Source organism: Mobula hypostoma, chromosome 2 (assembly GCF_963921235.1).
Source record: "Mobula hypostoma chromosome 2, sMobHyp1.1, whole genome shotgun sequence".
Classification (NCBI taxonomy): Eukaryota; Metazoa; Chordata; class Chondrichthyes; order Myliobatiformes; family Myliobatidae; genus Mobula; species Mobula hypostoma.
Genome location: NC_086098.1, coordinates 52885245 through 52957333, shown reverse-complemented (window position 1 = coordinate 52957333; position 72089 = coordinate 52885245). Strand labels below are relative to the sequence as shown.

Sequence of the window (72089 nt, the reverse complement as noted above, 5' to 3'; positions counted from 1 at the left end):
AAAAGAATCCAATTTCAGTGGTTTGTGTTACCTCTCAGGAGATCAAGGAAGGACGTGGTAATGTGACAGAAGTGCTGACAGGATTAATGAATAATTTAAACGGAAATCTGACAAACAGGGAGATTTCTAATCCAGACTCTCGAGTTTTTGTTGACATTCTAGATACACTTTCCAAAACCTTAAAGAAAGAAGACGAAGACATTTCTAGCCAAAATCTTAAAGTAAGTAATTTACTTTCATTTTCAAGAATAAAAATTCTAATAAAAATCAAAATTTCAAATAAAAATCCAAATGAAACGTTCTGCTGAGTTCATTATTTGAATGCCCGCCTGTGTCCCAGTATAAAGAGAGTAGTTCAATATCTCTTTAGAAAATGCAAAGAAATTACTGGCAAATACATTATTTGATTGATATTAATAATTTTGATTGAAAAGGATTGGTTACTTTTTGAATTGTTGCAGTCATCCCAGTGAGGATCCCGATTTTAGATGAAAGCTTGGTGAATTAATTCAAAGTCAGGATGGTGACAAGGAGGGGCACCGTAAGGCAGTGCTCCCATGTACGTAACACCCTTGCCTTTCTTTGTGGTAGAGATTTAAGGTATGACAGCTGCTATCAGACTAAATTGAAAAGTAACTGCAGAAGATTTATAGAGGGTATACACTGTGGTCACAGTAGTTGAGATGGGAATGAATGTTTAGAGTGTGAATGGTGTGGGAACCAAATACTCTGCTTTGTTCTGATTCTGTTTCCCAGTAGTAGGATTTGCAGTGGAATTGGTATAAAAATCCAAGCAATGTGATTTCCACACATTGCAGTCTGTCTGTAAACCAAACCAAATTCTTGGCTTACTTTTTTTAAAATCATGCTTGCTTGGAATCAGGGCATTAAACCATAAGATCATAAGACATAGGAGCAGAATTAGGCCAACCAGCCCATTTTTGTCTGCTCCACCATTCCATCATGGAGGTTCCACAGATTCACTTGATCTCCATTGCAGTCTATGGCAGAGCATTCCACAGATTCACTACTTTCTAGCTAAAAAAATACCTCTTTACCTCTGTTCTAAAGGGTCACCCCTCAACTTTGAGGCTGTGACCTCTAGTTCAGCCAAGTTTTTGCTCATTCTTCCAATTTGACTAAGTCCTGCTGCAATCTCCAGCTACACCTGCACCTACACCTCCGGCTATCTTCATACCATCTGCAAATTTTGCCACAAAGCTATCAATCCCATTATCTAAATCAGTGACAAAGTGAAAAGCAGTGGTCCCAATACTGACCCCTGATGAACTCCACTGGTCACTGGCAGCTAAGCAGAAAAGGCCCCTTTTATTTCCACTCACTGTCTCCTGCCATCAGTCATTACACTAACCATGCCAGTATCTTTGCCGTAACGCCATTGCATTTTATCTTAAGCAGCCTCGTATGTGTCAACTTATCAGAAACCTTTTGAAAATCCAAGTAAATGACATCCACCGCCTCTCCTTTGTCCACCCTGCTTGTTACATCCTTGAAGAGCTCTAACAAATTTGTCAGGCAAGAATTTCCTTTACAGAAACTATGCTGACTTTGACTTATTTTAGCATTAGTCTCCAACTAGCCCAAAACCTTAATAATAGACTCCAACCTTAATAATAGGCTCCAACACTTTCCCAGCCACTGCGGTTAGGCTAACTGGCCTATAATTTCCCTTCTTTTGCCTTCTTCCCTTCTTAAAGGGAGTGACATTTGCAATTTTCCAGTCCTATGGAAAAATGACAGACTCAAGTGATTCTTGAAAGATCATGACCAATGCATCTGTTGTCTCTTCAGCCACCTCCCTCAGGACTCTAGGATGTAGTCCATCTGGCCCAGGTGACTTATCCACCTTAAGACCTTTGAGTTTGCCTAGCACTTTTTCCTTTGTAATAGCAATGGCATTTGCTTCTACTCCCTGACACTCACGGATGTCCGGCCAGTGTCTTCCATGATAAAGACTGATGAAAAGTACTCATTAAGTTCACCTGCATGTCTTTTTCCCCCATTATATCTCACCAGCATCATCTTCCAGTGGTCCAATACCAACTCCCACCTCTTTATATATCTGAAAAAACTTTTGGTATCCTACTTTACATTATTGGCTAGTCTGCCCTCATATTTCATCTTTTCCCTTCTTATAGCTTTTTTAGTTGCCTTTCGTTAGATTTTAAAAGCTTCCCAATCATCCAGCTTCCCACTCATTTTTGCTACCTTATATGCCCTTCCCTTGGTTTTTATGCAGTCCTTTATCAGCCACAGTTGCCTCCCCCTGCCATTTGAGGACTTCTTCCTCTGTGGACATATCTATCCTGTGCTCGTGAACTGTTCCCAGAAACTTCCGTGATCTCCGCTCTGCCTTTATCCCAGCCAATATCCTCCTCCAATCCAATCGGGTAAGCTCCTCTCTCATGCCTCTGTAATTCCCTTTATACCATTGCGATACTGATAGACGTGACTTATGCTCCTCCCTCTCAAATTGCAGTATGAATTCAATCATATTATGATCATTGCCTCCTCAGGGTTTCTTCATGTTAAGCTCCTTAATAAGTTCTGTGTTATGACACAAAACCCAGTCTAAGATGGCTTTTCCCCGATTAGGCTCAAACACAAGCTGCTCTAAAAAGCCATCTCGTAGGCATTCAACAAACTCCCTCTCTTGCAATCTGACACCAGCATTTTTTTCCCAATCCCCTTGCATATTGAATTCCCTCATTACAATTGTGTCTTTACCCTTATTACATGCCCTTTCCAGCTACCTTCGCAATCTCAAGCCCACATGCTGGTTACTATTTGGAAGCCTATATATGATTCCCATAATGTTTTTTTCACACTTGCAGTTTCTTAAATCCACCCACAAAGGTTCAACATTCTCTGACCCTATGTCACTTCTTTCTAAGGATGTAATTCCATCTCTTACCAACAAAGCCACACCGCCATCTATGCATTCTTGCCTTTCCTTTTGATACAAAGTATATTCTTTCATGTTAAGCTCCCAATTATGGTCGTCTTTCAGCCACAATCAGTGATGCCCACAACATCAAATCAGCCATTGATTGAGTTTATCCATGCGTTTATCCAGCTTATTCTGAATGCTACACACATTTAAATACAGCACCTTCAGTCCTGCATTCTCCCTTTTGAATTTTAACTCTTTGCTCTGTCTGCATTTGATTGGCTTGTCCTTCCTTACATTCATGTTACACCCAGCATCTACTTGTAAACCTGTTGGCTCATCCTCAGCTCTATCACGCTATTTCCCATCCTCCTGCCATATTAGTTTCAACTACTCCCAACAGCTCTGGTAAATCTGCCCACAAGAATATTGGTCCCCTCGGATTGAAGTGCAAGAGATCACACCTGCCCCAGAATAGGTCACAATTATCCAGAATTCTGAATCCCTGCCCTCTGCTCCAATTTTTCAGCACACATTTTTCTGCCACCTTGTTCTATTCCTATCCTCAGTGTTGTGTGGCACTGGCAGCAATCCCGAGATTACTACCTTTGAGGTCCTGCTCCTCAGCTTCCTTCCCAACTCCCTGTATTCTTTCTTAGGACCTCTTCAGTCCTTTTGGAGAACTTAGTAAGTCCATTTCAGGAAGGGACAGGAGGGCGTCTGAAACTTGACAAATGCATCCTAATGCATTGTATTCATTTCTCTTCAACGGCTTCTTTAAGATAGTAACTGCTGGACTCACAGAGGCAAAGGTGAAACCTTTGGAAAAACGTTTCAAAAATTTAAGCATTTGTTGCTGCTTTTGTACCCAACTGTTTTTATAACTTACTTATTTCATCATATTTAGATGCGGGAAGCATTCTTTAAACATTTCAGGTCAATGGTGAGTATGTTTCTAAATATAAAGTTACATTGCGGACAATAAGATTTACTTGCAATATTATTGGAGAAAAATATCCATTGAGGCCCCATAAGATCTATCAATAAATAAGCCTGTTATCAGTGTCATGTGTGAGAGAGACAACGAGAGACAATAGAGAACCATTCAAAATGCTAATAAGAGAGAAGAGAGAGATTAACGAGAAAGAGACACATAATTCAGATTTTGGCGTCTGCCACAGACAGTTGGTTTTGAACCTGAACTGTTTGAAGTTTGATGGACAGGTGATACCTCATCAGGGTGATAAAAATAGCGGGTTTGCTAAGGCACAATACACATGCCACAAGACCCCGGAAAGAGCACTGTACCCCACAAGCTGGTGGGAGTTTGGAGGACCGATTCGCGGGAATCGGTCAGAGGCTCACAGAGTGCAGAAGTACAATCAGTGGGAACCTGGTCTGTGTCCGCCCTTGCCTGGGTGCCGGGTTCACCACGGAAGAACCATCGCATCCGGAACGGAGGGGTCACAGTCGGTGACCACAGCTGGATCAGCAGGCATCGAAAGGTTTGCCTGAAACCAACTGCATCTCTCTCTCTCTCTCTCTCTCTCTCTCTCTCTCTCTCTCTCTCTCTCCCTCTCCCTCTCTCCCTCTCTCCCTCTCTCAAGAAAATCATAAACGATACCCGAATTTTACAAGAATGATGCAATTGGAACTCAGCAAGACAAAACAACCTTCTGGAGATTTCACAGCTCTCAGGCAGGGAAATTTGTCTGCTGGACCTGTAACAGATTAACATACCTGAAGAAGAACATCTCCATTCAATGAACGGAGAGGACGAGAATCAGGTTTATTATCCCTGGCATGCATGACATGTTGTATGTATAGTGCAAAGCATAAAATTACAGTTAGAAAAGCAAATGTAAATAATACAAAGAAATCAATAACAAGGTCATGTTCAGAAACCTAATGGCAGAGGGGATTCTGAATTGTTGAGTGTAGTTCTTTCAGCTCCTTTACCTCCCCTCTGATGGTAGCGATGAGAAGAGGGCACATCTGGAATGGTGGGTGGGGGGGGGGTGTCATTAGTGATAGATGCCACATTCTTGAGGCACCATCTCTTAAGGATGTCCTTGATGGTGCCCACAATGGAGCTGGCATCGTTTATAACCCTCTGCACCCTCTTGCAGTCTGTGCACCAGAACCTCCGTACTCGGCTGTGATGCAGCTGTTGTATTGCTCTCCACTGCACGTTTATAGAAAGTTGTAAGTCTTTAATTACATACTGATTCTCCTCCATCTCCCAAAATAATAACAAGATGAACTGCTGGGAGATAATTATGTAAAAATTCCCATTGGATTTAATTAAAATAGTTTAAATGTTAACATTTTAAGTCTATTTGTAATTTTAGACTTAAGGTTTTTTTTTCTTTTTATTTAACATATTTGTAAACAAGGTCCCAATAATTTTAAATGTGTATGAAATTCAAAGTCTTCCACAAATATATTTTATCTACTGAGCCTCACGCCAGTGTCTCATAGGCTGTCATAATTTGTTGATGGAACCAGCCACTTATGCTGGGAGATTATTTGGCTACAGAGGTAATTTTCTCCAGCCAGTCATGCTACCAGCAAGCCATTAGGATGTGGGAGACACCTGGAGCAGCCACAAGAAACCTGTGCAGTCACAGGGAGAATGGGCAGACTGCCTACAGACACACCCAAGGTCAGAAAAATATCTAGGTTCAGCAGAAGCATTAAATGCCACACAACCTTCTCCAATGAGAGGTTTCAAAGAAAATGACACTCTTGTACAACTCATAGAATTCTTGAAACGCTGCTACTTAGCCCATTGAGTCCATGCCAGATCCTTGCAGTACGATTAATTCTATTTTCCCCAATGACTTGGATAGGTTGGGTGAGTGGGCAAATTCATGGCAGATACAATTTAATGTGGATAAATGTGAAGTTATCCACTTTGGTGGCAAAAATAAGAAAACAGATTATTATCTGAATGGTGGCCGATTAGGAAAAGGGGAGGTGCAACGAGACCTGGGTGTCATTATACACCAGTCATTGAAAGTGGGCATGCAGGTACAGCAGGCGGTGAAAAAGGCGAATGGTATGCTGGCATTTATAGCGAGAGGATTCGAGTACAGGAGCAGGGAGGTACTACTGCAGTTGTACAAGGCCTTGGTGAGACCACACCTGGAGTATTGTGTGCAGTCTTGATCTCCTAATCTGAGGAAAGACATCCTTGCCATAGAGGGAGTACAAAGAAGGTTCACCAGATTGATTCCTGGGATGGCAGGACTTTCATATGAAGAAAGACTGGATGAACTGGGCTTGTGCTCGTTGGAATTTAGAAGATTGAGGGGGAATCTGATTGAAACGTATAAAATCCTAAAGGGATTGGACAGGCTAGATGCAGGAAGATTGTTCCCGATGTTGGGGAAGTCCAGAACAAGGGGTCACAGTTTGAGGATAAAGGGGAAGCCTTTTAGGACTGAGATTAGGAAAAACTTCTTCACACAGAGAGTGGTGAATCTGCGGAATTCTCTGCCACAGGAAACAGTTGAGGCCAGTTCATTGGCTATATTTAAGAGGGAGTTAGATATGGCCCTTGTGGCTATGGGGATCAGGGGGTATGGAGGGAAGGCTGGGGCGGGGTTCTGAGTTGGATGATCAGCCATGATCATAATAAATGGCGGTGCAGGCTCGAAGGGCCGAATGGCCTACTCCTGCACCTATTTTCTATGTTTCTATGTTTCTTATAGTATGAGTTTCAGGTCATAACTACATCGCACAAAAAGGTTTTTCCTTACATTCCCCCTCATTCTAGCTTATCAATTTTAATTGGTGTTCCCTGCTCCTCAAACAAACCACCTATAGCTTAGCATTTCTTAATTTGTCAAACATAATCAAATACACCTCCATCGTATCTCCTCGCAATATTCTTTGCTTGAAAAAGAACAGCCCCAGCTTCCCCAGTCCAGCCACAGATGGAAGGCGTCATCCTTAGAATCGTTCCATCCAATGTCCTGAACATTGCCCAGCATCTCCACAACTTTCATTAAAAGCAATCGCTCGATTTACAAGTTCACATTTTTAGCCTATACCACTGTTTTGTAAAGTTGCAATATAACTCCCATGCATTTATATTCAATGATTATTTATAGAGTCTATGAACATATTTATTTACAAGTTTTTCCTTCAACATTCCCTGCAACATATAATGATTTGTAAACATTGATCGAGGGCCTTCAGTTCCTTTAGAGCTGCTCCCATTTAGTTTATACTGTTCTTGTACTATCATCTCTTCATTCCTTTTGCCAGAATGCATCTCTTCACATTTCTCTGTAGTAAATTACACTTGTTACTCAACTGTATATTTTTCTCGGCAGAGTATGTTCTCCTCAATGACCAGTTTCAGTATCTGCATACATTGAAACACCTAACGCATAAGTTTTATCCCATATGCTCTTATCAAAGTCACTAAAACAATTGCCTGCTGCTGAACATAATGTGGTCTGGGTTTTCTGGGATAAAATGTTGGTATAGGAGGTAGGACAGAATCTAACAATACCAGCTGTTGAACACACCAGTGGAAAAGTAATTAAAATTTGTTTTGCTGGCAGAGCAATCTTTTTTTTCTGTTGGTGAGATTTATGCTGTTCATTCTCCTATATTAAGTTTGAAAGCAAATATTCAGTACCCTCCTGAAGCAGGACCCAAGGAAAGGCTTCAAAATGTCTGCTGCCCGGGCTGGAACATGAAAAAAACACCTTAGAAAATGAGTAGACAAGGCTGCAGTCATTAACAGTCTCAAAAGCTTACTACAGTTACCTCCCTTTGCCACCTTTTGCTAGTCTTTTTTAAAGTGATTATTCAGCAGAGTTCAAAGCAGAGTTTGACAAATGTTTGATCTATAAGGTGGTCAAGGGACAAAGAGAGAACACAGTAATCTCATGCTGAAACCGAGTTACATAAGAACATAAGATCATAAAAAATAGGAGCAAGATTTGGCCATCTAGATCATTAAGCCTGCTCCACCATTCAATAAGATCATGTCTGATCTGGCCATGGACTCATCTCCACCTATCTGCCTTTTGCCCATAACCCTTAATTCCCCTGCTATGCAAAAATCTATCCAACTTTGTCTTAAATATATTTACTGAGGTAGCCTCCACTGCTTCATTGGACAGAGAATTCCATGGATTCACCGCTCTGGGAGGAGCAGTTCTTCCTCATCTCCTTCCCAGATCTACTCCCCGAATCTTGAGGCTATGTCCCCTAATTCTAGTCTCACGGACCAGTGAAAACAACTTTCCTGTCTCTCTCTTATTTGAAATAGGACAAGGAATTCCAGGCCCTTTCATACTTTTTATTGTTTCTATAAGATCTCCTTTCATTCTCCTGAATTGCACCGAGTACAGTTCCAGGTGACTGAATCACAAAGTGAGTTCTTAATAATATACAGGGTCTGGATAATCAAAGCTACAGAAAGGACCTGATAATCTGCTTTCTAAAAATGACTTTATGGAACAAATAACAAGATCCCTTTTTTCTTTCAGGTCTCCCGAAGTACATCCGAGAATGTCCCAACAAAGCAATCCTTTCAATCAACCATAAAGTATAAGTGAAATTGGTGAGGAAAGGTGCATTGATTAAGAGACGGCCATTTGCTCTGTCAGATTTGTTTCTCAGTTTGTCAAACCACCATACCTACAGCAGCAAACCCATTTGGGGTGAATTCTGCTTTTAATGAAAAATGTAGGTTTGAGGACATTGAGTGAAAATGATGGCCAAATTAGCTGGATCAGAAGGAAACAGGTTCACTGAACTGAATGGAGAAAACATGGAAAGAAAGGACATGATATAATATAAGCTAAAACGGTTACAGAACAGAAAGGCAATATCACAAGAAAACCTTAAATAAAGGATCAAGAGTCAATATTGCAAGATAATGGGAGTCATGAAAACAGAAATTAGATTTGTCCTGACGAAGGGTCTCAGCCTGAAACATCAGCTGTTCACTCTTTTCCATAGATGCTGCCTGTCCTGCTAAGTTCCTCCAGCATTTTGAGTGTGTTAGTTGAATAGGTCAGTCAAATGGATGTATAAAGTTATACACTTTGAAACAATAATAGTTACGAAGGAGTAAAGATAAGATAACTGTCATGGAAGTGAGAAAAAATAGGATGAAGGGCTGAGGCAGGAAGAAAGAGTCAGGGCCGGTGAGATTAAGAAGGGTTGTGGAATAAAAGAGAGCTGGGGTGGGGAGATGAAGGGATAGAAAGCAGGGGGTGGGTGAAATTTGGTGGGGACAGAGGGAGTCATGATTAGATGTTCAATACCTTATGAAAGTAGGCCAAATAGGAGAAAGTATCACAATTCAGTCAGGGGTAGTGTCTGCCCCTCCTGGCATAGGCAGCTGACATTTTTAATGCAATGAAGATCACGAGCAAAAAGTGTATGCCTTATAATTATTTAATCAATATCCTAATGATCTTTGGATATCACTAACAGTATATAGTTAATGTCACTCACTACTAATGTCTCTCTAAATCATGTTTGATTCAAGACTTTTGGCATGAAATGTCCCTTGTTGAACAGAATGTTAATAATGCAGGCAATTGAGTTCAGCTTTCATCAAAGTTGCTGCTGGACGCAGCAGACCAGGCAGCATCTCTAGGAAGAGGTACAGTCGACGTTTCAGGCCGAAACCCTTCGTCCTGGCAAATGGTCTCAGCCTGAAACGTCGACTGTACCTCTTCCTAGAGATGCTGCCTGGCCTGCTGCGTTCACCAGCAACTTTGATGTGTGTTGCTTGAATTTCCAGCATCTGCAGAATTCCTGTTGTTTGAGTTCAGCTTTTCCTACTCATCTGCCATTCAGCCAAGAAAATATACTTCACAACATTCCCAGAATCATGGTCATGCAAAATTTATCAATAAATATGGAAGAAAGTAAGTTTTCACTAATCCAATTTCTAAGATTACCTCTTGCAAGTTACAATTTTCTCTAAGACTTATGAATTCAAAGTTCAAAGTAAATTTATTATCAAAGTGCACGTGTGTCACCATATACCACTCTGAAATTGATTTTCTTGCAGGCATTCACAGTAGAACTAAGAAATACAATAGAATCAATGAAAAACTACACACAAACAAAAACTGACAGCCACTGTGTGAAAGAAGACAAACAGTGCAAATATTAAAAATAAATAAATAAATAAATAAATATATACATACATATGTACATACGTACATACTACTGAGACCATGAATTGTAGAGTCTTTGAAAGTACCTCTATAGGTTGTGGAATCAGTTCAGTGTTGAGGCGAGGGAAATTATCTACACTAGTTCAAGCGCTTGATAGTTGCAGGGTAATAACTGTTGATGATTCTGATAATGTGGGATCTAAGGCTTCTGTACCTCCATCCCAATACTAGCAGTGAGAAGAGAGCATGGCCTGCGTGCTGCTTACTTGTGGCAGTGCTCCTCGCAGATGTGCTAAGTGGTGTATTAATATATTACTTTATATCTTAAAGTGCATTACTATTATTAATTTAAATGAATTACATCCCCAACAGATAATGAAGAATGGAAAACAAGAAATTCTATAGCAAATCATTTACTCATGTCTTTGATGATTATCTTAGTACAGTTCTTAATAAAATTTTTAGCTTCTCTATGTACCAACCTTCTAATATGGTTTTTGTTAACTATATAGTATTTCAAAACTAGGAATGAAACAAAATGTCAAGCGTTAGTTAACTTTGGTTTATTTAAGCATTGTTCCCAAAATGAGTTTGAAATTGTTGTTTGGTTTATCTTTCATCATATTGTATATTTAACTGTTATAACTCATTGAGAATAGAAGCATAAAATGACTTCAGTTACATTACTGGTGTCTGTGGATACATTTATTCCCCACACTAAAATGCACCTGAGAATTTGGTGATGACTCCTTAATCATGCAGATTGAAACAAAACTCTTTACACTAGTTTTGACTAGTTAAAGCTGTATTAATCTTTAAACATTTTCTAGAGTTAGGAATTATCTTTTGATTATTTACTTTATATTTATTTGTCTGATAATAGGATTAGATATTTGGCTGGAGAACAAGGTTGTGGTGAAAAGTAATGATCATTGAAATGTGCAATGTTGTACCAGCATCTAATTCAAAATTACCACAAAAAATTACCAATAGCTTTCTTCCAATACACAACTTGGTAGCTTTCCCCATTAGGCTTTAAATGGAGATATGGATTTTAAATCAACAATACACGAGTGATGAAAAACTAATTTAAAAAAATAGAAATCCATTCAAATTGCAATTCATCCTCAAATTCAGCCAAACTTCAATAAGGACTTCCATTTCTGATCTCAAAGGAGCATTTGAAGTCTACAAAAAATTCAATCACTTGTGAGCCTACACTGAGTTTTGCTGCGAATGGAAACTGGCTACATGAACATTTTCTATTTTAGATAAGTAAAGACATATAACGCTTTTGTGTACTTTTAGATTGAATAGGAATAGGATTACTTGTAACTGATATAAATGCCATATGTAATAGTCTGGAGTTGTTTTGGTTGTTATTAATATTCAAAGAAAATATCTCTCATTCAAAATGTAATGCTTCATTCTGGACATAGATGATAAAAATAAAGAAATAACTGTGAGATAATAAACTTACTATTTTACTAGTATTATGCATTGAGCAGAAAGTTCCATTTAAATGCAATATATCAATTTTAAGAAACAGTTGCAAAGAGAACTATGTCAGTAATTTCTTCCAAAAGCTGTCATCTTTTTCTACCCTACCTTACTATAGCTGAAGGAATATTTTCAGTCATATAATAGTTATACCTTTACAGAAATCAGCCTATTATCTAACATCTTAAGCAAATAAAATAACAAAAGAATATACTCTGGGAAGAAATTTGTCTTTTCCTGATCGTACTGCAGAATTCGGGAACTGTCCCAGTAGTTCTAATCACCTCCGCATACATGCCATGAAAATTCTTTTCATATAGTCAAATATACTTGCCACAGCTTTGACTATCTTATCAAACAACTATTTTATCTGTAATTAAATGCTCCCCTCACGCCATTCACAATGGCACCTCTAAACATGACATTGTATCAAATATTGGGAGTCATTCCTTGTTGCATTCTAGCAGAATTGTTCCAATCTTTCCACATGACATAATCTTCCTCTTGCAAATTAACATAGTACTTTGACAATGTCGAAAGTCAGGAAGAATTGTGGCAGGGGACAATATTAACTTGAAATCAAGGTCAGGATCTGAGTCTTGGTCTGAAGTTTCATCTCTCATTCATCCAACTTGTTATTGCCATGTTATGCATTCTGGCCTCTACCTGTAAAGGTGACCATTATTTGGCAAATGATGAACACAAGAGGTTCTATAGACGCAGGAAGTCATGAGAAATACTTACAAAATGCTGGAGGAATTCCAGCATTTTACAAAGTAGAAGTAACAATTACAGTGCAATTTACCTACTGCTGTAACCATGGGGATATAGCACAAAACTCTTTACCAAAACATTTCAGCCCTTTGGTGGCAACAAAGGAATGGGGAACCAGGATGAGGTGCATTTTTTAAACAGCCTTGGAAATGAAGAAGATGGCATCACTGCACTTTGAGATGGCTGTTCCCGTATCATCAGACTCTCTTCTGACTGCCAACGCAATTGACGCAGTGACATTATTTCCAAATCTTATTGTCCCATGTCACGAGTGACTAAAAATTAAAAATTGACAAAATATCTTGTTCATATCGTACAAGCCTTTTCCATTCCCCTAGTCTAATGTTGGTCTCAGTTGTCAAGTATCAGCAGTGGGTCACTTTGTCATCACTGAAATAAAAGTTTAATATGAAACAAAATTTTCCATAAGAATGCATCTTCACTTATAGCATGGGGTTTAACGGGTAAAAGGAACTTGTGTGGCAGAAAATCATGATACGCGTAATATCATTACAGATTTAACCCTGTCGTGTGCCTTTCCAATCTCTTCCATGTCTGCTGTGGTGATGGTATATGTTCATTTACTGTATATATCCACTTTCACAGGGATTTCTTTTGGGTGCCCTGTATCATTTCTATTTGTAGATTCTTCATGTCCTGTTGACTCCTTCATCATAAGCAGCCCCTCAGGAATAAAGATTACTATTGAAGCTGATGTAGATGCACAGGCTATGCTACAGGTACAAGAGACATCTGGCAAATGAGTAATTGGGACAGTGGTATGTTTCATTTGTAGTTTAAACTGGACATTGCTGTGCTCTCGATACATGCATCAGTGGATTTCAGTGCAGTCCTGAATACTCCTAAATTTTGAGTTGTCATGGGCTAGGGATTTTGACAAGTTGTTGAGGATGTTCCACATTTTTCAAACAGGCTTTAAGAATATCTAAGTATTCCTTCCCATGAAAGTGCTTGGATGGTAATGACACGTGGTCTCCATCAAGCTCGCGGCTCAGATTTCATTCTTTATTTCAGATGTTTTTTGGGGACAGAGAGGAGTGCGGTCAGGTTAGGGTTTACTGACAAGGATGTGGGGGAAGTTGGCTGTAAGGCCAAAGTCTAATCCCCCGCTCCACATTTGAAGGCCAATGACATGGACTTGGGGCATTTATGGTCAGATGTTGGGAGATTCCACCCCACCCCCCCAGGGTCAATGAATTGTCAGTGGGTTCCAGAGCTGGAGTTCCATGTGGGCAGGATGAATGAGGTCCGATGACACACAGGGCTCGCGGATCAGCAAGACTCAATTTGGAGGTCTAGTATTCAGTAATCGGCAGGTCCTGGGGTCAATGCTGAAGCTCAAGACCTGACAGTCAAATCGCAAGTCTGTAAGTTGAGGAACATTGGCCAGTACCCAAGTCTATGAATCTCTGTGAGCCAGTGAGGAAGTTGAAGTTGAAGTTCAAATCTTTCAACCATACATGAATACAGCCAAACAAAACAGAAGTTCCAATGACTGCAAGATCACGTCTGCTGGAGGCTGAAGACAGCCTGTCCTGGAGTAGGACAACTGTGTATGTGTGTGGGTGGGAGGGAGGGAGGAATGGGGCCTGGTTTGCTCTTGTTCATTTGTTGATTGTTATGTTCTGTTCTGTTGTGTTCCGTGTTGTCCGGCTGAGCGTTGTGGGGATGCTACGTTGGTGCCAGAATGTATGGTGACACTTGACACCGTATGGTGTGCTCCCTGCATACTCTTGGGTATTGTTGGTTGTTAACACAAATTATGCATTTCACTGTGTGTTTCTACGTACACGTGATAAATATGAGACACCCCATTCAAGATTCAAAATTCCAGATTTAAAGTTCGAAGTTCAAGGTAAATTTGTTATCCTAGTATGTATATAGAAACATGGAAACATAGAAAATAGGTGCAGGAGTAGGCCATTCGGCCCTTCGAGCCTGCACCGCCATTTATTATGATCATGGCTGATCATCCAACTCAGAACCCAGCCTTCCCTCCATACCCCCTGACCCCTGTAGCCACAAGGGCCATATCTAACTCCCTCTTAAACATAGCCAATGAACTGGCCTCAACAGTTTGCTGTGGCAGAGAATTCCACAGATTCACCACTCTCTGTGTGAAGAAGTTTTTCCTAATCTCGGTCCTAAAAGGCTTCCCCTCTATCCTCAAACTGTGACCCCTCGTTCTGGACCTCCCCAACATCGGGAACAATCTTCCCGCATCTAGCCTGTCCAATCCCTTTAGGATCTTATACGTTTCAATCAGATCCCCCCTCAATCTTCTAAATTCCAACGAGTACAAGCCCAGTTCATCCAGTCTTTCTTCATATGAAAGACCTGCCATCCCAGGAATCAATCTGGTGAACCTTCTTTGTACTCCCTCTATGGCAAAGATGTCTTTCCTCAGATTAGGGGACCAAAACTGCACACAATACTCCAGGTGTGGTCTCACCAAGGCCTTGTACAACTGCAGTAGTACCTCCCTGCTCCTGTACTCGAATCCCCTCGCTATAAATGCCAGCATACCGTTCGCCTTTTTCACCGCCTGCTGTACCTGCATGCCCACTTTCAATGACTGGTGTATAATGACACCCAGGTCTCGTTGCACCTCCCCTTTTCCTAATCGGCCACCATTCAGATAATAATCTGTTTTCCTATTTTTGCCACCAAAGTGGATAACTTCACATTTATCCACATTAAATTGCATCTGCCATGAGTTTGCCCACTCACCCAACCTATCCAAGTCACCCTGCATCCTCTTAGCATCCTCCTCACTGCTAACACTGCCACCCAGCTTCGTGTCATCCGCAAACTTGGAGATGCTGCATTTAATTCCCTCATCCAAGTCATTAATATATATTGTAAACAACTGGGGTCCCAGCACTGAGCCTTGCGGTACCCCACTAGTCACTGCCTGCCATTCTGAAAAGGTCCCGTTTATTCCCACTCTTTGCTTCCTGTCTGCTAACCAATTCTCCACCCACACCAATACCTTACCCCCAATACCATGTGCTTTAAGTTTGCATACTAATCTCCTGTGTGGGACCTTGTCAAAAGCCTTTTGAAAATCCAAATATACCACATCCACTGGTTCTCCCCTATCCACTCTACTAGTTACATCCTCAAAAAATTCTATGAGATTAGTCAGACATGATTTTCCTTTCACAAATCCATGCTGACTTTGTCCGATCATTTCACCGCTTTCCAAATGTGCTGTTATCACATCCTTGATAACTGACTCCAGCAGTTTCCCCAACACCAACGTTAGGCTAACCGGCCTATAATTCCCCGGTTTCTCTCTCCCTCCTTTTTTAAAAAGTGGGGTTACATTAGCCACCCTCCAATCCTCAGGAACTAGTCCAGAATCTAACGAGTTTTGAAAAATTATCACTAATGCATCCACTATTTCTTGGGCTACTTCCTTAAGCACTCTGGGATGCAGACCATCTGGCCCTGGGGATTTATCTGCCTTCAATCCCTTCAATTTACCTAACACCACTTCCCTACTAACATGTATTTCACTCAGTTCCTCCATCTCACTGGACCCTCTGTCCCTTACTATTTCTGGAAGATTATTTATGTCCTCCTTAGTGAAGACAGAACCAAAGTAATTATTCACCATACACAATCTTGAGATTATTTTTAATGGATTTATTGAGTATAACTACCTACTCAATAAAAGCATTTTAAAAAGAATCTCAGGTTTGTATATGGTGTGGTGACATATATGTACATTGTTAATAAATTTGCTTAGAACTTTGAATTTCAAATCTCTAACCTTGAGTGGGGTGTCTGATTCAGCTATATAACATTATTCATGCAAATAAAGTGGCCTAACTGTTGGATCTAAATTGGGCCTCTAGGTTGGGGCTGTTAACTTGGAAAATGATGCTGCCATTCGTGTGCTTATACTGATAACTAATTTGGAGGATTTGTAGAAAGGCTGTTAGTGGTAACTTTCCATTGCTTTGAGGTACCTCCTGTAATTTAACCATGTGCACAGAAGCACAAGTATCCCTGTTCTCTCATAGATCATAAGCTTTTTTCCACCCTTAATATATTGATCTTTCCTTTGGACCTCCAAACGCTGTGCTAATCAATTGAAGAAATGGTGTGCTCATCAGCACTGTGTACCCATTGTTTAAAAGTGGCTCCCATGGAATGGGAAGTTGTCCATGTTTCCCAGAATCTCACAAGAACCATTTTTGTCAGGATGTTGTGTTGTACAACTTGACGTAAAGAACTTCTGTTTAACAATTTGTTAAAGTGCTATAAACTTTTGATTGGTAGCTTTTAAGTGCAAGGCTTGTCCTCTGGTATGCTTTAAAAATTGCTTCACTGATAATTTGGAGCTGCAAATGTGTGAACATGCAAGATTGCCTGTGTACTGCAACTCGATGACTAAAGTCGGCATAAACTTGCTTCTGAAGTGAAGGTGATATAGATTAAACACTTTTCCCTTTGTCCTGCAGAATAGATCCACTTCAGGGGAAATCTTACTGGATAAAGCAGTGAAAAAGACTGAGAAATGTGCTGGGGGATTGACAGAGTTTTGCTTGATACCTGTCTGTAATAAAATAAGATCTTCTCTGGTCCAGCAGGGGAGATTTGATCGAGGTCTACAAAATTATGAGGGGTATGGATAGGGTAAATACAAGCAGGCTTATTCCCCTGAGGTTGGGTGGGACAACAACTAGAGGTCCAGGGTTAAAATTAAAAGGTGAAAAGTTTAAGGGGAACATGAGAGGAAACTTGTTCACTGAGAGGATCATGAGATTGTGGAACGAGTTGCCGATACAAGTACATACGAGCTCAATTTCAACCTTTAAGAGAAATTTGGATAGGTACATGGTTTCTATAAAGGAAAACCTTACCTGACAAATCTGTTATAGTTCTTCAAGGAAGTAATGGGCGGGGTGGTCAAAGGAGAGGCAGCGGATGTTATTTACTTGGATTTTCAGAAGGCATTTGATAAGGTACCTCACAGGAGGCTGTTTAACAAGATAAAATCCTACAGTGTTACAAGAAAGATACTGACATGGATAGAATAATGGCTGCCAGGCAGTACGCAGTGAGTGGGAATAAAGGGGGCCTTTTCTGTTTGGCTACCAGTGACATATGAATACTTTACATTGTGGTCAAAATGCAGCATAAATAATGTTCAATGTGGTTCCTGATGGGCAGGTTCCTGATTGCTTCCTGAACTTGTCCCCTAGTGAGAAGTTTGTACTTGCTGCTGTTGTGACTTGCAGGCAAACTCTTATTGCATATTGTTTTTAAGTTAGAAAAGCCATTTGTTCTAAATGAGCTAGATTGGGTGACATAGCAACCTTACAATGTGATCAAATTTTCTCACCCATCCCCATCCCTGGCTCCCAAGAATTTTCAGCCAATGTACTTTTTGCACTGATTGGCCTAAAACAAATCATTCTTCCCTGAATCCCCACACCCCAAATTTCTATTGCATTCCTTGAGGCATCTCCAGTTGTGTATATACCTTCAAAGTCATATTATGGTGTATTAAGAAACTTTGCTTAAATACATTATCAACGAACACATGCAACTTGCAAAGACTACAGAAAGTTTACTGGTACAGTGCATGCTTTAATTTACTAATGTGATCACTGATCTTCGGTGGCAGAGTAGAGATACGTCTCTATCAAGGAAGGTGTAAGATGCTGCTTCCCTGCAGGTCACCCTTGGGCAAGGTGTAGCACCTGCTTACCCACCCCCTCCCCCGCCGATCAGGGTCACATGGGAGCAGGTGGTGCATCACTGTATGAGTAGCTGGTATATAAGAACATAAGAAATCCTGGTTATGCAACCACTGACGCCAGGCGGACAATCTCTTAAGAGTACTGATAATGGCTGCGGTCACCCGTGTTGTAAAGACACTGGCCAGAAGAAAGCAGTGACAAACCACTTCTGGAGAATTTTCCAAGAAAAATCATGGTCATAGACCACGATCGTGCACATCATATGACACGGCGCCAGATGCTGATGATGACGATGGTGATCTGCCTCTTTCACACGTGGCAAATTTATAACTTCCAGAAATCGCTGGAGATGTTCGATTAAAGTTACTGCGTAAATTCTTAACACCTCTCTTCAAATAGAACACTAACTCTCCTACTTGGTGGCATTAAATTAACTAAAGATGTATAAGACTTCAAACACATTTATCTTTTCTGCACCTTATATGTTTGATTATCGTTTCGTTCTCTAAGATATCCCTGGCACAAAAGAACACGTCCACAGTGCTCTAAGTCAGTGCTGAATACTTCCTGGATCTTCCTTTACTCATTGATCTTTACAATGTATCTAGTATGTTGATGATCAACCATTTTACACAAGTTCTTTTTGCATCCACTCCCCTTTAAATCAGATTCCCTGTAAGGTGGCTACTAGATTGCTTTCTTACACAGCTCCTCATCTCATCTGAACTCACTTTCTATAGACCAGGACTCCCTTGCTCAACCAGCCTTGTTGTCTGCTTTAACTCTGAGTTATGTTAAAGAATAAATTCACACACAAGCTTCAAGAAATGCGAACAGGCATAATGATTTATTGTAAAAGCTCTACAAAGCAAAGCAGTGCTTAACAGATTGACTCAATTACTTATTACATGCTTTATTACGGCTTTCTGAGAGGCAGGACTGCGCAGGCGTGTGACGTCGGGCAGTGCAGCGCGGCAGATTTAAAAGGGCAGACATCCTGCTTCGGATTTGATTCGAAGAAGGAGTCTGAGAGTCTGAGTGGGAGTGCCGAAAAAGAGATTTTTGAAATTTTCGTTATTTTTTTTCTCCAACGGCTTTCTGAGAGGCGGGACTGCGCAGGCGTGTGACGTCGGGCAGTGCAGCGCAGCAGATTTAAAAGGAACAGAGCCTCAGAGAGCGGGCAGCGTAGTTTGCGGGCTGCGGAGTGAGCCGGGAGCAGAGTGAAGACTTAAGGGCTTCGGCTCACCGGGCTTGGGCGAGGCGAGGAAGGTTTGACATTCATTTTCTGTTGCTATTTGAGGAGAGGGGCATTATGACTGTGAGGGCAGTTTGCTGTTCTCGGTGTCGGATGTGGGAGGCCCTGGAGTCTCCAAGCCTCCCGGACGTCTACATCTGCGCCAAGTGCATCGAGATGCAGCTCCTAAGGGACCGCGTTACGGAACTGGAGCTGCAGCTCGATGACCTTCGTCTGGTCAGGGAGAGCGAGGAGGTGATAGAGAGGAGTGGAAGGCAGGTGGTCACGCCGGGGCCACGGGAGGCAGACAAGTGGGTCACGGTTAGGAGGGGGAAGGGGAAAAGGAAGGTGATGGGGAGTACCCCGGCGGCTGTGCCCCTTAACAACAGGTACTCCTGTTTGAGTACTGTTGGGGGGGACAGCTTACCCGGGGGAAGCGACAGTGGCCCTGCCTCCGGCACAGAGTCTGGCCCTGTAGCTCAGAAGGGTAGGGCAAGGAAGAGGAGGGCAGTTGTGATAGGGGACTCGATAGTAAGGGGGTCAGATAGGCGATTCTGTGGACGCAGTCCAGAGACTCGGATGGTAGTTTGCCTCCCTGGTGCCAGGGTCCGGGATATTTCTGATCGTGTCCAAGATATCCTGAAGTGGGAGGGTGAAGAGCCAGAGGTCCTGGTACATATAGGTACCAATGACATAGGTAGGAAAAGGGATGAGGTCCTGAAAGAAGAATATAGGGAGCTAGGAAGGGAGTTGAGAAAAAGGACCGCAAAGGTAGTAATCTCGGGATTACTGCCTGTGCCACGCGACAGTGAGAGTAGGAATGCGATGAGGTGGAGGATAAATGCGTGGCTGAGGGATTGGAGCAGGGGGCAGGGATTCAAGTTTTTGGATCATTGGGACCTCTTTTGGCGCAGGTGTGACCTGTACAAAAAGGACGGGTTACACTTAAATCCTAGGGGGACCAATATCCTGGCAGGGAGATTAGCGGGGGCTACTGAGGTGACTTTAAACTAGAATGGTTGGGGGGTGGGAATCAAATTAAAGCGGCTAGGTGTGAGGAGGTTAGTTCACAACAGAGGGATGGGAACCAGTGCAGAGAGACAGAGGGGTGTAAAGTGAGCGTAGAAGCAAAAAGTACAAAGGGGAAAAGTAAAAGTGGCAGGCCGACAAATCCAGGGCAAGCATTAAAAAGGGCTAAGAGAGTTGTAAAAGAGCGCCTGAAGGCTTTATGTGTCAATGCAAGGAGCATTCGTAATAAGGTGGATGAATTGAAAGTGCAGATTGTTATTAATGATTATGATATAGTTGGGATCACAGAGACATGGCTCCAGGGTGACCAGGGATGGGAGCTCAACGTTCAGGGATATTCAATATTCAGGAGGGATAGACACGAAGGAAGGGGAGGTGGGGTGGCGTTGCTGGTTAAAAAAGAGATTAACGCAATAGAAAGGAAGGACATAAGCCGGGAAGATGTGGAATCGATATGGGTAGAGCTGCGTAACACTAAGGGGCAGAAGACGCTGGTGGGAGTTGTGTACAGGCCACCTAACAGTAGTAGTGAGGTCGGAGATGGTATTAAACAGGAAATTAGAAATGTGTGCAATAAAGGAACAGCAGTTATAATGGGTGACTTCAATCTACATGTAGACTGGGTGAACCAAATTGGTAAAGGTGCTGAGGAAGAGGATTTCTTGGAATGTATGCGGGATGGTTTTTTGAACCAACATGTCGAGGAACCGACGAGAGAGCAGGTTATTCTGGACTGGGTTTTGAGCAATGAGGAAGGGTTAATTAGCGATCTTGTCGTGAGAGGCCCCTTGGGTAAGAGTGACCATAATATGGTGGAATTCTTCATTAACATGGAGAGTGACGTAGTTAATTCAGAAACAAAGGTTCTGAACTTAAAGAGGGGTAACTTTGAAGGTATGAGACATGAATTAGCTAAGATAGACTGGCAAATGACACTTCAAGGATTGACGGTGGATATCCAATGGCAGGCATTTAAAGGTTGCATGGATGAACTACAACAATTGTTCATCCCAGTTTGGCAAAAGAATAAATCAAGGAAGGTAGTGCACCCGTGGCTGACAAGAGAAATTAGGGATAGTATCAATTCCAAAGAAGTAGCATACAAATTAGCCAGAGAAAGTGGCTCACCTGAGGACTGGGAGAAATTCAGAGTTCAGCAGAGGAGGACAAAGGGCTTAATTAGGAAGGGGAAAAAAGATTATGAGAGAAAACTGGCAGAGAACATAAAAACGGACTGTAAAAGCTTTTATAGATATGTAAAAAGGAAAAGACTGATAAAGACAAATGTAGGTCCCCTGCAAACAGAAACAGGTGAATTGATTATGGGGAGCAAGGACATGGCAGATCAATTGAATAATTACTTTGGTTCTGTCTTCACTAAGGAGGACATAAATAATCTTCCAGAAATAGTAAGGGACAGAGGGTCCAGTGAGATGGAGGAACTGAGCGAAATACATGTTAGTAGGGAAGTGGTGTTAGGTAAATTGAAGGGATTGAAGGCAGATAAATCCCCAGGGCCAGATGGTCTGCATCCCAGAGTGCTTAAGGAAGTGGCCCAAGAAATAGTGGATGCATTAGTGATAATTTTTCAAAACTCGTTAGATTCTGGACTAGTTCCTGAGGATTGGAGGGTGGCTAATGTAACCCCACTTTTTAAAAAAGGAGGGAGAGAGAAACCGGGGAATTATAGACCGGTTAGCCTAACGTCGGTGGTGGGGAAACTGCTGGAGTCAGTTATCAAGGATGTGATAACAGCACATTTGGAAAGCAGTGAAATCATCGGACAAAGTCAGCATGGATTTGTGAAAGGAAAATCATGTCTGACGAATCTCATAGAATTTTTTGAGGATGTAACTAGTAGAGTGGATAGGGGAGAACCAGTGGATGTGGTATATTTGGATTTTCAAAAGACTTTTGACAAGGTCCCACATAGGAGATTAGTGTGCAAACTTAAAGCACACGGTATTGGGGGTAAGGTATTGGTGTGGGTGGAGAATTGGTTAGCAGACAGGAAGCAAAGAGTGGGAATAAACGGGACCTTTTCAGAATGGCAGGCGGTGACTAGTGGGGTACCGCAAGGCTCAGTGCTGGGACCCCAGTTGTTTACAATATATATTAATAACTTGGATGAGGGAATTAAATGCAGCATCTCCAAGTTTGCGGATGACACAAAGCTGGGTGGCAGTGTTAGCAGTGAGGAGGATGCTAAGAGGATGCAGGGTGACTTGCATAGGTTGGGTGAGTGGGCAAACTAATGGCAGATGCAATTTAATGTGGATAAATGTGAAGTTATCCACTTTGGTGGCAAAAATAGGAAAACAGATTATTATCTGAATGGTGGCCGATTAGGAAAAGGGGAGGTGCAACGAGACCTGGGTGTCATTATACACCAGTCATTGAAAGTGGGCATGCAGGTACAGCAGGCGGTGAAAAAGGCGAACGGTATGCTGGCATTTATAGCGAGAGGATTCGAGTACAGGAGCAGGGAGGTACTACTGCAGTTGTACAAGGCCTTGGTGAGACCACACCTGGAGTATTGTGTGCAGTTTTGGTCCCCTAATCTGAGGAAAGACATCTTTGCCATAGAGGGAGTACAAAGAAGGTTCACCAGATTGATTCCTGGGATGGCAGGTCTTTCATATGAAGAAAGACTGGATGAACTGGGCTTGTACTCGTTGGAATTTAGAAGATTGAGGGGGGATCTGATTGAAACGTATAAGATCCTAAAGGGATTGGACAGGCTAGATGCGGGAAGATTGTTCCCGATGTTGGGGAGGTCTAGAACGAGGGGTCACAGTTTGAGGATAGAGGGGAAGCCTTTTAGGACCGAGGTTAGGAAAAACTTCTTCACACAGAGAGTGGTGAATCTGTGGAATTCTCTGCCACAGCAAACTGTTGAGGCCAGTTCATTAGCTATGTTTAAAAGGAAGTTAGATATGGCCCTTGTGGCTACAGGGGTCAGGGGGTATGGAGGGAAGGCTGGGTTCTGAGTTGGATGATCAGCCATGATCATAATAAATGGCGGTGCAGGCTCGAAGGGCCGAATGGCCTACTCCTGCACCTATTTTCTATGTTTCTATGTTTCTATTATCCATAATACAATTAGAAAAAATAGTAATGTCTAATGTGAGGAGATGCAAATACAACCAAATTTCATGAAATTACCATTAAAGAAAAAACTCGTGCAAGTTCTTGCAAGACATTAAAAGATTTGTAAATTAGTGAAAATTTCAATTTATAATCCACCTATGAGCATTATCATGATTTAATTTCGTTTTCTGGCAATTATGTTAATAATAGCAATAGTCAACACCAGCACACCTGCAATTGCACCAATCAGGACTCCCAGGACTGTGCCATGAACCTGTGCTGTCTCACAGCGATCACCAAAGAGCTGGTGTATTTGAGTTGACGCACACCTAAAAAGGAACAACATTACAGAATATGACATAACAATATCGCACAAACAACAGCCTTTCTGTCCAACAGTTTAATGCTGGTGCCTACAGTATGTTCCATACAGATCCCCCCATCTAACAGCTTCCAAGTTCACTAACACATCCTTTCTACAGTCTTCATGTGCTTACCTAGGTTTCCCAGTGAGCAATAGTTCTCTACTATACCAATAATGCAAACTGTGTAGAGCCGTAACAAGCAACTCTGAGAATGTGTCATCAGATAATGGCCAGGATAAGTTGTAAGGAGCAGTTTACCCAGTGGCCCTGATCTATAAGAGCATCTTCTGAAGTCACAATTAATTATTTTTGGTCATGCTAATTTCATGTTCTGCATTTTGTTTGAACTTGATGATGAAACTGGAAAGAGATACAGGGCATTACGGAGAATGGTAGTTTAGGCTGCGACGGCTATCAAAACAAAATGGATTGCTTAGTCCTCCCATTTCACTCTTTTCCACAGATGCGACCTGACCTGCTGTATTCCTCCAGCATGTTCTGTGTGTTGTTTGGATTTCCAACCTCTGCAGGCTTTATCGTGTTTGAATCTTGCCCATCTTCTATCAAACACAAATATAGGGAAAATTCTATTCTCGCTCGGAGCTGCACATCTCCCTAAAGATTATACTGTGTTAAAGATTGTTGCATGGGACTAATGGGTCAGGTAGGCAATATCTATCAATAAAGTTGAAGTAATGCTAGCATGGGGAATACAACGTGGGCTTGATGATGATCATCAATATTCTCTTGCCCAGCAGTGTCATATATTTGTATACTTTTTTTTTGCTACAACGTTTATAATCATGCCATTATTACAGGTATAATTACAACATTTAAAAAGATATTCAGACAGCTACATGGAAACAAAATGATGAGGGAAAAGAGACAAATGCAGGCAAATGGCATTAGCTCAGATGGGCAACTTGGTTAGCATAGACAAGTTGAGCTGTATGGACTTTTTGATATCAAATAACTCTATCAACTTAGTAGGACATGTGTCCGATTGTCATGTGGTGTAGCAAATTCAAATATTGTTGAGGTTGGCTTTCAACAAAAGTAATTTGCATTTCAGAAAAGGGTAGATCAGATCTTTGTAACAAATGGACATCTGTGGTTCTGGAATCAGAGAAATCAGATTTCATAGTGCAAACTGAGACAAAAGATCATCAAAATTTTCTAAGTAAACCCTGCAAAATAACTATTTTGCTCCTTCAAAGTACCACACATGAGTTACAGAAGCTTCACCTACCTGCAACTTGCTTTCCCATTCACAATAACTCAGACTGCTGAGTATCTAGTCTGTTCTACTGCTCGCCGATGCCTTAATGGAGGACCCCTGGGCTGAATTGGCACTTCTGTATGAATCAGTGGAGTCAGATCTTTGAAAAAAAGATTAGTTAAGTTCAGCGATTGATTTTTGCATTTTGATAATTGTTTCTTTCCTGTTTTCTTCTATAATCTCTGGGTTAATTCCCTTGGTCTTCTCTCAATCATCCAGAGCTTCTCTCCAGTGTCTTCTTCAAGCATCAAATTAGACAAGACTCTGGATACAGAAAGTATGGCATGAACCACATCCAGCCATTTCTGTGCCATTATCCATTATCCATTATGCAGGTCATTCATGAGTGTGAGAATCATGAATTGAGTCTAATCCATCCCTTTCCAACCTTGGACAAGTGCAAAAACCACCTGAGGGTGTATGTGCCCCCTAGTCCATAGTTCAAAGACTATGCTACGTTGCATATGGCAATTGTTGCTGCTAATGTCACCCCAGTGGCCCTGATTCGGGAACCACATGGTTGCAAGTTTAGCACCCAATGAAATTCTCCGTGTAGTTCAAAAAATCCTAGAAGTTATTGTTACCATTTACAATGAATGGCAACAATCTGTGTTAGGTGTGAGTCTAACAATGTCTGAGAGGTAGAGAAAGGGAGGGGAACAGCACGGCCAAATAGGAACAGTATGTTCTTAAAAAGTGGCAATGCTTCAAAATAGCACATTGCATTGAGCAAGATTGAGTGGAGAGGTTGCTTTCAGGGTCATATTGAGAGTCCTGAGGTCATGTATTGAGAGCACACAAACGTCCCGGTGTAAGTAGGGGCAGAATCACACCACCTCACAAATCCAAACTCCTCTCCCATTAGCTCTCTGCTGCCCCACATGTGGAGTCTGCGATTCTCACATTCGCTCATTCATTGCCTCAGAATCCACACCAGAGAAGAAGCTTTGAAGGGACGATCTCACAGTAGTTTGTTTGATGCATTTAATAAGTGGCTCTGTATCCATTGGAACTTAGAAGAGCAAGAGGAGACTTGATGAAACATATAAACTCATTATGAGTGTATACATAGCATATTCTTTGCAGTGTTGGGGAACCAAAACCTGGAAGTCTTAGGTTTAAAGTGAGAGGGAAAATATTTAATAGGAACTATGGAAGCTATTTTATGTTACACAGAGCAGCAAGCAATATGGAATGAGAGGCCAGAGGAAGTGTACCTGATTAAATTATCCCACCTGAGGGATAACCAGTAAACTAATCCCACTCCAGATCCATAATTCGTAGTTGTTAGGTGTGTCAGCTGTTTTTTTAACTAACAGTGCATAAACCTTTGTATTTTCTGACCCCTGGTTTATTGGAGAAGTAAGCTTCAATCATTTTTCTTCACCATTAAGAAGAACAGAATGAGCAGTGTACTGTACCCCTTCAGTCTTCCATAGTGTGTTTGAAAAAGCAGCATGTCAAATTACCACATATAAAAGTAGCAACTGGAGGTAGACTCTCACATATTTCCCCCTCTAGTTCTTCAAACCATACACCCATCAACAATACCATTTACTTTACAAAATTTTGCCAAGTTTCTCATTCATGTGTCCCTGCCATGAGCTCTCCTTATAACTGACTGTTATCACCCTGTTGACCAATCATATTTATTACTTGCACAAGTAACTAATTTCTCTGCAAAAATCCCTAAACAACTTCAAATCACATGAAGTTAACAATGAAGCACAGAACTCAGCTTTCTAAACCCGACTTTCAGTCTGCGATGGGAAAGTAACAACCACACCAAGAGAAAACATGAGAAGAAACTTTACCATTGAACTCAATAATAATAATGAGGTCATCATTTTTTAAGAAACTTTTGCGGTGGAGATCCCTGTGTGATATGAATCTTGCCCATCCCCGGGAGGAACTCCAGTAACAGTCGCATGCATGATTGTAGTATCCAGTTAATGTGGGCTTGTCCCAATAGGAGGTGCTATTGCTGCCTGTAATTAAACAGTGTCATACATATTAGGTCATTTAATGCTACCTTAAATATTAAAGCAGAGTGCAGAATCATATTGGTAGGAAATATGAAGCAAATCTAACAATTTAATAGTGTAACAATCTCAAATTTAACAATTCCAGTTGAGTTTATTATCAGGTTCAGAAGGACAGTGAGATACAGATAGAATGAAAAACTCCTTGCAACATCATCACCAGTACAAAGGTATAAATAAACACAGAATAAAAATTCCATATATGTTACAGATCTAATTATACCATGTTTGTTAAAGCAAGACTGTAATATCAAAAAGCAAAGGTGCAATACAAGTCCATGGCAATGCAAGAAGTAATCTATGGTGTTCCATTGCTGAGATAGGGTTAGGATTGTGCAGATATATTCAAGAGCCTGATGGTTGTAGGAAAGAAGCTGTTCCCAAACCTGTGGTGTGGGACTTCAGGCTTCTTATCATCTGCTTTGGTTTGGTTGATGTTGACCATGAGATTGTCATAGTGGCCCCACTCAACTAGATGCTTTATCTCACTCCTGTATATTCACTCATCGCCACAAGTGATCTGGCCAACAGTAGTTGTGCCATTGGCGAATTTATCAATGGTATTGGATCTGTGCTTAGAGATGAAGTTATAGATGTAAAGAAAATGGTGCAGGGGGCGAAGAATGCAGTCTTGAGATGTATCTGTCTTCGAGTGCAAGAAGGGTGAGACTGCGCAGGCGCGTGACATCAGCAGGACCGAGCGGTAGAGTTTAAAAAAGAGACCACCCTATACAACGGGCAGCTGTCGGAGCGGGCAGCAGAGTAAGTGGGAGCAGAGTGCAGGGCTTTGGCTTCAACGGTAAACGGGAAGAGGAGAGAGCGAAGCGCCAACTCTTTTTTTTTCATCCCCCCCCACCCCTTTCGCGAATCGGCTCGGACAGAGGGGAATAGCAGGGTTCTCACAGCTAACGGTACGAGTTAACCATTTAAAAGTTCATCTGTTTGGCGAGGTAAGTGGGTGAGTTGACTTATTTTTCCTGTTTCATTCCTGTAGAATTAGATAGCATGCCTGCAGAGTTAATGCTTTGTTCAGGGTGTCAGATGTGGGAATCCTGGGAGACCTCCAGCCTCCCTGATGGCCACATCTGCGCCAGGTGCACCGAGTTGCAGCTCCTCAGAGACCGTGTTAGGGATCTGGAGCTGCAGCTTGATGACCTACTGCTTATCAGGGAAAGTGAAGAGGTGATAGACAGGAGCTACAGGGAGGTAGTCATCCCTAGGCTACAGGGGTCAGAAAACTGGGTCACTGTCAAGCGAGGGAAGGGAAATGCCCGGATAGTGGAGAGCACACCTGTGGCTGTCCCCCTTAGCAACAAATATCTTGTTCTGGATGCTGTTGAGTGGGATGACCTGACGGGGGACGCCCACGGTGAGCGGGTCTCTGGCACTGAGCCTGGTGCTGTTGTGCAGGAGAGAAGGAGGGAGAAGAGAAATGCGGTAGTCGTGGGGGATTCCATAGTCAGGGGAACAGACAGGAGATTCTGTGAGCCTGACAGAGATACCCACATGGTGTGTTGCCTCCCAGGTGCCAGGGTACGGGATGTCTCGGATCGGGTCCTGAATATTCTAAAGGGGGAGGGTGAGCAGCCAGTTGTCTTGGTACATGTTGGTACCAATGACATAGATAGGACAAAGGAGGAGGTCCTGAAGAGAGATTTCCAGGAGTTAGGAAGGAAGCTGAGCAGCAGGACCTCCAGGGTAGTAATCTCGGGATTGCTACCTGTGCCACGTGCTAGCGAGGGCAAGAGTAGTCGGATCAGGCAGATGAATATGTGGCTGAGAGACTGGTGTGGGGGGCAGGGCTTCAGATTCTTGGATAATTGGGATCTCTTCTGGGGGAAGTATGACCTGTTCAAAAAGGACAGGTTACACCTGAACCCGAAGGGGACCAATATCCTGGCGGGAAAGTTTAACAGAGCTGTTAGGGAGGGTCTAAACAAATTTGGCAGGGGGATGGGAACCGGAATGATAGAGTAGAGGAAGGGGAAAACAGAAATAAATCTAAGATAGTGAGCAGTAAAGATGTCAGGAAAGACAGGCAGTTGATGGGGCAAATTTGTAGCCATTGGGATGAGTTGCAGTGCAATAAAGTTGCAGTGAAATCAAAGCGGAAAGTATCAAATACTGGTCTTAAGGTGTTGTACTTAAATGCACGCAGCATAAGGAAAAGAGTGGATAATCTTGTTGTACAGCTACAGATTGGCAGGTATGATATTGTGGCCATCACTGAGACTTGGCTAAAGGATGCATGTCTCTGGGAGCTGAACGTCCAAGGTTACACGGTGTATCGGAAGGATAGGAAGGTAGGCAGAGGGGGAGGCGTGGCTTTATTGGTAAGAAATGATATGAGAAAGAGGTGATATGGGATCGGAAGGTGCAGAATCTTTATTGAGCTAAAGAATAGCAGGGCTAAAAGGACCCTGATGGCAGTTATTTATAGGCCTCCAAACAGCTGCAGGGATGTGGACTACAAACTACAACTGGAAATAGAAAAGGTTTGTCAGAAGGGCAGTGTTGATAATTGTGGGGGATTTTAACATGCGAGTGGATTGGGAAAATCAGGTCAGCACTGGATCTCAAGAGAGAGAATTTGTAGAATGTCTGCGAGATGGCTTTTTAGAACAGCTTGTTGTTGAGCCCACTAGGGGATCGGCTGTACTGGATTGGGTATTGTGTAATGAACCGGAGGTGATTGGAGAGATTGAGGTGAAGGAACCCTTAGGAGCCAGTGATCATAACATGATTGAGTTCACTGTGAAATTAGAAAAAGAGAAGCCGAAATCTGATGTGTCGGTATTTCAGTGGAGTAAAGGAAATTACAGTGGCATGAGAGAGGAACTGGCCAAAGTTGACTGGAAAGAGACACTGGAGGGAAAGACAGCAGACCAGCAGTGGCTGGAGTTCATGCGAGAATTGAGGAGGTGCAAGACAGGTATATTCCAAAAAAGAAGAAATTTTCGAGTGGAAAAAGGATACTACCGTGGTTGACAAGAGAAGTCAAAGCCAAAGTTAAAGCAAAAGAGAGGGCATACAAGGAAGCAAAAATTAGTGGGAAGAGAGAGGATTGGGAAGTTTTTAAAACCTTAGAAAAGGAAACCAAGAAGGTCATTAAGAGAGAAAAGATTAACTATGAAATGAAGCTAGCAAATAATATCAAAGAGGATACTAAAAGCTTTTTCAAGTATATAGAGTAAAAGACAGGTGAGAGTAGATATAGGACTGATAGAAAATGATGCTGGAGAAATTGTAATGGGAGATGAGGAGATGGCAGAGGAACTGAACAAGTATTTTGCATCAGTCTTCACTGAGGAAGACAGCAGTATACCGGACACTCAAGGATGGCAGGGAAGAGAAGTGTGCGCAGTCACAATTACGACAGAGAAAGTACTCAGGAAGCTGAATAGGCTAAAGGTAGATAAATCTCCTGGACCAGATGGAATGCACCCTCGTGTTCTGAAGGAAGTAACTGTGGAAATTGCGGAGGCATTAGCGATGATCTTTCAAAAGTCGATAGATTCTGGCATGGTTCCGGAAGACTGGAAGATTGCAAATGTCACTCCGCTATTTAAGAAGGGGGCAAGGAAGCAAAAAGGAAATTATAGACCTGTTAGCTTGACACCCTGTGGTTGGAAAGTTGTTGGAGGCGATTGTCAAGGATGAGGTTACAGAGTACCTGGAGGCATATGACAAGATAGGCAGAACTCAGAATGGATTCCTTAAAGGAAAATCCTGCCTGACAAACCTATTACAATTTTTTGAGGAAATTACCAGTAGGCTTGACAAGGGAGATGCAGTGGATGTTGTATATTTGGATTTTCAGAAGGCCTTTGACAAGGTGCCACACATGAGGCTACTTAACAAGATAAGAGCCCATGGAATTACAGGAAAGTTACATACGTGGGTAGAGCATTGGCTGATTGGCAAGAAACAGAGAGTGGGAATAAAGGGATCCTATTCTGGCTGGCTGCCGGTTACCAGTGGTGTTCCGCAGGGATCAGTGTTGGGCCGCTTCTTTCCACATTGTACATCAACGATTTAGATTGTGGAATAGATGGCTTTGTGGCTAAGTTTGCTGACCATATGAAGATAGGTGGAGGGGCTGGTAGTGCTGAGGAAATGGAGAGTCTGCAGAGAGACTTGGATAGATTGGAAGAATGGGCAGAGAAGTGGCAAATGAAGTACAATGTTGGAAAGTGTATGGTTATGCACTTTGGCAGAAAATATAATGGGCAGACTATTACTTAAATGGGGAAAGAATTCAAACTTCTGAGATGCAACGGGACTTGGGAGTCCTCATACAGGATACCCTTAAAGTTAACCTCCAGGTTGAGTCAGTAGTGAAGAAGGCGAATGCAATGTTGGCATTCATTTCTAGAGGAATAGAGTATAGGAGCAGGGATGTGATGTTGAGGCTCTATAAGGCGCTGGTGAGACCTCACTTGGAGTACTGTGGGCAGTTTTGGTCTCCTTATTTAAGAAAGGATGTGCTGACGTTAGAGAGGGTACAGAGAAGATTCACTAGAATGATTCCAGAAATGAGAGGGTTAACATATGAGGAATGTTTGTCTGCTCTTGGACGGTATTCCTTGGAGTTTAGAAGAATGAGGGGACACCTCATAGAAACATTTCGAATGTTAAAAGGCATGGACAGAGTGGATGTGGCAAAGTTGTTTCCCATGATGGGGGCGTCTAGTACGAGAGGGCATGACTTAAGGATTGAAGGGCGCCCTTTCAGAACAGAAATGGAAAGAAATTTTTTTAGTCAGAGAGTGGTGAATCTATGGAATTTGTTGCCACGGGCAGCAGTGGAGTCCAAGTCATTGGGTGTATTTAAGGCAGAGATTGATAGGTATCTGAGTAGCCAGGGCATCAAAGGTTATGGTGAGAAGGCAGGGGAGTGGGACTAAATAGGAGAAAATGGATCAGCTCAAGATAAAATGGCGGAGCAGACTCGATGGGCTGAATGGCCGACTTCTGCTCTTTTGTCTTATGGTCTTATGGTCTTATGATCAACAAAGAGGAGATACTGTTAGCATACTGATTGGGATCTGCTGATGAGGAAGTCAAGGATCCAGTTGCAAAAGAATGTGCAGAAGCCCAGATCTAGGAGCTTGGTGATCGGTTTGGGGAGGATGAAGGTGTTGAACACCAAACTGTAGTCAAACGACAGCATACTATCATGTGCATGACTGTTGTCCAGATGATCTTGCTCTAAGTGATGACCTAATGAAATAGCATCTGTTGTTGACCTGTTGTGGCAATAGGCAAACTGAAGGGAAACCCGGTCATTTCTGAGTTTAAAGTCGATTCGCGCCAGAAACAAACACTTCAATGGATTTCACCTGGGTTTTTCATTATTAAAAAGTCTTATCTAAACTTTGGAATGAAAAATATACTGAACTATTAGGTTCTTCAATAATGGTTGTTCGTGATCTGCAGATTCAAGAACATTATTGCATTGATAGCAGTATATTTTAGTCTTCTGTCCATAAACTATTACAGAGAAATAGTAGGTGAAATTAATCAGCACAGTCTTAGAAAAAGAATATTTTAATTCAATTTGGTATTTTATCTTTTATGACATCCATGTTTACATAGTCTAGATATGGGATCCAGTCACAAGAATTCTCCATATCCCTGAGCCTACTAGTGTGATCTCAATTGCAAAAATTATATTTTCATTTTAAGTGCGAAATTATAAAAAAAACAATTAAATGGTTTGATACATTTAAAATATTTAAGTAGTTTGTAATATTATAAGGAAATATTAAAACTAAAGGAATTTATCTTTCAATGCCCTTCCACTCCTTTCCCCTGGGATCTCCAACAAAATCAAAGCAATGCCAAATCCAGCAGTGAATCAGCAACATTGCAGTCCACTGCTGTCTCCTCATGGAGATCAGGAGCAGGATGAAGAAACATATTTTGGGTGTCTGATTAAAACCAAGACGTACTGAATTTTCAGGGATGTACCACCTGTAGTTCTATTCCTTGGACTTCTATCCAGACCCAGCTATTGTCGCACTTCCTGATCACTGAGAACAAATTTCCGAAATACCCTAATAACCTTGACCCCACCAATCAGTATTTCTATGCATGTCGTGATCTCCACTCTCTGCCATGATATTTTGATCATCAGGTCCCTCTAATCCCCATCCTTTTTCACTTGTCCCAATTTACTAAATATGTCACACCAACTGTATGATCTTTAACAATATCTCCTCAAACTCAACTTTGTTTCTCTGATGATGCTGCCCCGAAATCCGCACCTTATCCAGGCACCTGTCCAATGGACCTCTGTAACTCCCAGCCACCCCTAATTAGGAAGGCTGCACAAGACTTCACTATATAGTGAAATAACGAAGGCACGTGGCAAAGTTTAGTCTGTGGCTTTAGAGACAGAAGGAAAAGTTAAAGTTTAAAGTAAATTTATTACCAATGTACCTGAGCTGTATGTCACCATATACCAAGTTGAGATTCATTGAAAGAAAGAAAGGATGAAGTTCAAACTGTAAATAATTTTTAGAAGAGATAGCAGCGCGTCACGTGTGCGCAGCCCTCCAGTGAAAGTGATATCTTATCCATTAAATAGGGTCCGTGGACAATTCTGATTTGATAGAGACAGACGTGAAAGCACAGAGGAACACATGGAGAAATTTCTGAAACGCATGTTCACTGCTGTTGTTACTGCATGTGCGACCGGGCCATGAGGAAACGACATGATTTGGTGACATGAGTCAGCTGCACCTTTCCTCATTCCCTGTCACGCCACTGTTGAGCATGAACGCACGCGAGGTCATTACCCTTGCGTCATCCATGTCAGTGTGGGAAGGAGACTATCCCCTCGAGCTTGCAAATGACGGCAGGCTGAAAAGTATGTTTGACATTACACCTCTGCCGGCATTCTGGATCAAAGTCAAGGCTAAATATCCTGAGATAGCCACGAAAGCACTGAAAACGTTGCTTCCATTTCCAACATATCTCTGCAATGAATGCAACAAAAAACTAAACTGCGGAATAGACTGGACATAAGGAACCCCCTTCGGGTATCGCTGTCTCCCGTCACCCCTCGATGTTGCAGGGAAACAAGCCCAGGGCTCCCACTGATTCAGCAGTATTGGTGTGTTGCAATGATTTTATAGGTTCATACGGGGAAAATATGTGTTGTGTGTTTAATATCCAAACATTTCTTAAAATGTTATGATACTATTGACTTATAAGTGACTTATATAACCATATAACAATTACAGCATGGAAACTGGCCACCTAGACCCTTTTAGTTTGTGCCGAACGCTACTCTCACCTAGTCCCATCGACCTGCACTCAGCCCATAACCCTCCATTCCTTTCCTGTCCATATAGCTGTCCAATCTTTCTTCAAATGATAATATCGAACCTGCCTCTACCACTTCTACTGGAAGTTCGTAAGTCCGTTCAACACTTACTTCAAGCTCCCCTGATAATTGACTTATCACTGTATTCATGCGAGGAAAATATGCGCTGTGTGTTTAATATTAAATTCATTACAGAAACCCTTTTAGAAATGAAATTGAGTGTATTAGCCACTTATCACCCATATTGCGGTCATGATTAACACTCCACCCCCACCCAATCAGAATCACCAAAAACGATTTGTGAAAAAAATCGGCACGTTCACACATGTGCACTGGTGCCCGCGCAAGGCTTCATTGTCATTGTAGTCTTTCTCGGGGTAAACAACGCATTTGACTGCTACTCTTCTCCGTTGGCAACCCTACCCCCCTCCTCCGCTCGCCGGTCCGCAAGAATATTGTCAATAGTAAACTGGTCTGCAGTGCAAAAACTGTTGGGGACCCCTGTTTTATACTAACTGAAAACAAGGAGAAACAGTTTGACCAAAGTTCAAGCTCTTTCTTATAGAATCCATTTCAAACAGATGCTAAAATTGTAACAGAGATATTGCATTTATTTTCTCACCTGGTATAAGATGACTTCCAACTGTAGTGAAGCTTCGAGTAGACGATATTCTGAGTTTCACATCAGGATGCTGGTCCAGTACTGTAATGATAAGTTGTCTGTTCCCAACTGGCCATCCAAGCATATCATCATTTTCACCACTGCACAGGTGGAAAAATATCCCTGTATAATTTTCATAACGAGAATGAGGTCTTAAAGTTAAACCATATTGATATCCTTCGGGGCTATCAAAACATGGACTGGTTATGGCCCTCTTATAATTGTTTCGAAGCTTTTTGGTGAAGTTCCTTACATGCCAGACACTATAAGGACATTTAGTCTCGGTAAGTGTGATATCATCCAGGAAAATACCACCTGAAGAATCACTGGAGTTACCAATTATTCCTTCAAAAACATAACGAAACTTGGCTGTCGCATTGAAGGTCACATGGGCAATGTTCCATGAATGGCTGCCATCCGCTATAGAGAAAGAAATAAATGATAAAAACATGAAATATTTGTCAAAGTTTTAACAGTCAGAATGAATTATCATACAAGGCCTAGAATTTAATGTGGTTGATGAGGTCTCCGGGAGTAAAAGGAGTAAAGCACTTTCAGATGAAGTGAAGTGAAACAAAATGAACCAATCTGTAAATGAGTAGTTTCATGACTGGAATAACTAAACATAAAAGTATTCTTTCTAACCAGCACATCAACATATGCTCAAAGTATTATTATATTGCAATTATTTATTGAAAATAGTGAAAAATTTGGTTTCTAGGTTACTTGGATAGTTTCTGTTATTAGATTTTAAAGCTCACCAACCCTCCAGATCAAAGGTGTCGCTATGGAATAAGGAATTGTTATGGATGCTAATTTTTCAGAAAGTTCTCTTAGCCAATGATACTCAAGTTCCTCACACTGATCACTGTCAGTGCTATTTCCTGCTCACACCCTGAAATGGAAATTTACATCAGTTTCACTGGCAATTTCTACTCTGTACTAATTTACACACAGTTCAAATCAGGTTCTTCCTTTCCCTACATTAGTTTTCCCTTCTCTATTTCAGGGATAGATAGATATTCAACATTTATGAAAAACCAACAAACCCATAACTTTCTTGGCCACACTCCCTCTCTCGCCAGTTCCTGAAAGGACAGTGCTAGTTTCCGGTTTCCTCTATCTTTGTTATATCTACTTCGATAATGTTACCTCCCACACCTTTGCTTATGATTTCCTTCATCAGTGATTATCCTTAATGAGCAGATCTTCAGCGCATTCACCCCATTCACTGCACTTCTCCATTTGATACTCTCCTGAACCCACACTTCATGGAAAACACACAAAATTCTCAATGAACTCAGCAAGAGCGGCAACCTGCCTGAAGATTAATGAAAGGTCAACATTTTGAGCTAAGACTCTTCATCAGGACTCAAAATCAGGCCTTGTGAAGGGTCTCAACCTGAAAACTTGTCTGTGCATTTCCCTCCATTCTGTTTGAGTTGCTCAACATTTCCGGCATCTAGAGAATCTCGTTTCCCCATTTAATCATTGTCTTCATTTTCCATAATCATCAACTCCGCAATTAACACTATCACTGCCACCTATAGTGTGGCACGACCTCTAAACATATGAACCCCTTAATACCCCAAAATGTTTCTTCAGGACTTGATGAGTCCTGAGGAATGGTCTCGGCCTGAAACGGCAATGCTTACACTTTTCCATAGATGCTGCCTGGCCTGCTGAGTTCATCCAGCATTTTGAGTAATAAGTGTAATATTTCTAGTTTGGTGATGATACAAAGCTCACTAGCAATATGAGCTGTCAGGACGATGTAATGAAGCTGTAAAGGGATACAGAAAAGTTGACAGATTGGATCACACATGTCAGATGGAACATATTGTGTAAATGTATGAGATCAAATGGTTTGGTAGGGAAAACAGAAAGGTAGAGTGTTTTTTTAAATGGTAAGAGATTGAAAGTTGCTGATGTTAAGGGGGTGGGATCTGGGCATCCTAATGCATGAAACATTGAAAATTAGCATACAAGTACAGCAAGCAAATAGGAAGGCAAACAGTGCATTGGGTTTTACTGTAGGCAGACTAGAGTAAAAGAGAGGAGTAGAGAGCATTAGCTCTGATTATATACATCATTGATGAAACTACATTTAAAATATTGTGAACAGGTCTGTGGTGAAAGTGAGTGCCAGCTTGGCATTTGATGAGAGATTAAGGAGACTGGACCAAGAATTGAGAAGGTCGCCATTAAGAAGTAGGGTACTTGACTGGGTAGATGTGGGATAGATATTTCCCCTGGTTGGGATATCTAGACCAAAGGTCATAATTTTAAAATAAATGCTGGCCAGACTGGATAGAAGTGAGAAGGAAATTCTTCACCTGGGTGTACTGAATATTTGGCTCAATCCCTAAGCATATTCAAGACAGAGATTAGTAGATTCTTTGATATCGATATTAGACTTTTGGACAAATATTATGCATAGGAGAGATTTGAGTTCAAAGTAAATTGATTATCAAAGTAACACACTCAAAATGCTGGAGGAACTCAACAGGCCAGGCAGCATCTATGGACAAAAGTACAGTCGACATTTCAGGCCATGACCCTTCAGCAGGACTGAGAAAAATAGATGAGGAGTAAATAACTCCTTTCTTTACTCCTGCAATCTAATCCTCATCTTCTTTTCTCCAGTCCTGATGAAGGGTTTTGGCCCAAAACATCAACTGTACTTTTTTCCATAGATGCTACCTGGCCTGCTGAGATTTTCTAGCATTTTGTGTGTGTTGCTCGGATTTCCAGCATCTGCAGCTTCTTCCTTGTTTACTATCAAAGAAGTTATTTGTCACTATATACAATCCTAAGATACATTTTCTTGCAGGCATACTAAATAAATCTGATAAGCATAACAGAATCAATGAAAGACTGCACCGACAGGTCGTATGTAGCCCGCAGAGTGTTGCCATGATTCACCTGTGCCATCTTGCAGATTTAGAGAGAAATGGACAAACATAGACAAATGAAGTAATAGGTTATCAGTCTAAAAAGATCATACCTTGTAATGTATGAATTTTAACTAGTTTTTGAACAGTTCCAGTTCCATCATCCATTTTCATCCATATAACGAGCTTATCCATTGGACTGCCTGTCATTTTGTAGAAAAACTGAAGACACTGCTCATCCCTTCTGGGGTAAAGGATCCTGGACTCCAGAACAGCACTTTCACCAGTCTTGTTATTCTTAGTATCAAAGTACATAAAGTATCCAGCATCTAAATTGTGAATAATTTGTTAGAAACTGGAGAAAGTGGAACTATTTTTGTACGTAGTAAAAAAAAGCCTCAGATTCATTCATTGTTTTACAACTATGGAACAAATTAAGATACAGAAATTATTGGTGACAAGAGAAAGAATAATTTTAGTTTTACACATCTATATCAAATGATAGACTTCAGGATGAAGCATGCTTCAAATCAAACTCAATCTGAAATTAAAGAAGCAATTGAAGATATGATAATCATTTATTTCTAATTGAATAAAACAAAACAGGATCATTGTTTAAGTTGATATTTACATAACTGAGTGTAAAAATGTAGTAGATGTCTGTAGGCGATTGCTCAGCAGTTTAGGGGCTGCTGATTATATAGCATTCCTGAAATAAGCTTCTGATGTGCAATTATATTTTGTTCCAGTCCTAGTTTGTCCATTGTTATGTCATTGATCATAAGATTTTGTTTCTTCCTTCTGCCAACAATGCAATCAATTCCCTTTGGCATCATCCTGTATATTCCTTTCATTTTTTTCAATAGATCATTCATGCTATCGCCTGTCAGAAGTTACTTGTGTAGCTTTTCACATTTGCCAAGTTTCCTTATTAACATAGAAACATAGAAAACCTACAGCACAATACAGGCCCTTCAGTCCACAATGCTGTGTCAAACATTTCCTTACTTTAGAAATTACCTAGGATTACCAATCGCCCTCCACCTTTCTAAGCTCCATGTACCTATCCAGGAGTCCCTTAAAATACCCTATTATATCCGTCTCCATCACCGTCACTGGCAGCCCATTCCATGCACTCACCACTCTCTGCATAAAAATCTTACCCCTGACATGTCCTCTGTACCTAGTTCCAAACACCTTAACACTGTGCCCTCTTGTGTTAGCTATTTCAGCCATGGGAAAACGCCTCTGACTATCCGCACGATCAATGCCTCTCATCATCTTATACACCTCTATCAGGTCACCTCTCATCCTCCATTGCTCCAAGGAGAAAATGTCAAGTTTGCTCAACCTATTCTCATAAGGCATATTCCCCAATCCAGGGAACATCCTTGTAAAGCTCCTCTGAACCCCTTCAATAGTTTCCACATCCTTCCTGTAGTGAGCTGACCAGAACTGAGCACAGTACTCCAAGTGGAATCTGACCAGGGTCCTATATAGCTGCAACATTACTTCTTGATTCCCAAACTCAATCCCACAATTGATGAAGGCCAATACACTGTATGCCTTCTTAACCACAGAGTCAACCTGCGCAGAGCTTTGAGTGTCCTATGGACTAGGACCCCAAGATCCTTCTGATCCTCCACGCTGCCAAGAGTCTTATTATTAACATTACATTCTGCCATCATATTTGACCTACCAAAATGAGCCACCTCACACTCATCTGTGTTGAACTCCATCTGCCACTCTCAGCCCAGTTTTGCATCCTATCAATGTCCCGCTATAACATCTCGCAGCCCTCCACGCTATCCACAACACCCCCAACCTTTTTGTCAAACTTATTGGAAGCAATGGCAACAGGTACAGGTCATATTCTTCCTAATATCCATTCAGGCTCCTGGATTAAACAGCTTGTTCGATGAAGAACATGTGATGGCTCTGGGCCTGTTGTCACAAGAATTTTGAAGAATGAGACATAACCTCATTGAAACCTATCAAATGGTGAAAGGCCATGGTGAGTGGATGTGGAGAGGATATTTCCTTTGGTGGACGAGTCTAAGACCAGCGGACATAGCGTCAAAATAGAGGAGCATCCATTTAGAATGGAGATGAGGAGGAATTTCTTTAGCCAGAGAGAGGTGAATCTGTGGAATTCATTGCCATAGGCAGCTGTGGAAGCCAAGTCTTTATATATATTTCAGGCAGAGGTTGATAGATTTGTAATTGGTCAGGACATGAAGGGATATGGCGGGGGGAGGCAGAGGTCTGGGTTTGAGGGGGAAAATGGATCAGCCAAGATGAAATGGTGGAGCAGACTCATTCAGTCAAGTGGCGTAATTCTGCTCCTATATGTTATGGTCTTGTGGTCTTATTACTGCTTCGCATCATTTATTACAAGGTCAAAAACTTTTCTTATCAGCAGGAAAGCCATCCATCGTAAATAGAATTCTAAGTCACAATGCTGTAGAGTTCTCTGTTCTTTGATTTCAATTCTTATTGGACATATTTAGATAAAAATAGTTAAAGTCAAGATTATAGACCCGGAAAGTCACAGTCGTAGACAGAATTTGTGAATAATACGACACCGTGAAGACGTTGAGAGTGGTGACCTTACTAAATTCCTTTCTCAATTTTTAATGGACGTGTTCGGTTCTGATCAATTTTTTTTTTCTACTCCTCCTATACTTGATCATGTTCAGCAGGCTTTAAGAGCAAAACCTCCTAAAGAGTTGAAGCCTTGACCTGTTTACTCCAATTCCATTATCTGCATAGCAAGGAGCATTTAATTCGAATTGCCCATCGGAAAGGGGTTATTGAACACGGAGACCTCAAGTTTCGTCTGGTTGAAGACTACAGTCCTGAGGTAATGCAAGAAACCGGTGATGTCAGAGCTCTAGCAAAGAAAGTTCCAACCACCTCTGCTATTTGCAGCTCACCTAAGGGTTGTTCTGCCTGATAAATCACGTAAATGGTTTAAATCCATGGACGAAACTCATCAGTTCCTTGAGGATCAATGTTCAATCTCAGCAGTCTAATAAATTTACTGTTTCTTCATGTCTGTACTCATTTGGTTTCTAAGTTAATAACCAGTTCATAGATCTGGACTTTCAAAGTTTGAAGGATTTTGCCCTCGGATTAATAATACTCGTAGTTTGTTTTGAAGTTTGAATGTTTATCACACTTTTATGTTAAAGTTCCTTTTTTTCCCCTTTATTATTTTATTTTATATTTTCAATTGTTCGTTTTTGAAAATAATTGAGAATCTGATTTGGTGATTGATGGGTTTTTTTCCTGAAATATTAATAAGATTGTATTCTGTTTCATTTTCCAAGATCTCGCCTTTCAAAATGTTTTGCAAACAGCTGTTCTTTTTAACATTTATTTGGTGTTTTTTATGGCATTCTTTTCTCAATGTTTTGACTGTGGGTGGTATTTTGCATTCTTTTCAATTTTGGAGATTGGCCTTCAAGAGAGGTGGGAGTAGGGGAGTTTCTAGATAGCTTTCTGGCTGTCTATTGGCCAGTTTTCAGGCTTTTGTGGCTGGGAAGTGAGGCTATTTTTAATTTAGTTGTTTTCATCTGGGCTTATCTGAAACTATAAATATGGTCTGAATTGTCGGAACTTCTGGTTCCCCTTTAAACCTTTTTCCATCTTCCTGATTTATGAGTTTCCAATGCGTTAAGGTTAATCCTTCACATACCATATGGCTTATTCAAGTAAAATGGATAATATTATTAACTTTGTTTCATGGAATATGACTGGTTTGAACCATCCGATTAAATGGAAGTAGATTTTTAAAGTTTTTCATAGATTGAATGCTCAGATTATCTTTGCCCAGGAAACTCATGTGAGGAAGGAGGATAATCGGTGGTTTTTTAGGTCTTGGAAAGATGAACAATTTCATTCCAACTCACAGGATAAGGTGAAAGGAGTCCCTACTTTCATAGATTCCTCAATTTCATTTGTTCACTATGAAACAAGTTCACACCTGAATGGTAGATTTTTGTTAATTACTGGTTTACTTTATAATCAAAAAGTTGTTATGGTTAATATCTATGCACCAAATACCGACTATCCTGAATTCTTTAAGCATTTATTTGCATCCCTTCCTAATTTAAATGAATATACATTGATAATGGGCAGAGATTTTAACTGTTGCCTGAATCCATCAATGGACAGGTCTGCACCCAATCAGGTACTTCCAAACAAATCCACTATTTTTATTAATTCCTTTTCAGTTGACTCCAGAATTTTAGAAGTTTGGAGGCTTTTAAAGATAAAGAGTTCTCATTCTTTTCTCATGTGTATCATAATTACTCTAGAATTGATTACTTTTTTATGTACGCTCCGTTAGTTTCGTCTGTTACTGCCTGTGAGTACGATTCAATGGCCGTCTCTGATCCTGCCTCCTTGAAGCTATCAATCAAATTAACTGATGTAACTTTCAGCGCTCCACAATGGCGGTTCAGTTCTACTCTGCTTCAGCAGTTAAACTTCGTTAACTTTATTAAAGAACAGATTACCTTTCTCTTTTCAACTAACTTCACGGAAGAAATTTCCAGCAGGATATTATGGAATACTTTTAAAGTATATATCAGTGGACAAATTATTTCATATTCTGCTGGATTGAAAAAATGAATTAATAATGAACTATGTACATTGGTTGATAAGATTGAAGAAATTGATAAAAAATATTCTGCTGCTCCTAATCTTGAGCTTTATAAAAAGACAGTTGAACTTCAGATGCAACACAGTTTATTATTAACATCCCCGATTGAAAATCAATTACTTAAAACTAAGAGTCAATTTTATATACATGGTGAAAAATCAGGTAAATTACTGGCCAACCAATTGAAAGCTGCTTCGGCTAAACGTCAGATTATTAACGTTCGTAAACAGGATGGTATTTCGATGGTTGACCATGATGAAATTAATAAATCTTTTCAGGAATTCTATACCTCTTTTTACCAATCAGAATTTCCTGATGATTCTACCATAATGCATGAATTTTTAAGGAAAGTGAATATTCCAAAATTAGCATTTAATGAACGTTTAACACTAGATGCATCCATTACGGAAGAAGTAAAGAAAGCAATTTCTTCCATTAATTCTGGTAAAGCACCCTGTCTGGATGTGTATAAAGTAGAATTTAAACATCTTTTTCAAATTTACTTTCTCCTTGGTTATGTAGAATCTTTAAGGATGCCTTATTTGTAGGTAAATGATCACAATCCTTTTATGAAGTATATATTTTTTTAATTCCTAAAAAAGATAAAGGTCCCACTGAATGTGTATCATATAGATCTATATCCTTGTTGAATGTGGACTCCAAAATCTTTTCCAAAATATTAGCAATTAGTTTGGAAAATGTATTGCCACAAATTGTCTCTGATGACCAGACAGGATTTATTAAAAATCATTATTCGTATGTTAATGTTAGGAGGTAAATGAACATTGTATATACATCTTCATCTAAAACTCTAGAATGTGTTATTTTGCTTGACGCCGAGAAGGCGTTTGATAGAGTTGAATAGGAATAATTAATATGCCTGAGAAATTTACTTTTAGCCCAAAATTCCTACCTTGGATTAAATTGATATATCATACACCTTTGACTTTTGTACTTAGTAATAATCAGCGATCCCCCTTTTTTAGGCTTTGTCGAGGTACTAGACAGGGCTGTCCTTTAAACCCTTTACTACTTGATATTGCCTTGGAGCCCTTGGCAATCGCTCTTCGTGATTCACCCAATATATTTGGCATTATTTGTGGGAATGGGATGCATATGGTATCACTATATACAGATGACCTGTTACTATATCCCTAACCTAGAGAAATCCATCCCTGCAGTAATATCATTCTTTGCTCAGTTTAGTAGTTTTTCTGGTTATAAATTGAATCTTAATAAGAGTGAGCATTTCTGATTAAATATGCAAGTTCCAATTTATAGACAATCACCATTTAGACTGGCTACTGATTATTTTACTTATTTGGGTGTTAAAACTACTAAGAAGCATAAGGATCGATTTAAAGTTAACTATTTATCCTTAATTTTTCATGTTAAACAACTGCTTACTAAATGGTCCTCATTGCCCCTATCATTGATTAGTCGAATTAATGCCACTAAGATGATTATTTTACCTAAATTTCTGTATCTATTTCAGGCGGTACCAATCTTCATCTCTAAATCTTTTTTTGATATTATTGATTTTAAAATTTTTCTTTGTATAAAATTTTTTGAATCTTTTTCATGTTCAGTTATTAAGAGATTGGGCGGCTTAAATTACATATGTTACTCGGAGTCTGTGATTGTATATGTTAACTGTTATTAATGTAATCTTAATCTCTTTGTATTATTATCATTATTATGTTTAATATTTGGAAACTTAATAAAAAAGATCGAGAAAGCAAGAAAGAAACAATTCCTCACACTTCCGCAACCCTTTTAGTCATATTTGGACGAATCAAAATACTGGTTTTCTCTGCCATTCATAACTGAAGACCAGATGTCATTTGATACCAGGCAAGCCAAATTAATGTTACCCTATTATTTTAATGTATGGGCATTTAATAATATTGTGGCTTCACCTGGAATCAAATTCATATTTAATAAGATCCAGATTGTATCATTATGAATGTTATTACATGCTCAGTATAAAATGGTAACTAATATGCAACAGCAGTTCTTAAATAAAACTCAGTCAAAGATAAGAGTTTTAGGGAATAAAACATTTGATAGGATAGGTCAAGAGATATCAAGGTTTTCACCAAGAAGTCCAGAACTGAGAGGAAAATTGTTAAATGAGAGCTTTCTGATATTTGGCTGTAATATCAGGAAGTTTTTCATCACACTAAAGGTATTATAAATCTGAAACCTCTTTCTCAGACTGCTTTTGAGGAGTAGGCCAATCTGAAATGACGCAACTGAGATTTCTTTAGTCAAGTTTATTTGAGGTTATGCAAACAAGGCAGGTAAATGTTGATCAGATCTAGGTCAGCCATGATCTTTCCCCATGACAGAACAGGCGCAAGGATCGGAATGGTGGATTAGGTGATCATGGGCAATTGAAAGAACTTGATGGTTCACACTCACCTCTGCATTTTCCATTTATAGTATGATCTTCATTTCCAGGACTGCTCTTCACATGAACCCAATCGGTAGCATCCTGTTCTCCCCGGATCATGCCACAGATATTAAGAAACTCAAATGCACATTGGTCCAACAGTGTGAGAGTGGCATCTGAGATAAAGGTTTATGTGAAAATCAAAATTAATCAATATCCCTGAAGAGGACCATAATCATCAAGAAAAATAATTGAAAACTGAACTTACTGCATTTATACATTCGATTTAACCTCAGCAGATCAAGAGCACTGAAGTCTAATCGCTGTCCAATAATGTCATTAAACGCTGGTATCTTTGTAGTGATGGTTGGCACACTATTGTTTTTGTTGAAGGAGAATGGTGCATAATGCATCAGAGATTCATAATCATATGGAGAATTCTGGTCAGTAATGATGTCATCACCATACACTTCAAAATTTATCTTCTTATCTGAATAAAGGTACAACATTGACATTCAGCAGCAGTTAAGGGTAATTTATTTTCAAAATTAGATTAAATGATAAATTTATTTAATTAGAATTACAGATTTTATACCAATAACCAAGCAACCCTATTGTTCTTTTGCAACATAGAGGTATTAAAGTATCATTTGAAAGAAATTACAAATACCTGATGTATAAATTGAAACTGAAGGATGTCATTTGTCCCATTGGCTCCCAGTATAGTTATCCCAATAGTCCCATCTCCTCTCTATTTCTCTGATACGTATTCCCCATACACATGCTCATCATTTGTCCTTTGATTCTTTTTGCCTCCACCCTACACTCAGAAGTCATTGGAATGAGCTAATTACTTTACCAGCAAGTTTTTACCATGTGGGAGGAAGCCCATGTGTTCATGGAGAAATCATGCAAACTCTACACAGACAGCATCGCAGGACAGGGTCAAGCCCAGATCCTTTCAGATCTGTGTCAGTATGCTCAACTAAACCAATATACCTATGAGATTGTTAACTTGAAACCTTACCAGGCTGAATTTCATTCCACCGAATATTAACGTAGTAACCACGGTCTGTTCTTGAGTGCTCGTGGTAAAATCCCAGTGCATGCAGAATTTCATGCTCAACAATAGCTTTTGTGTCACACGATGTACCGATGGACAAATCTTGGCCTTTGTGGTTATTACCAACAAAAGACCAGCACCTGTTCAATGAAGACACTATTTTGACAATTACATACAAAGAAGAAAAGATATAGTTGTTTAGAATCCAGTAGATATGTTTGAAATATGGTCATTTTAGCAACGTACAGGACATATTTCCATATTTCCATGACACAGCCGAGGAGGAGTCACGTTGGTGCTAAATTGTGACTCTTTTGTGTTCATCTATGTAAACAGCTTAATTTCTAACTTTAATGTCTCTCCTTTTCCCTTTCAGCGTGGCTGGGGTTCTGTTAAAGCCCCTGACCTGAAGTTACACTCAGACCTCGGTTCTTTGCCGTGGTGGGAACTGCTCCCAGGAGCTCACAACCGGCCGCTTTTCGATACCTCACAGACGCGGCCCAGAAAACGAGCACGCTTTCAAGGTTGTGAGGTTTTGCAGCCCTGAGGATGGGCTGATTCTGAGCCAGTGCCACTGACTGAAATGTCGCAGGAAAGAATGAAGCATCAGGAACACAGATCAGCTGTCAGAAGCAAGTGGAGGGTGCTGATGTTTATTTTTGTAGAGATGGGTAGGGGTGGGGGAGGATAATTGCCTTCCTGCTGCTTGTGTGTGGGAGGGGAAACTGGGGGGTGCTTTGGGGTTCTAACTTTTTAACTGCCACTCATTCTTTGGGGCTCTCTTCTGTCTTTGTGGATGTCTGCGAAGAAAAAGAATTTCAAGAATTTCAGAGATTTCCTCTCTGATATTAAATGGAATTATTGAACTGTAATGCTGATATTAAAATAGCATCAGTTCTTTGGTGTTGTTGTTGTGATGTCAATCATAAATAGTATGCACGCCAAGTTCATGATTAAAATAAGCTGCAGGAATATGCAAGGATTCTTTCCCGGTACCTGCAGAGAGCCACAAACTCAGCTATAGCTCAAATATTTAATTCGACTGTCAATGTACACTGCACAATATTAAAAATACGAGCCTCCAACCATCTCCAAAGGTAGCTTGAAATGGAGTGCAGAGATCTTCTTCCTGATCCTGGTGTAGGCAAATCAAGTTATGAACCACGCTATACCTTACGTTATGGAAAAGATGAGCAGGACAGGGAGAATAAAGGGAAGGGCTGGGACATGGTGTAGGCCAGGAGAGACTGAATGAGAATAGTAGTGGTGGTGTTTCAGATCTTTCCTATTTCTCTCTCAGTCTCTCTTCTCTTTTTTTTCAACTTGAAACATAATTTCTTTCTAAAATTTCCCAGAGATTTTCTGAGGATTAATTTAGTTTTTGTCTCTGCATTTAGAGAAGATTTTTAAAAGTATATTGTTGTCTCTTTTGAACAAAATCAACAATATTTCTTCTTTGTACATCATGTTTAATGCACCAAGGTCCATCAATATATGGAGAGGGATAGGTAGAAAGATAACTCACATATCTGCCATCAATTAATCATAGAGAATTAAATACAGATTTTTGGTTTAAATAGTTGCAAAGAGAATTTCAGAGTGATCAGATGAGGGCTCTTTTAATGAGAGATAGAGATGAATATGCAGAAGATAAATTTGGGAAAATTAAGAATGCAAACGTAGAAAGTTAAGTTAAAAGAAAAGGTGAAGCAAGGGTAAATCAAACTACTGCAGATGCTAGAAATCTAAAGCACTGGTCAATATTTACAGCATGAACCTGCTATATTGTTTAATACTTGCAGAGTACCTGAAAGGAGATAAATAATACTTGGCTCTCTTCTTCACAGTCAAAACAGCACACAGTTTGTACTATTTTATGAAACTAAGAATCTTTGGTGCAGTCTATATATAAAAAATAATTATCAAACTGTATATTTTTATACGTACCCATTTAACTTTTTAAAAGATAGGAAAGATTTCTCTCCTTCGTATGGTTTAAAATCAATGCACGACTTTAAGCGAAACTGCTCAAACACATGCAAGATGATGCCCTTGGCATTTAACTCTGAAAATCAGAATTTAAGCAATTCATTTGAAGTATTTTTACACAATAAACCAACGCTAGGTAAATATAACAAATGAAGGAGTTTGACCATAAATCTCTTCACTTGTAATGGTCAAAAGCTACTTAAAAGATGATTTAAAATGATACCCAAATACCGCTACTTCATGCTTATGAGATGATGAGAATGGATTTTTCTGGAAATTCTCAGTGTAAGTGCCACTATGTCTTTCAACTCCTGAGCATATGCTCACTGACATGTTTCTGTTGTGCTCTGTGAATGGGCTCTGCATGGAGCCCAGCCACTGAGTAGAAACTTGCTCAGTCCCTAGGAATCATGTTCCAGGAAACATTTAATTTGAGCAACACACACAAAAAATGCTGGTGAATGCAACAGGCCAGACAGCATCTATAGGAAGAGATACAGTCAATGTTTCGGGCCGAGACCCTTCATCAGGAGTCCTGACATCAACTGTACCTCTTCCTGTAGATGCTACCTGGCCTGCTGCATTCACCAGCATTTTGTGTGTGCATTGCTTGAATTTCCAGCATCTGCAGATTTCCTCGTGGTTGCAAACTAATAATTAGATTTTTTTTGTGCTTCTGTTAGAGAAGGAAGTAACAATATCCTAATTTGATATTTTTATTATTGTTTACGTTTATTTTCATGTTTTCAACTATATAAAATGTTTTGAAGAATCAACTTTGTTTTCTGTTCAAACATCATTCAGAATTCTGGCAAGATTGACCCCTCTTCTACAAAATAACATGGAGAAATTTCAGATATGCACGTTATGCATTCATCTTTTGTTGTCCCATGATTTAACTTTAGGAAAGCATATACAGTTAATGAAGCGAAATGATCATTCTCTGGGCTACAACATGTGCAGTAGAAATTGCCTATCATTCTGGGTCAAAAATGATTCGGCTTTGATTTATTTTACAATGAACAACAGCAGTGAATAAATTTGTTAATCAACACAAAAGTGAAAAAGTGCTCTGTACATTTAGCAATATTTCACTTTTGAATTCTGATTGCTTATCTATAATAAGTTCCTAAAGTTGTTGTTGCGAGAATACACATAAAATTAAGATGTTTGCTGGCCTGGGTTAGCATCAGTGACATCAGCAGTTGGTCTGCCACCTGCCCTCAGGGGAAGGAGAAATAAGGAACAATGGAGCAGCGTCTGGAGATGTGTAATGAAGGAACGGGGGAGAGAGACAGTGGTCTGGAGCGGCTCCCCTCTTTGAACCTTGAACTGTTTGAAGTGATGGACAGGCGATACCCCAGCAGGGGGATAAAAAGGGACAGGTTCGCTAAGGCAAGACACACGCCACCCGAGGTAACGAGACCCTGGAAGCGGTGCGCCTCTCACGAGTGGGTGAGAAGTATCAGACAACGCCCGGGGTGGAAAGGTACGATCAGCGGGAACCCGGTGTGTGTCCGCCCTTGCCTGGGTGCCGGGTTCACTGCAGAGGATCGACCACATCTGGAGGAGGGGTCACAGTCGGTGACCTCAGGTGACATCTTCAAGGACCCGCCCAAAAAGTTGCTTGTGAGCAATCTCGCCGGTCTGTGAGTGAAGCAGTGTTCTGAATGATCAGTTGTTCCTGTTCTATCTCTCTCTTCCCCCACGTTGTCCATCGCCATGGCAACGATTACTGCGAACTGAACTGGACTGAACTTTGAGTCATTTTGAAATTTGGTCATTTACCCCTAGACAACGATAGAGCTTGATTGATGCTGTTATCTTAATTCTGTGCACATGTGTGTTTATCATCGCTGAACTGTTGCATTTATTATCCTTTCGATTACTGTGTTGCTTGTTTCTTTAATAAAACTTTCTTAGTTCTAGTACTCCAGACTCCAACTGAGTGATCCATTTCTGCTGGTTTGGCAACCCAGTTACGGGGTACGTAACATTGTCAATGTAAACATTTCAAATTGCCCTGTTTGGACAAGATTGACCACTATCCTGCAAAATACCATTGAGAAATTTCAAATCTGCACATTAAACATTCAGATAATATTAGATGCTTAAATCAGGACATTAATAATGAGTGTGAAGACCTCCATATTAACAATAATTTATAAATAAAATTTTACCAAGACTATCTGTTAGAATGTATGGAATTGGGAATGTCCATCTCTTTGTTGGGTCTTTACGAGCATTCCGTTCTCGCTGAAACAAAGTAAGGAAATCAATATTCCATGAAAGATGACAACATGGTACAACAAATGAATCTATTATGAACCAACATAATGCATATCATACTTACAACTACTGCAATGTCTCCCTGAATCAAAAACCTTTGGGATTCTATCAGAAAGGTAATCGGAAAAACATATTATAAGAAATTCTACATGTTGATCAAAGATGCTATGTGAATTTTCAATAATCCAGAGAAACTTAGAAGGATATACTAGTAAATTTAAGAGACTTAACTTTCAAGATAGTAGAGAATTCATTCTTTTTTCTAAGTCTTATAAATTACCTGCATTTATTTGTGGGATATCCTCTTTTAAATTGCTAACATCCACTTCATAATCTAATTAATGAAGAATTAGAAATGAATACATTAATCATTAAGAAAGACGTTGTGTTAAAGGCTTTCAAAACAAGTAACAGAGAAAAGCAACACTTACAATTTTCAGAAGGAACCTTTCTGATCTGGAAAAAGAAATATTTGATTTTAAATGGTAGAAGTATAATCAAAATAATTTGAAAATGAACATAGTGCATCTTACCACCAAAGTTTCACAATATGCCAACAAAACTACTAAAGAAAAGGAATACAATGCGGATGAGTGCATTTTGTTCCACTCAGCAAATGCGTTGGCTGTCGATATATGGACACACTAACATTCAGTTTTCACTATCTTGACATTTATAGCATGTTTGGGACATAAATCTACACCACGGGGAAGATGAGTGCAATAGTCCAACGTTCTTTCTTCTAATAACAGCTTCATGGTACAAGAATGTTACTGTATTCCTAGCCTTGCGTTTGTTTGGTAAGTTATTAAGACAATTCAGAAGGATAGTGAATAATTCACTTAAACTTAATTACTATCTCTCCAAAGAAAATTTGCTGACGCATGCTTAAATATTGTTCATGAAGTATTACAAATAAGATACCATATCTGCTACATAATGAAAACATATAAAATTTGGAGTTGAGATGCAGGGTTGATATTTCTATGAACTTCAAAGTAAGTACACAGGGAGAGATAGGAATAAATTTCTTCACCCAGAAGGTATTGATTCTTTAGCATTCTATACTATAAGAGTACGTGTGCTCCGTGCCTGACAAGATGCAAGACGGGTGATCAGGGGCTCTGGTCAAGTGTATAGTCAGCTCTGGGTTTAGGAGCATGAATAAATTTGTCACGGAAGCCAGGAGACAGGAATGCAGTGAATCAGGTGTAAGGGGAGAGTCAGTAGTCTGGAACGTGAGCAGTCTTGTGGGCGGAGGCAGGGGTCAGGATAGTGGGTCAGGTGCCTTGCTGGGACTTGGGTTCAGATGTTTAACCAGAGTGAGATGGGAATGTAATCAGATGTACTGAGAACCAGGCTAAGGATCACAGGGAGATATGTATCCAAACTCCATTACCTGGAACAACTTGTCACCATTAAAGTCTTCACTAATCAAAATGATCAACTAAATACAGATTCATATGCACAGTACTCTTCTCAGTAGTCACTTTATTAGGTACCTCCTCTACCTAATGAAGTTGCCACTGACTATACATTCACGGTCTCCTGTTGCTGAGGCCCATCCAGTTCTTCTGCAAGTACAGTATATCAGGGGTCAAATTTAGCTAGGTACAGAGCAAGCTTTCATTTATATTTAAGAAAAGACAAATTCTATGCCTTTACCAAGATCACATTTGTATGAATATCACTTGGTTTTGAACCACATGCAAGTTACTAGTGCAAATGTACACAGGTCCAGTATATTATAGAATCCTGGAATGTTGAGAGCTGGTCTTTTGTAAGAGGGCAAAATCATGTAATTGGCTTTCATTTCTTAGAATCAGCAATGAAGTACCAATGCTTGCAAAAATATGTTCAATGCAAAATTCCATTGAAGGAACTAACATTGCAGCATCGTTTAGCTGGTTAATAAAAATTTCTAGAAAATTCCAGGCTCAAGTCAAGCTACACAGATTTAGTGCAAATTTTATTAGGATAAGAATGTGTTTCTGCAGGAATATAAAATCTATGCCTTGAACATTCTTTGACTTGTATTGATTCAAGAACAATCACTTTAAGCAAACTCAGGCAATCAGGTTGCATATTTTTCTGATCTGATTATTTTACTTCTCTTTGGCAACACCCTGACACAGTGGTTTCAAGAAACCAACTTCTCCCTCAATGTTGCAAAAACAAAGGAGCTGATTGTGGACTACAGGAGGAATGGAGACAGGCAATCAGACAATCTGAGCTGTTTTTTCTCTAAACGATTTAGTCGGTAGATCTTGCCTTTCACTGAGGTTGAGGTAGGGGATTTTGGGCTTAAAAAGGTTAGTGACCACTACCGTAGAGAGAGGTGCAGACAGCCCAGTGCATCCGTAGATGAGAACTTCCCACTATTCAGGACACTTACACAGGTGTGTAGAAAGGGTTCAGAGGATCATTAGGTACCTGAGTCACCCCAACCATAAACTGTTTCAGCTGCTACCATCCGGGAAACGGTACCACAGCATAAAAGCCAGGACTAACAGCTCCGGAACAGTTTCTTCCACCAGGCCATCAAACTGCTTAACCCATGCTGACACAAATGTATTTCTATATTCTACTGACTATCTTGTTGTACATAATATTTATTATAAATTGCACATTGCACATTGCACATTTAGACAGAGACATAACGAAAATATTTTTTCTCTTCATTGAGATGAAGGATGAAAGTAATAAAGTCAATTCAATTAAATCTTTTTTTTATTTTTGGCAATTTCCTTTCTTAGGTACTTCATGAATATCATGAAGATTTTTTTGGCTTAAATGAAGCCAAATATGCAATGATGCTTTTCTTATTGGCAACTTTGCTTCTTTCAGCCATTTCACTTTCACTCTGACTTCCCCACTCTTCATCTGTATCGTGTATCATTGAAACCATCTTACTCTGTTCTGCAAACAAAAGGGAATTTTTAACAATGTATATTTAAAATGAATAATTAGTTCTAATTATTTTGGGACTTTTTCAATGTTTATTACTGTTAGGAAGTGCCTCTTAGAGGATTTGTGAATACAATTTCCATCAAGCTGAATGTTTCACATCTGATTTTGCAAGAAGTTCAAAGGTCCACATACCTTTCACAATTACACTTCCTCTGTAATGTACAGACACACTAATCCAGTAGGTGCTGATGTGTGCATTTCTGTACAGAAGTATGACCTGGCCCGTTAGGCTAGTTCTGTAATATTATTTCCTTGATAATGAAATCTTTCTATTTTTCTCATCTGCCATTGACTTTCAAAGATTAATCCAATCCTTTTATGTTTGGCTGAAGAAGATCAAAACCACGAGAAAATCTGCAGGAACTGGAAAATCAAGGCAAAACGCACAAAATGTTGGAGGAACTCAGCAGGTCAGCATCTATGGAAATGAATAAACTGTCGACATTTCAAGCCAAGACTCTTCTTCAGGACCTTTTGACTGTTTCTTTGTTTTCATAGATGCTACCTGACCTGCTGAGTTCCTCCAGTATTTTGGGTTTTCACTGAAGAAGATGTAAACTTCAATCATCGCAAACATGAGAGTGAAAATTATTTAATGTCATTTCCTGTACACAAGTGTAAGGAGAATGAAGTAATTGTTAGTCACACACAGAAAATGTTGGAGGAACTCAGCAGGCCAAGCAACATCTAATGGAAAAACTACAGTTGATATTTTAGACTGAGACCTTTCAGAAGGACTGGAGAAAAAAAGATGTGGAGTAGATTTAAAAGGTGGGGGGTGGGGGAGAGATAAATACAAGGTGATAGGTGAGACCGGAAGGGTAGGGATGAAGTAAAGAGCTGGGAAGCTGGAAAGAGATGCCGGGCTGGAGAAAGGGGTATCTTATAGGAGAGGACAGAACGCCACGGAAGAAAGAAAATGGGGAGGAGCACCAGAGGGAGGCAATGGGCAGACAAGAAGATAAGGTGAGAGAGGGAAAAGAGATGGGGAATGATGAAGTATTGGGTGTGGGGGCATTAACAGAACTTCGAGAAATCAATGTCCCTGCCTTTAGGTTGGAGGCTATCCAGACGGATATAAGGTGTTGTTCCTCCAACCTGAGTGTGGCCTCATTGTGACAATAGAGGAGGCCATGGATTGACATATTGGAATAGGAATGGGAAGTAAAATTAAAATGTGTGGCTCCGGGAGATCCTGCTTCTTCAGGCAAATGGTGTGCAGGTGCTCAGTGAAGTGATCTCTCAATCTATGTCAGGTCTCACCGATATACAGGAGGCCACACCAGGAGCACCGGACACAGTATATGACACCCAACAGTCTGACAGGTGAAGGACTGTTTGGGCCCCTGATTAGTATTGAAGGTGTAGGGACCTCACCTGGAAGGACTGGTTGGGGCCCTGAATAGTATTGAAGTATTAGTATTGAAGGTGTAGGGACAGGTGTAGCAATTGTTCCGCTTGCAGTGGGGAGGGTGGAATAGACAAGGGAGTCACATGGAGACTGATCCCTGCAGAAAGTAGAAAGTGGGGGGGAGGGAAAGATGTGCTTGGTGGTGAGATCTCATTGGAGATGGTGGACGTTCTGGAGAATTATTTGCTGGACACAGAGGCTGGTGGTGTGATAGGTGAGGACAAGAGGAACCCTATTCCTGGTAGGATGTCGAGAGGATGGTCTGAGAGCAGGCGTGCATGAAATGGAAGAGATGCAGTTGAGGGCAGCATTGATGGTGGAGAAAGGGTAACTCCTTTCTTTGAAACAGGAGGACATCTTCTTCATTCTCGAATGAAAAGCCTCATCCTGAGAACAGATATGGTGGAGATGGAGGAATTGAGAGAAGGGAATGGCGTTTTTACAAGTAACGGGTGGGAGGAAATATAGCCCAGGTATCTGTGAGAGTCCTTGGGTTTATAATAGACTTCAGCAGATAAGCCGTCTCCAGAGGTAGATACAGTGAGATTAAGAAAGGGGAGGAAGGTGTTGGAAATATACCAGGTAAATTTGAGAGCAAGGTGGAAGTTGGAGGCAAAGTTGATGAAGTCAATGAGTTCCACATGGGTGCAGGAGGCAGCGCCAATGCAGTCGTCAATGTAGCGTAGGAAAAGTGACGAACAGACACGTGTGTAGGCTTGAAACATAGCTGACAAAATAGCAGGCATAGCTGCGACCCATGATTGATTGATTGATTTCTATATTCTCATGTATTGCATTGTACTGCCACTGCTACGTTAACAATTTTTACGATTCTGCCCTGAATGTGTCGTTAAGCATATTGGTGACTGTCCAATGTGACAGAAATAGATTTTTTGATATACACCATTGGCACGTGGCCAAGTGGTTAAGGCATTGGTCTAGTGACATGAAGGTCGCTAGTTGAAGCCTCAGCTGAGGCAGCGTGTTGTGCCCTTGAGCAAGGTACTTAACCACACATTGCCTGCGACGACACCGGTGCCAAGCTGTATCGGCCCCTTGTGCCCTTCCCTTGGACAACATCAGTGGCGTGGAGAGGGGAGACTTGCAGCATGGGCAATTGCCGGTTTTCCATACACCCTTGCCCAGGCCTGCGCCCTGGAAACCTTCCAAGGTGCAAATCCATGGTCTGATGCATGGCCTGCACAATAACACCCACCAAAACCGTAATCCCACCTCAAGATTCAAGATTCAAATTTATTTATAACATGCACATACATCAAAAACATACAGTGAAAGGTGTCATTTGTGTTAACAACCAACATACACAAGGGTCTGGTAGGCAGCCTGCAAGAGGCACCACAACATTCTGGCATCAACATAGCATGCCCCCAATGCTCAGCAGGACAACACCAAACTCAACAGGAAACAAAACAGTAAAAACAGTGAAACAAGCCCCATTCCTGTCTCCCACACATACACGTACACACATGCACAGTCTTTCATCCACAGCACAGGCCAGCTTCAGCTTCCAGCCTCCAGTGAACTTGGGCTCGAACTCACAGACACTGGGCCCCCAACTTCCTCAGTGTACTCACAGAGATCTGCAGATTCCGGCTCTGTCCAATGGGCCTCAACTTCTGGTCTTCCATTTCAACCTTTGGGCCCCAGTCCTTCACATTGAGCCCAGGATCTATTAGTCACCAAATTGTAGCTCTCGAGCTCTGTACTAGCTGATGGCGGGAACATGAAAGCTAGACCTGGAGCTCCTTTCTCACCCATTCGCAACCACAGATTGTCATTAGACCTTGTTCCTCCAGCCTGCATGGAATTCCAACTCCTGATCCCTCCAACAACTTACTAACTCCGAATCCTCCAACAACTCACTAACTGCAGATCCCTCCAAAAACTCACTAACTCCAGATCCCTCTGACAACTCACTAACTCCGAATCCCTCCCCAACTCATTAACTCCAGATCCCTCTGACAGCTCACTAACCCCGAATCCCTCTGATAATTCACTATCTCCTAATCCCTCCGACAACTGACTATCTCCTGATCCCTCTGACAGCTCACCAGCTCCAAATCCCTTCGACAACTCACTATAGAATAGTACTGCACAGTACAGGCCCTTCAGCCACCATTGTTGTGCTGACCCTCAAACCCTGCTTCCCATATAACCCCCACTTTCAATTCCTCCATATACCTGTCTAGTGGTGTTACATTTTCAAGGAAATCTGTGTTTTAACGGCTGCATATCTGTTAACTTCCGCTTAAAGTTTTCGTTTTTTTTTCCTTATCGTTTATCCATGTTTAATGAATGTTTGGTTGTTTTTTTATAACCTGTCTCAATTGATATTCATTGTTGCCAGTTACGTAACATAAACTGTGGGGGCTCGTCCGTGATATGTTCAGATTTTGAGTTTAAGTGCTCGTAATTGTCATTTTGATTTGGAAAAGGGAAATACCCGATTTTCTTTTGGGGGGTTTTGATTGGTGTGTGGGTTGTATATGGTAACAATGGATATTGATGGGTTTTTGAAGACGCCTGACTCATGATCTTTAGAAAATGTGAGGAAACCTGAGGTATTGGAGATTGCTAGGAAGTTGGATATTAAAGGAATTATGAGGAATACCACCAAGGCTTTCATACGAAGAAAAATCGCTGAACATTATATTACTTTGAATTTATTTGATGAGGAGGTATTAGATAAGTTTCCAATGAGTAATCTGGAAATGCAGTCACATCTTCAACAAATAAAGTTAAAGCAATTAGAAGTTGATTTGGAAAAGAGTCGGTTAGAAGCTGTAAATAAACAGAAGGAATTCGAGGCTATGGAGGCTATTAAATTAAGGGAATTTAAAGAAAGAGAAGCTGATAAGCAGCGGAATTTCGAGCCAGAGATGCAGAAATTAAGGTCCGGAAGTCAGTCTTCTGGTTCTACGAAACAGTTTATTGCTAGTCGTGAGGTTGTTTGGGCTCCTCCATCCAATGAAGCTGATGTAGAAACATATTTGCAACATTTCGAAATAGTTGCTCTGAGTTTAAAGTGGCCGAAAGACCAATGGCCAGCGATGTTAAAAAGTGTAATTAAAGGCAAGGCACAAAAAGTTCATACAGCTTTAAATGCTGAGCAAGCACTGGATTATGATATTGTTAAGCAGCAATTATTAAAGGCATACGAGATGGTTCCGGAAGCGTATAGAGAAAGATTTAGAAGTTTGAAGTGTTACGTACTCCGTAACTGGGTTGCAAAACCAGCAGAAATGGAACACTCGTTGGAGTCTGGATTACTGGAACTAATAAATTTTTATTAAAGAAACAAATAATACAGTGCTCTAATCGTAAGGATATAAATGTAACAGGTTAGCAGATATAATGCACACCTATACACAGAACTAGGGTAATAGGAATCAACCAAGCTCTATCGCAGTCTAGGGGTAAAATGATCAGTCTTACAGTGATGCAGAGTTAATTTCAGCCAGTGTAGTTCGCAGTAATCGCTGTTGTACCATTGTAGAGAGAGAGCGAGAGGGGGATGCAATTTGGTTCAGACAGACCTTTGATGACTTCGCAGTTGGTTTCGGGCAGACCCCTTTTGATGTCTTCTATCCCGCTGTGGTCACCAACTGTGACCCCTCCGTTCCGGATACGATCGTTCTTCCGCGGTGAATCCGGCACCCAGGCAAGGGCGGACACACACAACAGGTTCCCACCGATCATACCTTTACACTCTGTGAGCCTATGGTCGGTTCCCGTGAACCGGAACTCCAAACTCCCATCACTTGTGGGGGCACACTGCTCTTCCAGGGTCTCGTTGTCTCGTGGTCTCGTGGTGTCCTGTGCCTTAGCGAACCCGTTCTTTTTATCCCCCTGCTGGAGTATCACCTGTCCATCAAACTTCAAACAGTTCAGGTTCAAAGCAACCGGTCTGTCAATATTCTGAATTGTGTTTCTTTTCCGTTAATCCCTCTCTCCCCTCTTATTGGCATTTTGAATGTTTCTCCATTGTCTCTCTTATCTCTCTCATTAGCATCAATTGTCCCATAGCTTGGTTTGGCGTCACAGAAGAAAAAGGTGGAAAAAACTAATGTGGAATTTGCCAATGAGAAATCTGTCTGTTTTGAGAGATGGGTTTCCTCTAAAAATGTGAATGGGGAGTATAATAAATTAAAAGAGCTGATTTTGCAGGAGGAATTTAAAAGAAGCATTCCTGTTGAAGTGAGAACATACTTAAATGAACGGAACACTGCTACATTGCAGGAGATTGCTAAATTGGCTGATGAGTATGTTTTAATTCACAAGAATACATTTTCTGCAGGTATAACTTTTAAAAGGAAAAACAGCACAGAAGTCAAGGTAAATCAGAAATTAAATCTGAAGTTAGTGAGAAAAGTAAGGATGAAGGGAGACACGTGAAGGAAAGACATTTTGGTATTATTTGTAATTATTGTAGGAAACCTGGACATGTAATAGCTAATTGCTTCCAACTGAAATGGAAAGAGAAAGAAGTGGTCCCAGATGTTTGTGTGCAGCATATTGAAAAACCTGTAAAGCCACAGGGTTTAGAAAATATTAATGGAGATGTGTCAGAGTCTGACCAAGTTAAGAAGAGATATGAAGCTTTTATAACAGAAGGATTTGTATCCTTGAAAGAAGGATCCAATTCGATATCAATAAGGATACTTAGAGATACTGGAGCTTCGCAATCACTAATATTAGACAGTGTCCTAAGGTTTAGTGATGAGTCTGCCGTTGGTGAGGTAAAGTATATAAGAGGAGTTGGGAGTGCCCTTATACCAGTACATTTCCATAGGGTAAATTTAAGGTCAGGGTTAGTTACAGGGGTTGTTAATGCAGGACTACAATCCAGTTTACCTGTGAATGATGTTTCTCTTTTGTTAGGAAATGATTTAGCAGGTGGACAAGTTTTTCCTGAAGCACATTTGACAATAAATTCAAATTCTGAGGAACTACAGAGGAATTCTAACACAGATTCTTCCTGTGTTGTAACAAGAGCTATGGCTAAAAAGACTGATGTAAAGGGTAAGGTTGTTACCCATGACAGTTCAAATCAAGATTCGAATTTTGAGGATGTATCAGAAACTTCCTTGCCTACATTATTTGATCAGGATTTTGATGGTAAGTCTGATCAGGAAGATTTGTCTTTATCTCAAAAGGAGATGATAGCAGAGCAGGGTAGAGATCCTGAGATAGTTAAATTAAAAGAACAAGCTTTTCCAGATAGTGAGATTGAAAAAGTACCAGTTGGATATTATTTTGAAAAGAAGGTATTAATGAGAAAGTGGAGATCGCCTACAATTCCTGCTAGTGAGGAATGGGAAGTTAATCATCAGCTGGTAGTTCCTAAAATTTACCGACATGAGATATTGACTATGGCTCATAGTATTCCTTTGGCTGGTATTTAGGGTTAAAGAAAACTATGAACAAAGTTTCTAAACATTTTTATTGGCCTAGTTTAAGACGAGATATGGCGACATCTTGTAGAACGTGTCACATGTATCAAATTGTTGGTAAACCTAATCAGGTTACTCCAGTGGCCCCACTGCAACCAATTCCTGTATTTGGTGAGCCGTTCTCAAAAATCATTGTAGACTGTGTAGGTCCTTTGCCAAAAACTAAAACTGGACATCAATATTTATTAACTATTATGTGCACAGCATCTAGGTTTCCAGAGGCAGTACCTCTTAGGAATAGAACAGCTAAAACTGTGACAAAGGCTCTTATAAAATTATTTACTTATTTTGAGTTGCCTAAGGAAATACAATCAGATCAAGATAGTAATTTTATGTCTGTGTTGCTTCAGCAGATAGTATATAAACTGGGAGCAAAACAGATTATTTCCTCAGCCTATCATCCAGAATCACAAGGAGCCTTGGAGAGATTTCATTCTACATTAAAAACTATGATTCGGACATATTGTGTGGAAAATGAAAAAGAAGGGATGAAGGTATACATTTACTACTTTTTGCAGTAAGAGAGGCAGTACCAGAAACATGAGGTTTTAGTCCTTTTGAACTTGTGTTTGGATGTAGAGTTCGAGGACTTTTGGCTTTGTTGAAGGAGCAGTGGATTAATAAAGAAGTACACACTAGTTTGCTAGATTATGTTTTGAAATTTAAAGACAGATTGTACAAAGCTTGTAGCTTGGCCAAGGAAAATTTAAAGTTGGCTCAAGAGAAGATGAAGATGTGATATGATAAGGAAGCTAGGATGAGGTCATTTAAGCATGGAGATAAGGTGTTGGTTCTTTTCCCAGTGCAAACAAACCCATTACGAGCCAAATTCCATGGCCCTTATGAGATTAAATCTGAAGTAAATAATGTAGTTTATGTGGTAAAAATCCCAGATCAGAGGGAGACAACACAGCTGTGTCATATAAATATGATAAAACTGTATTATGAGAGAGAAGTTGCTGCTATGACTGTTGTGATCAATAATGAGTCAGATCTTCATGAGTACTTAATAGAGGATTCATCTGAACCTCATTTTAAAACTAACATTATTTCAGCCAGGTTACCAAATTCAAAAATTCTGGAAAATATTGATGAAAAATTAGCTCATTTACAGCCAGAGCAAAGAGAGCTGACGAAACTGTTAATTTTTGAATATAGAGATTTATTTCCAGACGTCACTAGAAGAACCACCGTAGCTACGCATGATGTAGATGTGGGAGATGCAAAACCCATAAAACAACATCCGTATCGAATGAACAGGGAAAAATGTGAACTGGCTGAACAAGAAATTAAGTATATGTTAGAGAATGATATTATTAGACATTCTAATTGGAATTGTATTTCATCGTGTGTTATGGTGCCTAAGCCAGACCATAGTATTAGGTTTTATATGGATTACAGAAAGGTGAATTCTGTGACAAAAACTGATGCGTATCCAATCCCTGGGATAGATGATTGTGTGGACAAAGATGGACAGGTCAAATTCCTTACAAAAATTGATTTGTTAAAAGGTTATTGGTGTGTTCCATTGACAGATAGAGGTAGAGAGATTTCAGCATTTGTAACCCCATCTGGGTTATATGAATAGAATCCTTTTCCATTTGGGATGAAGAATGCATCAGGTACTTTTCAGAGGATGTTTAATGGCGTGATTCGGGGATTAAAAGATACAAATTGAAGGTTGAAGATTTGGTTACAGGGAATAATACATGGAAAGCACATATTACGGCAGTGGAGAAATTAGTGAGAGACTTTCAAAAGCTAACTTAACTATTAACTTAACTAAAAGTGAATTTGGGCATGCCACTGTGACAGTTAAGGAAAAGGGTTAAGGAAATTAGACTCCAATTTAATACTACAGTCTAATGTTACAGAAGTACAATATTTTGATCTCTCATATTAAGGGTAAAGACAATGTGATCACTGATTGTTTGTCTAGATGTTAAATATACAATGAAAATTTGTTTTTTTGGAGTGGTATTTTAACATTTATAACACTCCTACTGTACATTAGTTTGTAAAGGGCTGAAAGATAAGATTGTATATATTGTGTATTCTATAAAATTTTATACCTTTATATTTTTTTGTATAAATTGTTAAAATTTTGTTCTTCAAGAGACCAAATTTTTTTTGGACAGGGGTGCTACATGCTCAAGGAGATCTGTGTTTTTTTTTGTGAGAATGATGTAATGGTCTTTTGGAGGTCACCTGATGTGATTTTCCTGCCGATGCGAGGTCACGTGATGACATGTGACCCATGACTATATAAGGGTCGACCAGGTGATGCAATGGGTTTTTTAGTTTGTAGATTTCCAGGTAGAACGTGCTGTGTTTCCGTTTCTGTTGCGTGATTGTTTTTATAATGCAGTTTCAGTTTTTAAAACAGTTGTGCGTTTTGCTGCGAGATACCATATTATTGGACAGGAAATTTTTGCTAGATGTGTTGATTTACCCAATTCCAACAGTGGAAGGGAGAGTGAAGAATTTATTGAAGTACAGGTTCGAAGGATCGAGAGAAGTCAGCATCGTTTGGCAGTTCAATAAAGGATCGACCTTATTGAGGCTTCGTTGGAAGAGTAGCTACCTGCATCGGAGATAACTCTTGCCAAAAAGAGCAAGGAGTTCATGCAAAAAGGTGCTCTCTCTCTCTAAAGGAATTTAAGGTCAGTTGATTTAAACTGTTTATTTTCGGTATCGTGAATCCTGTGGACAGAAACAGCAGGAAAGTTGCGTCTGTGAAGAAATCCTTCTCCAGAGAAGTCTCTCCCAACTGAACGTATAAATCTGTTGGACTTCCGAAGTTATCGCTTTAAGAACTATATCTGACTGTATCGCTTTAAGAACTGTTTTCGCATTTAATGCTTTAAGAACCTGAGCCGAGTGGCGAGTTGGTGAACGGCTGCATATCTGTTAACTTCCGGTTAAAGTTTTCATTTGTTTTTTTTATCATTTATCCGTGTTGAATAAATGTTTTTTTTTATAGCCTGTCTCAATTGATATTCATTGTTGCCAGTTACGTAACAGTGGTCTCTTAAATTTAACTAGTATATCTGCCTCAGGCAGTGCATTCCACTCACCAACAAATCTGAGTAAAAATCCCTCCTCTAATATCCCCCTTGAACTTCCCACCCCTTACCTTAAAGCCATGTCCTCTCCTATTGAGCAGTGGTGCCCTGGGGAAGAGGCTCTGGGTATCCACTCTATCTACTCCTCATAATATCTTGTATACCTCTATCATGTCTCCTCTCATCCTCCTTCTCTCCAAAGAGTAAAGCCCCTAGCTCCCCTAATCTCTGATCATAATCCATACTCTCTAAACCAGGCGGCATCCTTGTAAATCTCCTCTGTACCCTTTCCAATGGTTCCACATCTCTCCTTCCTTCCTGTAATGAGGTGACCAAAACTGGACACAGTACTCCAAGTGTGGCCTAACCCGAGTTTTATAGAGCTGCATCATTACCTCGCGACTCTTAAACTCTGTCCCTCGTCTTATGAAAGCTAACACCTCATAAGTTTTCTTAATTATCCTTTGAGGCAACTTTCAGGGTTCTGTGGACATGTACCCCCAGATCCCTCTGCTCCTCCACACTACCAAGTATCCTGGAATTTACTTTGTACTCTGCCTTGGAGTTTGTCCTTCCAAAGTGTACCACCTCACACTTCTCCGGGTCGAACTCCATCTGCCACTTCTCAGCCCACTTCTGCTTCCTATCAATGTCCCTCTGTAATCTTCGACAATCTTCTACACTACTCAACAAAGCCTTCTCATGCTACTTTCTTAAGCTCCTTTCTTGCTACCCTATATTCCTCAATAGACCCATCTGATCCTTGCTTCCTGAACCTCATGTATGCTGCCTTATTCCACCTGACTAGGTTTTCCACCTCACTTGTCACCCGTGGTTCCTTCACCCTACCATTCTTTATCTTCCTCACCGAGATAAATTTATCCCTAACATCCTTCTTTATCAATTGATCTGCCTCCCAGATTATCCTAAATTCATCCAACTCCAGTTCCAGCTCCTTAATGTGGTCTTTCAGGAGCTGGGGTTGGCTGCATTTCCCGCAGGTGTAGTCATCAAGGAGACCATCAGATTCAATGATTTCCCACATTATACAGGAGGAACATTCTACTGCCATCCTGCCTGTACTGTTCTCTGGGCAACCAAGACCGATCAGTAATAACGAAAGGGAAAACCTACCTTTCTTATCTTTCTTTGGCTTCAGCCTCTTCTCAATTGAGCCTCTTGAGTCAAAGCCTCGAGGTTCCCATTCTGACTCTAGCCCCCACACTGATGATGGTCTCTCCAACAATGGCTGCTCCACTTGCCTTCTGCTGCCGCTGATACCTCTGACATTGAAGTCAACGAAGTCTAAATCAAGTTCATCTGGCCATTCTCAGGAATTCAACTCTAATCCCTTCCAGTATCCTAGTGAATAGATAATTTATTGCTTCTGGATGCAATTGATTTTCCTGATACTTTCTGCCAATAATTAGACATGATTCTGGATATAATTTCTGCTTCTCTCTCCATCTGCACTTCTTATCCATTTTCCTTCCTCATGCCTGTGTCATTGTTCCTTCATGCTGCTCCTCCTTTTTAATAATTCTTCTTCTCCTAGCCTTGCATCCCTTTGTCACCTCAATTTCTCCATGATCCTTTTTGTTCCTCTCCCGCTTTTCTTATTATTTCATCTATTCACTTCATTGAGACCAATTGTATTTTATCTTTTTTTTCTTTTTAAATCTTTTTATTGAATAAGTATACAAAGGGTAAACCATAAAGGCACTAATACACTGTTAGAAATTACAGGAGATATTAATACAGAAGAAAAAATTGATACAAACAGTACAATTTAAACATAAAATAATATGGTAAAATAATAGTATACTAATTTTTATATATGCATATCAATAGAGAAAAGGAAAAAAAAACCCAAAAAAAGACCAAAAAAAAAACTCACCGTGCAACTAAACTAAAAGCAAGCAAAGCAATGGGCTAACTTGGAAACAGGTAGAGTTAAAGAACTTAAAATCACGTCCTCAAACCCGACCTCCATTAAAAACAGTTAAAAAAAAAGCCAAGAAGGGAAGGTATAAATATGGAACAAAAGAAAAAAAAAATTACATTAAATGAAAATATTGAATAAAAGATCTCCAGGTCTGTTCAAATTTAAGTGAGGAATCATAAAGATTACTTCTAATTTTCTCCAAATTTAAGCATAATATCGTCTGGGAAAACCAAAAAAAGGTAGTTGGAGCATTAGGCTCTTTCCAATGTTGTAAGACACATCTTTTCGCCATTAAAGTAAGAAATGCAATCATTCTACGGGCTTAAGGGGAAAGATTACTGGAAATTTTAGGTAATCCAAAGATAGCAGTAATAGGATGAGGAGAGATATCTATATTCAATACCCTTGAGATAATATTAAAAATGTCTCTCCAAAAAGTTTCCAGTGTAGGACAAGACCAAAACATATGAGTTAAAGAGGCTATCTGCCCCGGACATCTATCACGAAAAGGAATAATATGAGAATAGAAATGAGCTAATTTATCTTTGGACATATGTGCTCCATGAATAACTTTAAATTGAATTAGGGAATGTTTAGCCCAGATAGAGGCAGTATTGACTCATTGTAAAATCTGCCCCCAGTCATCCACGGAAATAATAGAACCAAATTCTTGTTCCCAATCTGACCTAATCTTATCAAATGGAGCTTTCCTAAGTTTCATAATAATATTATAAATAATAGCCGTTGCACCTTTCTGACATGGATTAAGGTTAATTATAATATCTAAAATATATGTAGGAGGGAGCGTTGGAAAGGAAGAAAGTATAGTACTTAGGAAATTTCTAACTTGAAGATATCTAAAAAAATGTATTCTTGGTAAATTATATTTATTAGATAATTGTTCAAAAGACATAAGGGAACCACCTAAAAATAAATCCAAAAACCGTGAAATACCCTTAGTCTTCCAAATTTGAAACGCACTATCCGTGAAAGAAGGAGGAAAAAATATGTTACCTAAAATAGGAATCGCAAGCCCCAATTAGTTGAGATCAAAAAATTTTCTGAATTGAAACCAAATACGCAAGCTATATTTAACTATCGGGTTAGAGACCAGTTTGAGGCGTTTCAAATCAAAAGGAAGAGAGGAACCTAAAATAGAGCCAAGTGCATAGCCCTGAGCAGATTGTAATTCCAATACTCCCCATTTAGGAATGGATAGTGTATCTTGGTCAAGTAACCAAAATTTCATATGTCGAATATTAATTACCCAATAATAGAATCTAAAGTTAGGTAATGCTAGACCTCCATTTCTCTTGGCTTTCTGTAAATGTATTTTACCCAATCTCGGGTTTTTATTTTGCCAAGTAAATGAAGAAATTTTAGAGTCAACTTTATCAAAAAAAGATTTTGGAACATAGATCGGTAATGCCTGAAATATATATAAAATTTTTGACAGAATAAACATCTTAACTGCATTAATATGACCAATCAAAGTTAAATATAATGGAAACAACAGGAATTCTGCAGATGCTGGAAATTCAAGCAACATACATCAAAGTTGCTGGTGAACGCAGCAGGCCAAGCAGCATCTATAGGAAGAGGTGCAGTCTTCCTATGGATGCTGTTTGGCCTGCTGTGTTCACCAGCAACTTTGATGTCTGTTGCTTGAATTTCCAGCATCTGCAGAATTTCTGTTGTTTCCATTATATTTAACTTTTTCCTATAGATGCTGCTTGGCCTGCTGCGTTCACCAGCAACTTTGATGTATGTTGCTTAAATATAATGGAAACCATTTACATGAAAGTTGAGTAATATGATCAATTAAGGGTAAAAAATTAGTGTTAAATAAATCTTTGTATTTACAAGTAATTTTAATCCCAAGATATGAGAAATAATTATTAATCAATTTAAACAGAAAGTTATGATACAAGGGTGTTGTTTATTAATCGGAAAAAGTTCACTCTTACTAAGATTTAATTTATAACCTGAAAAAAGACTAAATTGTGCTAATAAATCTAAAGCAGCAGGGATAGATTTTTGAGGATTAGAAATATATAAAACTAAGTCATCAGCATAGAGTGATATTTCACGGGACTTTAAGCCCCGAGTTATCCCAATAATATTTGGAGATTCTCGAATGGCAATTGCAAGAGGTTCTAATGCAATATCAAATAATAAAGGACTAAGAGGACAACCTTGTCGAGTACCTCGAAAAAGAGGGAAAAAAGGTGAGCTTAAAGAGTTAATACGGACCGAGGCCATAGGAAAATGATATAACAGTTTAATCCAGGATATAAATTTCGAGCTAAAATTAAACATTTCAAGCACCTTAAATAAGTAAGGCCATTCTACTCTATCAAAAGCTTTTTCAGCATCTAAAGAGATAACATACTCAGGAACATTTTGTGAGGGGGTATAAACAATATTTAGCAGTGTGCGAATGTTATGGAAAGAGTAACGACCTTTAATAAAACCCGTTTGGTCTTCCGAAATAATAAAAGGGAGTACTTGTTCTAATCTGTTTGCTAATAATTTAGAAAAAATTTTAGAATCAACATTTAATAAAGATATTGGTCCATAAGATGCACATTGAGCAGGATTTTTATCCTTCTTTAATATTAGAGAGATTGACGCTCTATAAAAGGATTCGGGAAGTTTACCAAGTTTTAATGAAGCCTCCAAAACCCTACAAAACCAAGGGATTAATGAAGGTGCAAAAAACTTATAAAATTCCACGGTAAACCCATCAGGGCCAGGAGCTTTCCCCAGGTTCACAGAGGAAATAACATTCTTAATCTCATCAGTAGTAATGGGAGTATCAAGCATAGAAGACATATCCTGTGAAATCTCAGGGAAATCTAGGTTATCTAAAAAGTCATTCATATATTTAGAGTGTCAGATTGATATAAGGAAGAATAAAAATCAAAGGTTTGATTGATCTCCGCATGATCAAATATCAGTCCATCATTTTGATTATAAATCTGATTAATTTGAGATTTAGTATAATTAGACTTCAGTTGGTTAGCCAACAGTTTACCAACTTTGTCACTGTGTACATAAAATTCACTTCTTGTTTTCTTTAATTGGTTTACAATCAAGGACGAAAGTAATAAACTGTGTTCCATTTGAAGTTCAGTTCTTTGTTTCTACAACTCCTCAAAGGGAGCTGTAACATATTTCTTATCAATTTCCTTAATCTTGTCCACAATTACCAACTCCTCCTGCTTCAACTTCTTCCTCAAAGCAGCAGAATACGAGATAATCTGACCACGAATATAAGCTTTAAAAGTATCCCAAAGAATGTTCACAGAAATATCCTCTGTGTAGTTGATTGTAAAAAAGAGATCAATCTGTTCATTCATAAAGTTAACAAAGTCCGAGTCCTGAAGCAGCAACGAATTAAAACGCCATTGTTTATTATTTTGTGTATTGACCTGAATTTTAATAGAAAGCTTAAGTGGAGCATGATCCGAAATGGTTATAGAATCATAATCACATTTAATCACTGAAGAGATAAGCTGAGAGTCAATAAAAAAATAATCAATTCTTGAATAGGAATGGTGAACATGTGAAAAAAAAGAAAAATCTTTTTCCTGAGGATGCAAAAAATGCCAGATGTCCGTCGACCCAGAATCAGAGAGGAATGAGTTAATCAAAGTTGCAGATTTATTGGGTAAGGTCCGTAAAGGAGCCGAACAGTCCAAAACTGGAGATAAGCAAGTATTAAGATCTCCATCCCAGATCAATGAAAACCCATTCAAATTCGGGAACCAATTAGATAATGATTTATAAAATTCCGGACAGTCCATATTGGGAGCATAAACGTTAACCAAAACTACCTTTTTATTGAATAGTCGTCCACTAACCAGTAGAAATCTACCATTCGGATCAGAGATAATATCATGTTGTACAAAAGTAACTGAGGAGTCTATAAAAATAGAGACGTCTCGAATCTTAGCATTAGAATTCTAATGAAACTGTCGACCCTTCCAGAATTTAAAAAAACGTAGTCTGTCCCCCCTCCGCACATGGGTCTCTTGTAAAAATAGAACATGTGCTTTAAGTCTCCGGAATACTTTAAAAACTTTTTTCCTCTTAATAGGATGATTAAGACCATTAGTATTCCAGGAGGCAAAATTAATAATAGACTCCATAAACCCTAAAGTCAACCAGCAAAAAAGAGGATTGACGATAGGTTTGACCCACGAACAGGGAAAGGGAACAGAACAAACCAGAGATAATGAGAAGGAGAACGCAATCAATGCTTCAGTAATATAAATAGCCCAAGAAGGAAAAAACTAAAATGTGAAGCCCCTCCCACCACCCCTCAACCCATGACCCCAAGGCTAAACCTAAAGCAGACCCGCCAGAAAGAAGCAAGCACTAAAACTACCCCCATGACTTCCGATAGACGCTCACTAAAAAAAGTGTAAATATAAAAAAGATCAGCTAGTTATAAAACAGTAAAAGAATAAAAAAAGTAGAACAGTTAAGACAAACACGATATAAAACAGAGAAAAAGCCAGAAAATATAAAGAAAACCATAACAGACCACAGACCCTATGATAACCAAAAAAAAAAGAAACGAAATTATTAATATAAACTAGTTAGGGAAACCTACAGAAAAAAGTACATTTAAAGACTATGAAATTTAAGGCCTCAAAGAAAATACACGAAATGATGCTGAGGGAATAACCACCCAGAATCCCCAAGGAAAAAGAAAGGAGTGACGCAGTTAGAAAGAAAGTTTGGCAACCGTATTAATTAATCAAAAATAGAGTTTTCTGCCCATATAAAGCAACCAAAAATTAAACCCGACAGATTCACAACCTTCGATCAAATGGAGATAATTAAAAATTACGATTAAGATGTTGAAGGTGAAAATTGATCCAGATAACTGTGGGCATCCAATGGAGATTCAGAAAGACGAAGGGCTCCGTCAGGTGTACGAATCCTTAAACGCACAGGGTAAAGCAGCGCTGGTTTTAAATCCATCTTTTAGAGTTCCGACATCACAGATCTGTAACAAACCCGTTGATCCCCAATCTGTTTACTGAAGTCCTCCATGAATCGGAACTGAAAATCCAAAAAAATCAATATAACCTTTAGATCGAACAAATTGAAGCAGTTTCTCCTTGTCTTGAAAGTAATGAAAACGTAAAATGACAAGTCGAGGTTTATCTGACTTAGACGAATATGATGGAACTCTGTGAGCCCGATCCAATAACGGTGGTTGGTCAGGAAATACGGTAGGAAATACATCTTTTAAAAGTTGAGAAAAAACTTTATAGGGTTGTCAGATTCAACAGCTTCACGAACACCAATAATTCGAATATTCTGCCATCGCATTCTAGATTCTAAGTCAGAGTTTTTAAAAGTCAGAAAGTTAGGTGTTTTCTTCATTGAAGTAATTGTTTCTTCAATTTTCTCCATCTTGAGTTCATTTTGTTGCGTGGATTTTTGAAGATTAGATATAACCGACTGATGTTCCGTGATAGATGTTTCCATTTTATCGATTGAATCCACAATTTTCTGGAAATTAATTGAAATTTCCGCACGAATCAGCTCCGTTATAGAGGTTGAAATTTCCCTTTGGATTAGATCCGATATAGCTTTCAGAGTCAACGGTGGTTCAGTCGGAGGGAGATCGGTACCTTTCGGTCTAACCGGAGGTTTGCTGTCTTTCCCATTTTTTCCGTTCTTGGACATAGCAGACCTTAAAAGCATCCGAATATCAAAAAGCCCAATTTGTTTCAGATTATTGTAAAAGTCGATGCCTTAATGGTTAGTTAAATATAGCTGATCACAGGAAAAAAACTCAGAGGTAATGGAGCGAGTCAAGAGCACGACTTCACTCCATGAGCTCTACCGGAAGTCTCCGTATTTTATCTTTCAACTGGATTATTGTGCTTGGTATTGATGCGAAGGTTGTATACCAGAGGCATCAACTTTATTTTTTTTTGTTTTGTTTTCATATACTTTTTATCTTTTTATTACCAAACAAAAAAACAAAACAAAAGAAAAGCACATCTACAAAAACCATGAGCTGAACAAAATCTATTTAAATATTGAGCAGTAAAAGGAGAAAAATGTAAAGGCAAAAGTAAACATACACAGCAGAGGTGCACCACACCAAAAAACCTCAGTCTTCACCCCGTAAGAAAGTCCAATACAGGGCCCCATATCCTTTCAAAGATGTCCCCTCTGTCCTCATTACATAGTCTCAGTCTCTCCAAATGTAAAGTATTTCCCAATTCTCTCAGCTACAGATCGTACGTAGGCACAGAGTCCATTTTCCACATTTGCAGGATTAACTTCTTAGCAATCACCATTCCAAACAATACAGTCTTTTTTTTCATACATATTGGCTGAAGATAGCTCCAAGGATGGCTATGAGCGGGTCTGGTTCCCACCGCTTCCCAAAAGCCACAGAGAAACAGTGAAAAATACTTTTCCAGTATGCATAAAGCTTACAACATGACCAGAATGAATGTGACAAATTACTGTCCACAGATTTACATTATTACAAACTGCTGAAACATCAGGGGAGAAACTGTGCAACTTTTCTTTGGAATAATGACAGCTGTTATCAGACTAAATTGAAAAGTAACTGCAGAAGATTTGTAGAGGGTATACACTGTGGTCACAGTAGTGGAGAAGGGAATGAACGTTTAGAGTGTGAATGGTATGGGAACCAAATACTCTGCTTTCTTCTGGTTCTGTTTCCCAGTAGTAGGATTTGCAGTGGAATTGGTATAAAAATCCAAGCAATGTGATTTCCACATATTGCAGTCTGGCTGTAAACC

The 72089-nt window shown here is 39.9% G+C and overlaps 1 pseudogene; it reads right to left on the bottom strand.

Annotated features, from left to right (window-relative positions):
• Nucleotides 1-23539: 23539 nt before the first annotated feature.
• Nucleotides 23540-51017, bottom strand: LOC134358678 (meprin A subunit alpha-like; annotated as a pseudogene).
• Between the last annotated feature and the right edge of the window lie 21072 nt (nt 51018-72089).